The sequence below is a fragment of the Coregonus lavaretus genome (genome assembly GCF_964263955.1).
Source record: "Coregonus lavaretus genome assembly, chromosome: 9".
In the NCBI taxonomy this organism is placed as follows: domain Eukaryota; kingdom Metazoa; phylum Chordata; class Actinopteri; order Salmoniformes; family Salmonidae; genus Coregonus; species Coregonus lavaretus.
In genome coordinates this window covers 18489312-18540139 of record NC_139996.1, presented here as the reverse complement: position 1 = coordinate 18540139, position 50828 = coordinate 18489312, and the positions used below count along the sequence as shown (strand labels likewise).

General features: G+C 45.9%; 1 protein-coding gene across 1 annotated transcript; it reads left to right on the top strand.

Annotated features, from left to right (window-relative positions):
• Positions 1-11690: 11690 nt before the first annotated feature.
• On the top strand, positions 11691-41111 carry LOC311135145 (protein MTSS 2-like). The gene is made up of 13 exons (XM_084169039.1): positions 11691-11850; positions 12328-12401; positions 34392-34476; positions 34577-34668; positions 34770-34844; positions 35973-36130; positions 36598-36705; positions 37058-37288; positions 37630-37704; positions 37808-37963; positions 38393-38578; positions 38925-39093; positions 39447-41111. Exons 2-13 carry the CDS (start codon positions 12383-12385, stop codon positions 40415-40417), a joined length of 2325 nt encoding a protein of 774 aa, XP_084025165.1. The 5' UTR covers positions 11691-11850; positions 12328-12382; the 3' UTR covers positions 40418-41111.
• The last annotated feature ends 9717 nt before the right edge of the window (positions 41112-50828 follow it).

The following is a 50828-nucleotide window of genomic DNA, read 5'->3' as shown; positions in this document are numbered from 1 at the left end:
ATGACATTTTGCAAATCCAATCAGTTTTCCACGTTGATTCAACGTCATAAAATATAATTTATTTGTTGAAATGACATGGAAACAATGTTGATTCAACAATTTTTGGCCCAGTGGGTATTTTACAGCATCCTGCGTTTCCACATAAATGACTACGTGTCGTGTACACTAGTACTCTTATATAAAGGGAGAGAGATTGATGTTATGTAAGTGAAAAGAGATGTATACAAGCTGAAATGATCAAGAGTGAAGTCATAAGCAGCAATGCAATGTAAAACTGAGCATTTACTGTAGTGATGCTCTGTAAATGTAGCAAATATTAAATATTAGGGTTCCTATATGCTGTGATACACAGCACTTTTCCAGAGATATATGTCCAACAGAGCCCAGGAATGCACAATTTTCCAGTTTGAAACGTCGCTTTACCATTTCCCAGACCTGCGTGTGTGAGTTTTGGGCAATTGTTTGGGAGTGAATATGCCTGTGTTTATTGTTTGGGAGTGTTTATTTTTGCATTTGCAGTAATATTGTGTGTGTGCATACTTGTGCACGCACGTGTGTACAGTGGGGAGAACAAGTATTTGATACACTGCCGATTTTGCAGGTTTTCCTACTTACAAAGCATGTAGAGGTCTATAATTTTTATCATATGTACACTTCAACTGTGAGAGACGGAATCTAAAACAAAAATCCAGAAAATCACATTGTATGATTTTTAAGTAATTAATTTGCATTTTATTGCATGACATAAGTATTTGATCACCTACCAACCAGTAAGAATTCCGGCTCTCACAGACCTGTTAGTTTTTCTTTAAGAAGCCCTCCTGTTCTCCACTCATTACCTGTATTAACTGCACCTGTTTGAACTCGTTACCTGTATAAAAGACACCTGTCTACACACTCAATCAAACAGACTCCAACCTCTCCACAATGGCCAAGACCAGAGAGCTGTGTAAGGACATCAGGGATAAAATTGTAGACCTGCACAAGGCTGGGATGGGCTACAGGACATTAGGCAAGCAGCTTGGTGAGAAGGCAACAACTGTTGGCGCAATTATTAGAAAATGGAAGAAGTTCAAGATGACGGTCAATCATCCTCGGTCTGGGGCTCCATGCAAGATCTCACCTCGTGGGGCATCAATGATCATGAGGAAGGTGAGGGATCAGCCCAGAACTACATGGCAGGACCTGGTCAATGACCTGAAGAGAGCTGGGACCACAGTCTCAAAGAAAACCATTAGTAACACACTACGCCGTCATGGATTAAAATACTGCAGCGCACGCAAAGTCCCCCTGCTCAAGCCAGCGCATGTCCAGGCCCGTCTGAAGTTTGCCAATGACCATCTGGATGATCCAGAGGAGGAATGGGAGAAGGTCATGTGGTCTGATGAGACAAATATATAGCTTTTTGGTCTAAACTCCACTCGCCGTGTTTGGAGGAAGAAGAAGGATGAGTACAACCCCAAGAACACCATCCCAACCGTGAAGCATGGAGGTGGAAACATCATTCTTTGGGGATGCTTTTCTGCAAAGGGGACAGGACGACTGCACCGTATTGAGGGGAGGATGGATGGGGCCATGTATCGCGAGATCTTGGCCAACAACCTCCTTCCCTCAGTAAGAGCATTGAAGATGGGTCGTGGCTGGGTCTTCCAGCATGACAACAACCCGAAACACACAGCCAGGGCAACTAAGGAGTGGCTCCGTAAGAAGCATCTCAAGGTCCTGGAGTGGCCTAGCCAGTCTCCAGACCTGAACCCAATAGAAAATCTTTGGAGGGAGCTGAAAGTCTGTATTGCCCAGCGACAGCCCCGAAACCTGAAGGATCTGGAGAAGGTCTGTATGGAGGAGTGGGCCAAAATCCCTGCTGCAGTGTGTGCAAACCTGGTCAAGACCTACAGGAAATGTATGATCTCTGTAATTGCAAACAAAGGTTTCTGTACCAAATATTAAGTTCTGCTTTTCTGATGTATCAAATACTTATGTCATGCAATAAAATACAAATTAATTACTTAAAAATCATACAATGTTGATTTTCTGGATTTTTGTTTTAGATTCCGTCTCTCACAGTTGAAGTGTACCTATGATAAAAATTACAGACCTCTACATGCTTTGTATGTAGGAAAACCTGCAAAATCGGCAGTGTATCAAATACTTCTCCCCACTGTATGTGCGTGCATCTGTATTTGTCAAGTAGATCTCTCTGACATTCCCCTGGTGTAATGTGGTCTCTCTCTCTCTCTCTCTCTCTCTCTCTCTCTCTCTCTCTCTCTCTCTCTCTCCTCACGTGCCTGCCCATGCTCCGTCTCTCTCCTGCTCTCTCTGAAATGTACAGCGGTAAGCACATGTGTCTGTGGCTCCTTTGAAGGAATCCCTGGTCTAGCCAGGCAGGGGGAACAGGGGAGGAAATTCCAAAAGCTCACATTTTCCCTGTGAACCAACCCACCAGTTTGGCTCTGGGAATCCTCTCCTCCAGCTTCCCTGACCTCAGGGGGGCGGGGGGTGTCAGGGCTGGATAGAGGGGGTACTATAGGGGTACATACAGGGGAAGATGGGGTAAGAAGAGGTAGGAGAGAAGTGAAAGATGGAGGAAGTAGAGATGAGAGAGAAGGGGAAGGGGAGGGAAATATGTGGGGAGATGAGGTAAAATGAGGAAGAGGCTAAATATGGGGGCAAGGGAGATGGAAAGAGAGGAAGGGAAGTGTGGAAATAGACAGAGAGGGAGGTCAAAGAGGAGGCCCGAGGCCTCAGGACAGGGCCCCAGGGAGGGCCTATGGTATCTCCACTCTATAGGGCGTTGTTTAATTTACATCAGCAGATTCATTAGCTAGCCTACCTCTGAAGGCTTCTGTCAAACACACTCAGAGAACTGTCTGCATGCCACTGTGTCTGATAGTGTTGACATGGAACTGTTACTTAGGAAGAAGCTCTATTGACATATAGAATCTGCTACATGCTGTTTATGTATGGCCTTTATGGTGTGTGTGTCCCAAATGGCACCCTATTCCCTATATAGTACACCCCAGAGAGCAGTGACTTCTATGGGGCCTACAGTTGATTGGAGTGGGATAAAGTTCCTCTTATAGCCGAAGATCTAAAGTGTTTTTCTTGATTATATTATATTTTCTCAATTCCTGTTATTGATCAGACTAAATGTGAGATGTGTATTATTGAGATCTATGTTTGTGGCACAATGATTATGGTACACGATTTGATTCAGACCTCCACGGGGCAATGCCTCCTGCCTCAGTCCATCAGTTTACGCAATAACATATCCACCAAACACAATGGAACCTCTTGCTTCATTTGTATACAGCCAAATATCAGATGGTGTGAAGTTGGATTACAGGGAAACTGTATAAACACACATTCCAATTTACACATTATGGACACCAATAGTTCAGCCTAGCTGTGCCCAATCATCTGCCATGATGAGACAGTCCCTCCTGGTGTGTTCTTTTTATTTACAGCCTGACGAAGACCTTCAGGTCGAAACCGTTGCACAATAGAACTACGGGAGTAATCACCAGTGTGCAGGTATCTATTTATTCTCATCAGTTTACTTCTTGTACCCTGCACCTGCATGTTACTGGATGTGCGTACGCTACTTAAAAGCTTATTTAGTTAACATATTTACTTAACTTGGGATCACTTATGTAACAGACGTGGCCAGTATTTGGAGGAGCAATAGTAATTCCTGATTGATTTTATGATCAAGTGGACATATGGCTCGCGGTCCCCCAGAGCAGATCCCAGCATCCCGTCTGTTATCCCTCACCATGGGTGATATACCCAAGAGACAGGGGGCCCAAGGAATCATGGGTAAGGCCTTGCTAAGGGGTCAAAGGTCACAGTCAATCACTGTAGGCATCTTTCTCTTTTTGGATTGGGTTGGGAGAGAGGGAGGGAGGGAGGGAGGGGGTGGAGGGGGGCTCTCATGTGGTCAGGTCAAGGTTGAGAGAATCGCATGTTCCCAATGGAGCAGTCTTCTAGGAGTAACTAGGACTGTTTCTGGTCAAAGACACCTTCAACCGGTTGCACGATAGTGTGTGAAAAAACTTTAAACTCGTTCCAGCCAGGTTCATGCTCTGTTACGTAATGGAATGCTAAGACACAGCACCTTGACTTCAATTTAAATGGTACCTTGATTGTATGTGGTTATCACATTTTTAAATAAACCAAATGGTTTATATCTGTTTTATCGCCTGTTTGGAAAGATAAACTGTCCTTTCTCTCCCAGCCTCTTGCTAATGAAATAAAACATATAGCATTTTTGAAGGGTAAAAAAACAAACAGGCCTTATCACAAAATGGCAGATAAAAATATGAACAGGGTTGAAGCCCTTAAACCTACGTTACGTAAGCTTTCGCCACCTTCAAAGTCTCTCCAGCTTGACACGTTTAGAGTGGATGATTGCTTTAAGTCGTACAGCTTTACAGTCTTACGAAGAGTGAGGAGAAACAGAAGAGTTTACATTTTCCCCCTACTAAAGCCGTCCCTCGCTGAATTAGGGAATAAGGGGAACTCGTGCAGACACACATGCGGCGGTAGGGTGGTGGTGGAGGAGGGAGGGCTGAGGGCAGAACAGTGAGGCTGAGCTCTGGGGGTGGAGGTGGTGAGGAATGGATGTGGTGTCAGTGTCGAGATATTTTCTGTTTATGGCTGCTTTGTCAGGGATGCCAGGGAGGTCTGTGGTTCAGACTGACAGACAGGCCTCCGACAGACTCATGGCTGCCCATGTGGTTGGGGAAACACAGTAGGCCACATAGTAGACCACATACAGTTGAAGTCGGAAGTTTACATACACCTTAGCCAAATACATATAAACTCAGTTTTTCACAATTCCTGACATTTAATACTAGTAAAAATTCCCTGTCTTAGGTCAGTTAGGATCACCACTAAGAATGTGAAATGTCAGAATAATAGTAGAGAGAATTATTTATTTCAGCTTTTATTTCTTTCATCACATTCCCAGTGGGTCAGAAGTTTACATACACTCAATTAGTATTTGGTAGCATTGCCTTTAAATTGTTAAACTTGGGTCAAACGTTTCGGGTAGCCTTCCACAAGCTTCCCACAATAAGTTGGGTGATTTTTGGCCCATTCCTCCTGACAGAGCTGGTGTAACTGAGTCAGGTTTGTAGGCCTCCTTGCTCGCACACGCTTTTTCAGTTCTGCCCACAAATGTTCTATAGGATTGAGGTCAGGGCTTTGTGATGGCCACTCCAACACCTTGACTTTGTTGTCCTTAACCCATTTTGCCACAACTTTGGAAGTATGGTTGGGGTCATTGTCCATTTGGAAGACCCATTTGCGACCAAGCTTTAACTTCCTGACTGATGTCTTGAGATGTTGCTTCAATATATCCACATAATTTTGCTTCCTCAAGATGCCATCTATTTTGTGAAGTGCACCAGTCCCTCCTGCAGCAAAGCACCCCCACAGCATGATGCTGCCACCCCCGTGCCTCACGGTTGGGATGGTGTTCTTCGGCCAAACATAACGATGGTCATTATGGCCAAACAGTTCTATTTTTGTTTCATCAGACCAGAGGACATTTCTCCAAAAAGTACAATCTTTGTCCCCATGTGCAGTTGCAAACCGTAGGCTGGCTTTTTTATGGCGGTTTTGGAGCAGTGGCTTCTTCCTTGCTGAGCGGCCTTTCAGGTTATGTCGATATAGGACTCGTTTTACTGTGGATATAGATACTTTTGTACCTGTTTCCTCCAGCATCTTCACAAGGTCCTTTGCTGTTGTTCTGGAATTGATTTGCTTCTTTTCACACCAAAGTACATTCATCTCTAGGTGACAGAACGCGTCTCCTTCCTGAGCGGTATGACGGCTGCGTGGTCCCATGGTGTTTATACTTGCGTACTATTGTTTGTACAGATGAACGTGGTACCTTCAGGCGTTTGGAAATTGCTCCCAAGGATGAACCAGACTAGTGTAGGTCTACAACTTTTTTTCTGAGGTCTTGGCTGATTTCTTTTGATTTTCCCATGATGTCAAGCAAAGAGGCACTGAGTTTGAAGGTAGGCCTTGAAATATATCCACAGGTACACCTCCAATTGACTCAAATGATGTCAATTAGCCTATCAGAAGCTTTTAAAGCCATGACATGATTTTCTGGAATTTTCCAAGCTGTTTAAAGGCACAGTCAACTTAGTATATGTAAACTTCTGACCCACTGGAATTGTGATACAGTGAAATAATCTGTCTGTAAACAATTGTTTGAAAAATGACTTGTGTCATGCACAAAGTAGATGTCCTAACCGACTTGCCAAAGCTATAGTTTGTTAACAAGAGATTTGTGGAGTGGTTGAAAAACGAGTTTTAATGACTCCAACCTAAGTGTATGTAAACTTACGACTTCAACTGTACATCCAAATATGTATTGATTTTTATGTACAGTAGTAGTAGTGACAAATTGTATGTTAGATCAGATTCCTTTTCCACAAAACAACAACCGGTCAAATTCATTATCATGCAATTATAATGCGATTCGATTCACATGCAATAATTACTATATCGGTACATGACTTTAGCGCATCATAAAGAGTAACATTTTAGGATCCTGCTGAGATTTACCTTACACTTTAACAGGAAGCTCTGTGCCAATAGGGAATTTGGTTTATCAGTTTCAACCAATAAGGGTACTTATTGAATTTATAGTGCCATGTCACTTCTGATCCTGAAATATGATTTACTTTAGTTCAAAGTTGTTAATCTCACTCTTTGGAAACCTCTTCCTCTAATGTGTACTTTTCAGCAGAATGCAGGTGTCATGAAATGTTATTTTCAAGATAGACTGAACTGAAGGGAGGTGATGTGAGGTCCTTCTGTGGGTTGGAAGAGGCAAGGAAGGTGTGTGTGTGTGTTGCTGGCAGATGTGTAGGGTTATAAATTCACAGGATGTTTTTGGGGAATGCTGTGGGGGCGACCCCGGTCCCCTGTACCCACTCAATTACTCGCCATGATGATGTGGTTAAATCTACAGGATGCTCTGGTGGCCTCTTGGTGATGTGGAGCATAATAATATATGCTCTGTGAGGGATACAGGGTGCATACATAGGCATATTATTCATTCAGTCGATGATATACCGTAGTGAAATATAAAGTTGTTGCACTGTCCTTGAGGGAGAAGAAACAGTGAAAAATGATTTAACCTGTTTGTCTTTTTTTGCTGCAAAGTTCTAATTATTTTTTTGCTTAAACTATGTTCAATTTAAGAGCATCTTTCAGTTTTTTTGTTTTTCCCCCCAGTAAAATTGGCATATTTAAGAGTCAAAAGGCCAACAAAAATGATTTCTTTTTACCCTAAAGAGGTTGAGGTTCCTTTAACTTGAAATAACATATTTTCTTGAAATAACACACTCAGCATATGTGCATGCATGGTGTGGTCTGTGTTGATTCATTATTACTATGTATTCTAGGCTACATTGTATTGCTTGTAACAATAACTCAAGACTGATACAGTCAATGATGAACAGGCCCGTGCATGCTGAAAGCACATTTGAAGCTGGGGATATCCTTTGTTTTGCTCTTCAGAGTATCCTTGAATGAGAAGACAGACTCACTTTTGTTTGGATAGGGGGTGTCCCTCCCTCCACGCTACATGTGACAAAAAAAAAACGACTGCCCCCCTTCAATTCCCATAGATCGAATCACAGAACCCCAGCTTCAAGACATCTGTTCCTCTACAACAGAGCGCGCCCCGCTTCCAGAGCTGTGACCGAATGACTCTCGTGGTCCCCTACATTTGCCCGTGATTATCAGCCGAAGATGAAGATCGACGTTGACCAAAACTCACCCTGCTCTTCTTTTCGCAGTTTGTAGACCGGAGGAAATCGGAACGAGGATTTTTCCTACTCTCCATCACTCGCGTCCGAGCAGAGAGAGCCACCGACGAGGGTCAGCCCGGTGCCATTGAGTAGCAGATTTCTTTTTGTCTGCCCTCTAGTCGGGAGTTTGGCATCCTCCGCGTCTGTCTTGGAGGGTGAAGGACAACGAAGAGCGAATGAAAATATCGTGATATCTGATGTGTGAATATTTTGCGTTTATGCACATTTAATTTCTCGCATTCAGTCATCGTTAAAAGACGACTGTGATAATGGAGTCTGTGGAAAAGGAGTGTGGAGCGTTGGGTGGATTATTCCAAGCTATCGTCAACGACATGAAGGTACCAGAGCTCGATGAAGTCGACAGTTTTTTCCGACCTATTGCATGGATAATCAGACTCCGTTTACTGCCTTTGTTTCCTCTCAAATTCCGTACCCCCTCACTGGCTATGAAATTGTGATAAATATTTTCCCTTTATGTTATTTGCCTAGAGTGTGCAAATGTGAAGGGGGGCAGCTGTTCTGATGACGACCAACATGTCTTTGAATAGAATCAGGCTGCTGATAGTTTGAGTTAATATTTGTAGGTTATAGGCCACAGAATTAGTGTTGTGCAACATTTATGTTATACAATTATTCCATTGAAAATATGCCTAGCCTGTACTTTTCAAATATGAAAAATAATTTCAATAACTCAATAATAACTGAATAATGTCTGAATAAAAAAGACAGGGTTCCACCTCTAAATCAGTAATTGTTACAACAAACCACTGTCATTGTGGATGTCTTATTGGATGTATGGCAGCTCCCAAACCTAATCATTAAAAAAAACATGACAAACAACTGCTGGGACAGGGACATAACAAGCATGTGGCTGATCACACTGATCACACTGATCACACTGATCACATAGCCCATAACATGTTTCTAGTTGTGTGTGTGTGTATGCACGTGTGTGTGTATGCCTACACATTTTCCAGTGTCTAACATCACGCCAATAATGGAGAGAGGGGTTCATTGATCAAATTTGGCGACCCCTTCTCATCCAGGAAAGCAGCTCTTTGACAAAGACATCATGTGTCAAATCATATGGCCAGTTTGGCCACTAGGCCCTGGTTCGTATTGGCCATGGTCTGGCTCGCAATATTATGGTCGCTGGGCAGGGTCCACCACCAAAGATTATGATGTCTCTCTTTATATTTAGATATAAGGGGTGTGGGGAGGGGAGCCTATTCAGGCCAAGCAGAACAAGTGCACATAGGTCGAGCAGTGGCCTGGTTTGGTCTGTTGTATAACAAATGGAACGTGTGAACAGGCATGGTTATATGGAGTACAAGGATAGGCTACTCACCATAAATAGGACTAGGAGTTTTTCCTGACCACACGATCTGACCAGGGGAAAACTCTGGGCCCTAGTTATAAACTATATACATATAGGAAATGTCACATGATCTGACCAGGAACAACTCTGGGCACTAGTTATAAACTATATAAATATAGGAAATGTCACATGATCTGACCAGGAACAACTCTGGGCCCTAGTTATAAACTATATAAATATAGAAAGTGTCACATGATCTGACCAGGAACAACTCTGGGTCCTAGTTATAAACTATATAAATATAGGAAATGTCACATGATCTGACCAGGAACAACTCTGGGCCCTAGTTATAAACTATATAAATATAGGAAATGTCACATGATCTGACCAGGAACAACTCTGGGCCCTAGTTATAAACCGTATATATATCGTGTGAGTATATATAGAATGATTATGTCCGTCCTCTTTCTAGGCTTCTTTGCCTCTATAAGAGGCTCAGGCTGGGATCCAAACCTGAAATTATAAAGTCGAATTTGAACTTAATTACTTACCAGGTTAAATAAGGTAATGTCATCAGGTACACAGTATTATGTATCTGTATTGATAAAACATACCTTTCTGAGTAGGTGTGCTGATCTAGGATCAGGGCCCCCCTGGTCCATTCATTATAATCTAAAAGGCAAAATTGATCCTATATCAGCACTCCTACTCTAATATATCCAACAGTGCAACATGACACAGACGAGCCACCAGCACCTGATGCAGTTATATAACAGCCTGCTCTGCTCCCTTCAGATGAATTCATTAACAGAGGAAGGAAGGATCTGGCTGGATTTTGGGAGCTGTGTGTGTGTGCATCTTCCTTCACTGCGCTGCATGGATATCTTAACCCTGCGTTCACCCTGCACCCTCAGCTGTCCTGGCTCAGCTTCCTTCTGCCGTTGTCAGGATGCGCAGGGCTGAAAGCTAATTAGCCACCTGCTGCAGCCCAGTGAAGACTGACAGGGAAAATGGCGAAGTATGGGGGAAACATTTTAATAGTGAATGTAGTAGTCTTAATAGTGAAACCAGATCACTTTGAGTTCATTTTCTCATAGAAAGATATCTTGAAAACAAGGAATGATCTCTTCTTGGATATGATGACGAGAGAAATAGGAGTTTAGTGAATGATCTGGGATGTTTTTTATTTGCCTATTTTCCCCTTTCTCTGTAGTCTTTTCACTTTACTGTTTACATTTGAGTCATTTAGCAGACGCTCTTATCCAGAGCGACTTACAGTTAGTGAGTGCATACATTTTCATACTGGCCCCCCGTGGGAAACGAACCCACAACCCTGGCGTTGCAAGCGCCATGCTCTACCAACTGAGCTACAGGGGACTTCTCTGCAAGAGAAGCTTGTGAATATGTATATAGACAGGCTGTGTCCTTCCTTTCTCTGGGCTCTAAGAGGCTCAGGCTGGGCTCTGATCCTAAGCATGTTTTGTGTTTGGGCTGCTGCTGGGGCCTGGAGGGAGGAAGGCTGCTGCTGGAGACCAGGCCTGGAGGGAGGCAGGCTGCTACTGGAGACCAGGCCTGGAGGGAGGCAGGCTGCTACTGGAGACCAGGCCTGGAGGGAGGCAGGCTGCTGCTGGAGTCAAGGCCTGGAGGGAGGCACACTCTTAGAAAAAAGGTTTCCAAAAGGGTTCTTCGGTTGTCCCCATAGGAGATCCCTTTTGGGTTCCAGGTAGAATTTTTTTTGGTTCTAGGTAGAAGCCTTTTGGGTTCCATGTAGAACCCATTGTGTAAAGGGTTCTAGCTCGAACCCAAAAGGGTTATACAAAGGGTTATCCTATGGGACAGCTGAATAACCCTTTTAGGTTCTAGATAGCACGTGTTTTTCTAAGAGTGCAGGCTGCTGCTGATGCCCATGCCTGGAGGGAGGCAGGCTGCTGCTGGGGCTCAGGGCTGGAGGGAGGCAGGCTGCTGCTGGGGCTCAGGGCTGGAGGGAGGCAGGCTGCTGCTGGGGCTCAGGGCTGGAGGGAGGCAGGCTGCTGCTGGGGCTCAGGGCTGGAGAGAGGCAGGCTGCTGCTGGGGCTCAGGGCTGGAGGGAGGCAGGCTGCTGCTGGGGCTCAGGGCTGGAGGGAGGCAGGCTGCTGCTGGGTCTCAGGGCTGGAGGGAGGCAGGAGGCAGGCTGCTGCTGGGGCTCAGGGCTGGAGGGAGGCAGGAGGCAGGCTGCTGCTGGGGCTCAGGGCTGGAGGGAGGCAGGAGGCAGGCTGCTGCTGGGGTTCAGGGCTGGAGGGAGGCAGGCTGTGTGTCATCCTCAGGGAAATCTGATCCAGCATGATTCCTTAAAGAGCAGGCAGCTACCTGCCCTCCCATATTCCCCCCTCCCTCCCACACACCCCAGCCTTGCCCTGCAGTGAGTCAACAGTGAGTCAACTGTATTTTCAGCATGGTTAGGTAAGAGAGAATGTGCAAGCTTGATTGGATGATGATGTATTATGTTGTTTTGAGTCATATGAATGAGTCATATGAGAAGGCTGAGCACAGAAAGTGTTCCAAAGTGCTGGTCCACTGGAACAAAACATGATGTGTGTGTGTGTGTGTGTGGTGCAAAAGGTTTTAACTAACGTTTGATTCCTCTTTCATCCAGAGTTCATATCCAGTGTGGGAAGACTTCAGTGCCAAGGCCACTAAACTACACTCCCAACTCAGGTGAGACTTTGATTCTTTACTATCTACAGTATGTCTGAGACTGACTATCATGTCCTATCCATCCCACCTTCAGGAGATGCAAGTTGGCATTTATTGGGATGACAGATGTACTGGAGGCAGCTCTGTAGGGTAGTCACTAGCTGGCACAGCCACAAAGTCATAACATCTGATTTTAAACCTAATACTAACCTTAACCCTAACCTGAACCACACTGCTAACCTTAACCCTAACCTTAAATTAAGACCACAAAGCAAATGTTTGTTTTCATACATATTCACAATATAGTTTGCAGCTGGCCTATCTAGTGGAAATCGCACAACTCTGCCTCCAGGACAAGATTAATCCCAATAAATGTGAACCTGCTCAGTAGACTGGCTACTCTAACTGTCCAGTGTTGACATTCTGGTCTATTCATTGTTTCTAGTCACTGTTGAGGTTGAATACTGACTGCTGTGTCCTCCTCCTGTGTACTTGTAGGACTACAGTTCTGGCAATAGTGACATTTCTAGATGCCTTTCAGAAGGTGGCAGACATGGCGACCAACTCAAGAGGTAAGGAGAAAATAGCAAGATGAGCAACTCAGGGACTCTTAAACAGTTGAAAAAAATAAGTGGTTTCCTATCTCAGTCTCTTTTCCTTTGACTGCACTAATCTGAAAACACAGGAGAGGTGAGACCAAAACGAACATAATTGATTCCTATGTGCTTTTGCTTTCACTTGTCTAGTTCTTTCACACTGAATGAATAAAATAAGAAGAGGGAGAAGCCACTTTAGACTATTGGGAAGCACACCGTGTCTGCTCTCTGCAGTATGTAGGCTCTTTGCTCTATGCAGTGTGCCTTCCTCCCTTGCTTGAGATAATCAATCAGTGATCTATCATGACATGATTGAAGGAAGGATACATTTCAGGAGTATTTGAACAGGCTTATATACAGAGTCCTTTCTGCAAAATGAAGAATCATGCTGGGTGAATCTGCATGGAAACAGCCTACTAAACTGATCAAGCTGAGCTTATTGTATGTATGGCTGGTGATGAGGTTGTGTTGTGATCTGCTTGGTCACTGTATGGAGCGGCAGACAGATCCACTGTAGAGCAATGATTAAAACAGATTTCGACCCGGTTGATCATCAAAAGCAGTATTTAGGTCAAAAATCTATACACACAGATGCATGTACACACATGGATGGACACGCATTCACTCACTCAATCCCTCACTCACTCACTCACTCACTCACTCACTCACTCACTCACTCACTCACTCACTCACTCACTCACTCACTCACTCACTCACTCACTCACTCACTCACACACACACACATACACACACACAGACACACACACACACACACACACACAAAGCAGCCTGTAGAATCTTGTAGTCTACTGTGTGTACCGTCCTTGGTCTAGAGAATAACTTTATACATCCTCTGAGTCCATATATTGCACAGCAAGCATCTGTTCTATGGTCACCCATTCATTACAAATGAACTGAAGAATGCTCAACAAAATATAAATTGGCTCTTAGTTACATGGCAACAGCATCATCTAATGATAGTTTGCTGAGCATCTACAAATAAAGTGTTACCATGAATAGGGATACACCAGCTAATAGCCAAACATGTGCTTGCATCACTGATGAGGCTAAATCACTAAACCTAAAGTGAGCTCAGATGCTGTAACAATGGGCCGCCAGGTGTGATGAAGCTGGCAAATGGCCCACACATAAAAATGTCCAGTATATCTGTCATCCTCACAGCAGGTGAGCGCTCAGAGGGGCTGGATCCTGGCAATATCTGGCAACCTGAACCTATTGTTACTAGTAATGTTTTGACCATGCCAGGGCAACACTTCAAAGGAGTTTGAGGATGGAGTAAGAGCAAGGAGGTAAGGGTGGAGAGAGAGAGAGAGAGAGAGAGAGAGAGAGAGAGAGAGAGAGAGAGAGAGAGAGAGAGAGAGAGAGAGAGAGAGAGAGAGAGAGAGAGAGAGAGAGAGAGAGAGAGAGAGAGAGAGAGAGAGAGAGAGAGAGAGAGAGAGAGAGAGAGAGAGAGAGAGAGACGCAGAATTACTGTAAACACTTACAGATAGGATTAAAATCTCTATCACTCATGTGTCACTCTTCCAGTGACATTAGCTGTAGGATTAGACAGACATCATCGCATCCATGGCAAGAACATCCGATTGACGCATATACAAACAGTATGGAGAGATGTTAGAAAACTAAAGATTAAAGCACAACGGCAGGCAAGCTCAATCAAGCCCATATAAAATATTAGGAATTATTTCAAATAGTATTTTTTTAAATTTTATTTCACCTTTATTTAACCAGTTAAGCCAGTTGAGAACAAGTTCTCATTTACAACTGCGACCTGGCCAAGATAAAGCAAAGCAGTGCGATAAAAACAACAACACAGAGTTACATATGGGGTAAACAAAACATAAAGTCAAAAATACAAACAGAAAATATATATACAGTGTGTGCAAATGTAGCAAGTTATGGAGGTAAGGCAATAAATAGGCCATAGTGCAAAATAGTTACAATTTCGTATTAACACTGGAATGATAGATGTGCAAAAGATGATGTGCAAATAGAGATACTGGGGTGCAAATTAGCAAATTAGCAAAATAAATAACAATATGGGGATGAGGTAGTTGGGTGGGCTAATTTCAGAATGGCTGTGTACAGGTGCAGTGATCGGTAAGCTGCTCTGACAACTGACGCTTAAATTTAGTGAGGGAGATAAGAGTCTCCAGCTTCAGAGATTTTTGCAGTTTGTTCCAGTCATTGGCAGCAGAGAACTGGAAGGAATGGCGGCCAAAGGAGGTGTTGGCTTTGGGGATGACCAGTGAGATATACCTGCTGGAGCGCAGACTACGGGTGGGTGTTGCTATGGTGACCAGTGAGCTAAGGTAAGACAGGGATTTGCCTAGCAGTGATTTATAGATGACCTGGAGCCAGTGGGTTTGGCGACGAATATGTAGTGAGGGCCAGCCAACAAGAGCGTACAGGTCACAATGGTGGGTAGTACAGTGGGGGAAAAAAGTATTTTGTCAGCCACCAATTGTGCAAGTTCTCCCACTTAAAAAGATGAGAGAGGCCTGTAATTTTCATCATAGGTACACGTCAACTATGACAGACAAAATGAGAAACAAATTCCAGAAAATCATATTGTAGGATTTTTAATGAATTTATTTGCAAATTATGGTGGAAAATAAGTATTTGGTCAATAACAAAAGTTTCTCAATACTTTGTTATATACCCTTTGTTGGCAATGACACAGGTCAAACGTTTTCTGTAAGTCTTCACAAGGTTTTCACACACTGTTGCTGGTATTTTGGCCCATTCCTCCATGCAGATCTCCTCTAGAGCAGTGATGTTTTGGGGCTGTCGCTGGGCAACACAGACTTTCAACTCCCTCCAAATATGTTCTATGGGGTTGAGATCTGGAGACTGGCTAGGCCACTCCAGGACCTTGAAATGCTTCTTACGAAGCCACTCCTTCGTTGCCCGGGCGGTGTGTTTGGGATCATTGTCATGCTGAAAGACCCAGCCACGTTTCATCTTCAATGCCCTTGCAGATGGAAGGAGGTTTTCACTCAAAATCTCACGATACATGGCCCCATTCATTCTTTCCTTTACACGGATCAGTCGTCCTGGTCCCTTTGCAGAAAAACAGCCCCAAAGCATGATGTTTCCACCCCCATGCTTCACAGTAGGTATGGTGTTCTTTGGATGCAACTCAGCATTCTTTGTCCTCCAAACACGACGAGTTGAGTTTTTACCAAAAAGTTCTATTTTGGTTTCATCTGACCATATGACATTCTCCCAATCCTCTTCTGGATCATCCAAATGCACTCTAGCAAACTTCAGACGGGCCTGGACATGTACTGGCTTAAGCAGGGGGACACGTCTGGCACTGCAGGATTTGAGTCCCTGGCGGCGTAGTGTGTTACTGATGGTAGGCTTTGTTACTTTGGTCCCAGCTCTCTGCAGGTCATTCACTAGGTCCCCCCGTGTGGTTCTGGGATTTTTGCTCACTGTTCTTGTGATCATTTTGACCCCACGGGGTGAGGTCTTGCGTGGAGCCCCAGATCGAGGGAGATTATCAGTGGTCTTGTATGTCTTCCTTTTCCTAATAATTGCTCCTACAGTTGATTTCTTCAAACCAAGCTGCTTACCTATTGCAGATTCAGTCTTCCCAGCCTGGTGCAGGTCTACAATTTTGTTTCTGGTGTCCTTTGACAGCTCTTTGGTCTTGGCCATAGTGGAGTTTGGAGTGTGACTGTTTGAGGTTGTGGACAGGTGTCTTTTATACTGATAACAAGTTCAAACAGGTGCCATTAATACAGGTAACGAGTGGAGGACAGAGGAGCCTCTTAAAGAAGAAGTTACAGGTCTGTGAGAGCCAGAAATCTTGCTTGTTTGTAGGTGACCAAATACTTATTTTCCACCATAATTTGCAAATAAATTCATTAAAAATCCTACAATGTGATTTTCTGGATTTTCTTTTCTCAATTTGTCTGTCATAGTTGACGTGTACCTATGATGAAAATTACAGGCCTCTCTCATCTTTTTAAGTGGGAGGACTTGCACAATTGGTGGCTGACTAAATACTTTTTTCCCCCACTGTATATGGGGCTTTGGTGACAAAACGGATGGCACTGTGATAAACTACATCCAATTTGCTGAGTAGAGTGTTGGAGGCTATTTTGTAAATGACATCGCTGAAGTCAAGGATCGGTAGGATAATCAGTTTTACAAGGGCATGTTTGGCAGCATGAGTGAAGGAGGCTTTGTTGCGAAATAGGAAGCCGATTCTAGATCTAACTTTTGATTGGAGATGCTTAATGTGAGTCTGGAAGGAGAGTTTACAGTCTAACCGGACACCTAGGTATTTGTAGTTATCCACATACTCTAGGTCAGACCCACCGAGAGTAGTGATTCTAGTCGGGTGGGCGGGTGCAAGCAGCGTTCGGTTGAAGAGCATGCATTTAGTTTTACTAGTGTTTAAGAGCAGTTGGACCCAGGTCTAACTGCACTTAAACAGGTCTACCGGACGACACACAGCATCGCACTGATGCCTGTGTCTATGTAAAGTAGATGGAGGTTTTGAATGTTTGGTTCTGAATCAAATCAAATCAAATGTTATTTGTCACATACACGTGTTTAGCAGATGTTATTGCGGGTGTAGCGAAATGCTTGTGCTTCTAGCTCTGACAGTGCAGTAATATCTAACAAGTAATATCTAACAATTTCACAACATATCATTAGCAATATGTCAGTGAACCAATTTCATTCCATTTATCCTCTGGGAGCCCTTTGGAGCTCAGCGTCAGTCAGCGGACTTCACAACTGCAGCCATTCATTTGGCAGGAGGAATGTTGATATTTATTTTAACCGGCTGGTGCTGGAGAACAAAGACCCTTGAACTCTCACTGCAGGCTGGGTAGTGGTAAGTGGTTTGGGTCATTTCACCTCCCCCAGTTGGAGGTACTACCGGGTTCTCAGGGTTCTCTACAAGTGTTTAAATTCATGGTTCAAGTCAGGGAGATAGTGTTATAACAGTGTTGTAGAGAGAGAGACAGAGAAAGAAAGAGAGTATGAGAGATAGAAAGTGTTAGTCTATGTGTGTGCGTTTATTAGTCTGTGTGTGTGTCTGTGTGTGTGTGTCTGTGTAGGGGTTATTGCGCCACAGGGATCTGCTCTGTGGTATGTAGTGTTGGCCATCAGGCCTGATTCCCTCTCAGCATCAGGGGACGGACCACAGCTGCTGGCACAGCTGGAGATTTCACCACGTTCTTCTCCTCTAATCTAGCCCCGACACACTCACCGAATAACCCCATTAACTCACTACCCATCTCACACACTTACAGTATTCTCTCACTCCATTTACTCATCCTGTCTTCTACCTCTCATTCTGCACTCAACCTAACACCCACTTGTCACTGTTCTCCCACCCACAAGTTGAGAGAGCGAATGAGAGGAGAGCAAAGCAGGAGGAGAGGAAGTACTGCTTGGAAATGGACGCTGGGTATTATTGGGAAACAGTCTATTTATATCACCATAACCTTTCTCTTTCTCTGTCTCTCTTTCTATGTATCTCTACCCAACTCTCTCTCCTCTCTCTCCCTCTATCTCTCTCTCTGTCTCTGTCTGTCTCTATCTCTCTCTGTCTGTCTCTGTCTGTCTCTATCTCTCTCTGTCTGTCTCTGTCTGTCTCTATCTCTCTCTGTCTGTCTCTGTTGCGCTCTCCTGCTCTTTCTCCCTCCTTCTTCCTCCATCTTGGTGTGGGTTCAAGTCTGGGCTCCCAGCCGTGTGCCATGTTTTGAAACTTTATGTGCACATTGATGACGCCACTGTCTGTGTTTATGAAGCAGATGGGGTGGTCGAACGCCAAGCACTTTGCCATGTGTCTGCCAGTGGTGTGTAAGTCTGATGTTTCTGTGTCCAAGTCCATGTCATCGGTGGGCTGAGCTAACTCAGCCTAGCATCTGTCTACAATAAGGTCCTCCATAACCGCAGAGTATATTTGCTGAATGTATTAAAGAAGGCTGTTAATGTAAATGTTAGATGTTTCCTCACTCTTTTTGCTGTTCGACTCTGTTTATGCTTGAGGTCCTACTGTGTGTGTGTCTTCAGTGAAGGGGTTTAGTTTTGGATGGTATGGTTAGGACTTCAGACAAGGATGTCGAAGTGTGTGTTGGACAATGTTTCTTCATCCAGGTTTTAGAATGATCTGACTTGTTACTGCCTGATGAGTTGATAGGATACAGTGCATTCGGAAAGTATTCAGACCCCTTCCCTTTTTCCACATTCTGTGACGTTACAGCCTTATTCTAAAATTGATTAAATAAATAAAAATCCTCGTCAAGCTACACACAGTACCCCATAATGACAAAGTGAAAACAGGTTTTTAGAAATGTTTACTAATTTATAAAAATAAATAAAACAGAAATACCTTATTTACATAAGTATTCAGACCCTTTGCTATGAGACTCGAAATTGAGCTCAGGTGCATCCTGTTTCCATTGATCATCCTTGAGATGTTTCTGCTACTTGATTGAAGTCCACCTGTGGTAAATTTAATTGATTGGACATGATTTGAAAAAGCACACACCTGTCTATATAAGGTCCCACAGTTGACAGTGCATGTCAGAGCAAAAACCAACCCATGAGGTCAAAGGAACTGTCCGTAGAGCTCCGAGATAGGATTGTGTCGAGGCACAGATCTGGGGAAGGGCACCAAAACATTTCGCAGCATTGAAGGTCCACAAGAACACAGTGGCCTCCACCATTCTTAAATGGAAGAAGTTTAGAACCACCAAGACTCTTCCTAGAGCTGGCCGCCTAGCCAGAGCCCGATCGAACATTTCTGGAGAGACCTGAAAATAGCTGTGCAGCGACGCTCCCCTTGCAACCTGACAGAGCTTGAGAGGATCTGCATAGAACAATGGGAGAATCTCCCCAAATACAGGCGTGCCAAGCTTGTAGCGTCATACCCAAGAAGACTTGAAGTTGTAATCGCTGCCAAAGGTGCTTCAACAATGTACTGAGGAAAGAGTCTGAATACTTATGTAAATGTGATATTTAAGTTATTTATTTTAATACATTTGCAAAAATTACTAAAAACCAGTTTTTGCTTTGTCATTATGGGGTATTGTGTGTAGATTGACGAGGGAAAAAAACAATTTAATCAATTTTAGAATAAGGCTGGAACGTAACAAAATGTGGAGAAAGGGGTCTGAATACTTTCTGAATGCACTGTAGACCTCTGTGTACAGGGCCTAGTATGGGTAAGTAAAGTTAGCCCGGATTTTAGAGTGGGTGATATAGTCATCCATATTTTGATCAAGGTGAGCAAGGCATTCACATTTGGGAGAAAGTGGGTGAGTTACTATAGGTCCCCAATTCCCCCATATTTGGATAAGAGAGGGTGAGTTCTCCATATATGGGTGAGTGAGGGAGTATGGGTAAGTTAGTGGCAGACAGTGAATGAGGGTGGATGGATTGGGGGATGTGTTGGAATTTCCACAGCACTCTGTAGCCAGGCAGAGATCGAGACAGAGAGAGAGAGAGAACAGTTAATCCTCTTATAGCTCCAACACACATAACAGAGTGGGTTTCCTCTCTTCAGATCAACAGAAGCAGAGCCCATAGCTTTAACATACACACTACAGTCTGCTGATCACTGTCATGGGAGGTGTGTGTGTGCAGATACACAGTAATGAAGCTAAGTATACTGTATGCTAGATCTAACACACACTCACACACTCATATATACTCTTTTCAGATTAATTCACACACACAGACACAATTGTCCAGTCAATCAATATGTGCAGATCAGCATATGCTCGCTCTCTCTCTCTCTCTCTCTCTCTCCTAGTAGATCAGTGTGTCAGTGAGGCAGTAATCCTGCTTGGCCGCTGTTCTTCTCTGGGTTGGCAGATGGCACAGATATCCCTGCCCGTCATCTGGACAACCTGGCGAGATACAGCCACACAACACAGTCCTGGAGATTACTGTCAGCTTCACCATCATAGCGGTGGAGCTATTGTCAAAAAAACAGTGGGCCCTTTTATTTGGGGAGATGTAGGAGTGTGTACTAGCCTGGTCCCAGATCTGTTTGTGCTGTCTTGTCAACTCCTATGGTCATTGTTGGCCAGACAGCACAAACAGATATGGGACCAGGCTAGGAATGTACTGTATATGGAGTGATAGTTAAATCTGTATTGTGTATAGGCTATGTTATATGATATACACTACCGTTCAAAAGTTTGGGGTCACTTAGAAATGTCCTTGCTTTCAAAATAAAATAAAAAAATGTGTCCATTAAAATAACATCAAATTGATCAGAAATACAGTGTAGACATTGTTAATATTGTAAATGGTTATTGTAGCTGGAAACTGCTGATTTTTAATGGAATATCTACATAAGCGTACAGAGGCCCATTATCAGCAACCATCAGTCCTGTGTTCCAATGGCACGTTGTGTTTGCTAATCCAAGTTTATCATTTTAAAAGGCTAATTGATCATTAGAAAACCCTTTTGCAATTATGTTAGCAAAGCTGAAAACTGCTGTGCTGATTAAAGAAGCAATAAAACTGGCCTTGAGACTAGTTGAGTATCTGGAGCATCAGCAATTGTGGGTTAGATTACAGAACTTTCTTCTGAAACTAGTCAGTCTATTCTTGTTCTGAGAAATGAAGGCTATTCCATGCGAGAAATTGCCAAGAAACTGAAGATCTCGTACAACGCTGTGTACTACTCCCTTCACAGAACAGCGCAAACTGTCTCTAACCAGAATAGAAAGAGGAGTGGGAGGCCCTGGTGCACAACTGAGCAAGAGGACAAATACATTAGAGTTTCTAGTTTGAGAAACAGACACCTCACAGGTCCTCAACTGGCATCTTCATTAAATAGTACCCGCAAAACACCAGTCTCAACATCAACAGTGAAGAGGCGACTCCGGGATGCTGACATTCTAGGCAGAGTTGCAAAGAAAAAGCCATATCTCAGACTGGCCAATAAAAATAAAAGATTAAGATGGGCAAAAGAACACAGACACTGGACAGAGGAAGATTGAAAAAAGTGTTATGGACAGATGAATCGAAGTTTGAGGTGTTTGGATCACAAAGAAGAACATTTGTGAGACGCAGACCAAATGAAAAGATGCTGGAGGAGTGCTTGATGCCATCTGTCAAGCATGGTGGAGGCAATGTGATGGTCTGGGGGTGCTTTGGTGGTGGTAAAGTGGGAGATTTGTACAGGGTAAAAGGGATCTTGAAGATGGAAGGCTATCACTCCATTTTGCAACGCCATACCATACCCTGTGGACGGCGCTTGATTGGAGCCAATTTCCTCCTACAACAGGACAATGACCCAAAGCACAGCTCCAAACTATGCAATAACTATTTAGGGAAGAATCAGTCAGCTGGCATTCTGTCTATAATGGAGTGGCCAGCACTGTCACCGGATCTCAACCCTATGGAGCTGTTGTGGGAGAAGCTTGACCGTATGGTACGTAAGAAGTGCCCATCAAGCCAATCCAACTTGTAGAAGGTGCTTCAGGAAGCATGGGGTGAAATCTCTTCAGCTTACCTCAACAAATTGACAACTAGAATGCCAAAGGTCTGCAAGGCTGTAATTGCTGCAAATGGAGGATTCTTTGACAAAAGCAAAGTTTAAAGGACACAATCATTATTTCAATTAAAAATCATTATTTCTAACCTTGTCAATGACTACATTTCCTATGCATTTTGCTATATTTCCTATTCAAACTCATTTCATGTATGTTTTCATGGAAAAGAAGGACATTTCTAAGTGACCCCAAACTTTTGAACGGTAGTGTATGTGTAGATTCTAATTTGTATGGGACTGGATTATTTAGATGTGGACATGATTGTGTGCAGGGTATTTGTTGTTGAATACATGGTTGTTGCATGATGCTCTTTTCACCATGGCATGCTATTCCCACTGATGGTATTGTATTGCCTTGTATTGTATTGCTCTTGAGTCTTGAATGACCACCATTGTTACAGTGGTCTGTCCGTCTGTCTGTGTGTCTGTCTGCCTGCCTACCGGTCTGTCATGGCTGTGGTTGCTCTGAGTTCCCATGTGCTTTCAGAAGTCTTAACCTCAAGGCCTGTGGTAACCTGCGGTCGCCCCCTAAACCCCCAAATGAACGTTTCCAATTATTATTGTTATTATTACTACAGAAAACGGGAGGAGCAGAGGGAAGGGGTGAATAATACGATAGAAGGAGAAGAAAAAGTATCTTGGCTCTGTGTAAGGAACACTTTGCAGGCGAATACCGAGCTAAAGACAAACATGAGAGTTGAGGAGAACACTGTGTTCAGCTTTATCCTGTAAGGACCGGGTGGAGGGGAGCAAGGGATAGCAGGAGAGGAAAAACAAAGTGAGAGAGAGAGAGAGAGGGACTGAGAAAAGAATGCAAACTAAGGCAATGAGGGAAGGAAGTGAGTGAAGGAAGAAAGATACGGCTTGGATCATGGATTTATGGAGTTAAGTGTGTTTCCCAACCGGTTTAGCAGGACGCTTTGGAGATCCCATTGGGATCCCTTAAAGGGATACTTTGGGATTTTGACAAGAACGATTGATCTACTTCCCCAGAGTCAGATGGACTTGTGGATACCATTTTTATGTCTCTGTTCCAGTATGAAGGAAGTTAGAGGTAGTTTCGCAAACTAGCGTCAGCGCAATGACTTGAAGTCTATGGTAACAGCTGGTTACCATAGACTTCATAGACTTCCAGTCATTGCGCAAACGCTAGTTAGTAATTGCGCTAACGCTAGTTAGCATCTTCCTTCAAACTGCATGCAAAAAAGGCATGTATCCACAAGTTCATCTGACTCTGGGGAAGTAGATAAAGGGCTTCATTGCCAAAATCCTGAAGAATACTTTTAAGCGGGGGAGGCAGAAATATCTTCATGGGTGAAATCTACAGACCTCAATCTGGTCACAGTGAAATGGACCTTGAAAACAAGACAGTAGAGGAAGGGCACATGGATGGAGCACAGAGAGTGAGACTGGTAGGCCACTTGTTGTTCAAGACTAGAGTGAGAAACGTTTTAATGGTCAACTAGAACGATACATAAGACAGACATCAGTTTCTCAGAAACATGATGGAAAACAATGAGAATCTACAGAACTATACACACTGTGGTGGATCACATCTGATTGTGATCCAGTGACTGTAGACTGTGGTGGGTCCCTCCAGCTTCACTCCCTTAAGTCAGGGTGTCCCTGACGGTCAGCTCTATGGCAATGCTCAGAGTCTCAGACAGAGAAAAATCATTTTGGCTTAGGTGGTAGCCTGCTCAGTGCTCTGAAATAAAAGTCTGGGGAATAGGCCTATACATCTCCTCTGTCTCTCTCTCTCTCTCTCTCTCTCTGTCTCTCTCTCTCTCTCTCTCTCTCTCTCTCTCTCTCTCTCTCTCTGTCTCTCTCTCTGTCTCTCTCTGTCTCTCTCTCTCGCCCCTCTCTCTCTCTCTCTCTCTTTCTATATTCCTCTGTCTCGTAAAACGTGGTGTGTTTCTCCTGTGTAGCTCCCTGATGAAAAGCACATCTGGAGAAGAGAGGATCAGAGAGACAGGATTATTTTTAGCAACACTTCTGTCCCAAGGCAGGAAGCTCCTTCAGCAGTAAATATCTCTACCTCCTCCTCCTCTTCCTCCTCCTGTCCATCATCCTAATACACTCCAGAGGGTGTTATTGACTGCATAGTCCACACCACACTGGAGGTTGTGAAATCTGGTGGTTGTGAAACTGACTGTATAGTCTGTTAACTTATGATTTCTCAAAACATATTAAACTGAACCTGGGTCATAAGGTGGCCTGAGTCTCACACAGACAGGCAGACAGACATGCAGACAGACAGGCTGGCAGGCAGACAGACGGATAGATAGACGCACTCACACACTCGCACACGCGTGTACACACACACACACACATACATTGAAAAGCCTGGCATCCAAGGCTGCACCTGCAGTGGACCAGTTCCGTTGTCCCCTTATCCCATCACTCGTCAGCCCCTCCTCAGTCTCGTCAGCCCCTCCTCAGTCTCGTCAGCCCCTCCTCAGTCTTGTCAGCCCCTCCTCAGTCTCGTCAGCCCCTCCTCGGTCTCGTCAGCCCCTCCTCAGTCTCGTCAGCCCCTCCTCAGTCTCGTCAACCGCTCCTCAGTCTCGTCAGCCCCTCCTCAGTCTCGTCAAATCAAATCAAATCAAATTTTATTGGCCACATGCGCCGAATACAACAATGCAGACATTACAGTGAAATGCTTACTTACAGCCCTTAACCAACAGTGCGTTTATTTTTAATAAAAAAGTAAAATAAAACAACAACAAAAAAGTGTTGAGGAAAAAAGAGCAGGAGTAAAATTAAATAACAGTAGGGAGGCTATATATACAGGGGGGTACCGGTGCAGAGTCAATGTGCGGGGGCACCGGCTAGTTGAGGTAGTTGAAGTAATATGTACATGTGGGTAGAGTTAAAGTGACTATGCGTAAATAATTAACAGAGTAGCAGTAGCGTAAAAAGATGGGGTGGGGGGGCAGTGCAAATAGTCCGGGTAGCCATGATTAGCTGTTCAGGAGTCTTATGGCTTGGGGGTAGAAGCTGTTGAGAAGTCTTTTGGACCTAGACTTGGCACTCCGGTACCGCTTGCCGTGCGGTAGCAGAGAGAACAGTCTATGACTAGGGTGGCTGGAGTCTTTGACAATTTTGAGGGCCTTCCTCTGACACCGCTTGGTATAGAGGTCCTGGATGGCAGGAAGCTTGGCCCCAGTGATGTACTGGGCCGTACGCACTACCCTCTGTAGTGCCTTGCGGTCGGAGGCCAAGCAGTTGCCATACCAGGCGGTGATGCAACCAGTCAAGATGCTCTCGATGGTGCAGCTGTAGAATTTTTTGAGGATCTGAGGACCCATGCCGAATCTTTTCAGTCTCCTGAGGGGGAATAGGCTTTGTCGTGCCCTCTTCACGACTGTCTTGGTGTGTTTGGACCATGATAGTTTGTTGGTGATGTGGACACCAAGGAACTTGAAGCTCTCAACCTGTTCCACTACAGCCCCATCGATGAGAATGGGGGCGTGCTCAGTCCTCTTTTTTTTTCCTGTAGTCCACAATCATCTCCTTTGTCTTGGTCACATTGAGAGAGAGGTTGTTATCCTGGCACCACACGGCCAGGTCTCTGACCTCCTCCCTATAGGCTGTCTCATCGTTGTCGGTGATCAGGCCTACCACTGTTGTGTCGTCGGCAAACTTAATGATGGTGTTGGAGTCGTGCACAGCGGTGAACAGCGAGTACAGGAGGGGACTGAGCACGCACCCCTGAGGGGCCCCCGTGTTGAGGATCAGTGTGGCAGATGTGTTGTTACCTACCCTTACCACCTGGGTGCGGCCCGTCAGGAAGTCCAGGATCCAGTTGCAGAGGGAGGTGTTTAGTCCCAGGATCCTTAGCTTAGTGATGAGCTTTGAGGGCACTATGGTGTTAAATGCTGAGCTGTAGTCAATTAATAGCATTCTCACATAGGTGTTCCTCTTGTCCAGGTGGGAAAGGGCAGTGTGGAGTGCAATAGAGATTGCATCATCTGTGGATCTGTTGGGGCGGTATGCAAATTGGAGTGGGTCTAGGGTTTCTGGGATAATGGTGTTGATGTGACCAGCCTTTCAAAGCACTTCATGGCTACAGACGTCAGTGCTACGGGTCGGTAGTCATTTAGGCAGGTTATCTTAGTGTCCTTGGGCACGGGGACTATGGTGGTCTGCTTGAAACATGTTGGTATTACAGACTCAGTCAGGGACATGTTGAAAATGTCTGTGAAGACACTTGCCAGTTGGTCAGCACATGCTCGGAGTACACGTCCTGGTAATCCGTCTGGCCCTGCAGCCTTGTGAATGTTGACCTGCTTAAAAGTCTTACTCACATCGGCTACGGAGAGCGTGATCACATAGTCATCCGGACCAACTGGTGCTCTCATGCATGCTTCAGTGTTGCTTGCCTCAAAGCGAGCATAGAAGTGGTTTAGCTCGTCTGGTAGGCTTGTGTCACTGGGAAGCTCGCGGCTGTGCTTCCTTTTGTAGTCTGTAATAGTTTTCAAGCCCTGCCACATCCGACGAGCGTCAGAGCCGGTGTAGTACGATTCAATCTTAGTCCTGTATTGACTCTTTGCCTGTTTGATGGTTTGTCGGAGGGCATAGCGGGATTTCTTATAAGCGTCCGGGTTAGAGTCCCGCTCCTTGAAAGCGGCAGCTCTACCCTTTAGCTCAGTGCGGATGTTTCCTGTAATCCATGGCTTCTGGTTGGGGTATGTACGTACGGTCACTGTGGGGACGACATAATCAATGCACTTATTGATGAAGCCAGTGACTGATGTGGTGTACTCCTCAATGCTATCTGAAGAATCCCGGAACATGTTCCAGTCTGTGCTAGCAAAACAGTCCTGTAGCTTAGCATCTGCGTCATCTGACCACGTTTTTATTAACCGAGTCACTGGTGCTACCTGCTTTAGTTTTTGCTTATAAGCAGGAATCAGGAGGTATGGAGTTATGGTCAGATTTGCCAAATGGAGGGCGAGGGAGAGCTTTGTATGCGTCTCTGTGTGTGGAGTAAAGGTGGTCTAGAGTTTTTTTTCCTCTGGTTGCACATTTAACATGCTGGTAGAAATTAGGTAGAACGGATTTAAGTTTCCCTGCATTAAAGTCCCCGGCCACTAGGAGCGCTGCCTCTGGATGAGCGTTTTCCTGTTGACTTATTGTCACGATCGTCGTATCGAGTAGACCAAGGCGCAGCGTTGCAGGCAAACATACTCTTATTTAGAGACACGATCAAAACAACAAAACGATAACGTGACAGTTCACGGTCTAACACAAACAGACTAGAAACAAGATCCCACAACATTTGTGGGCAAATAGCCTCTATAAATATGGCTCCCAATCAGAGACAACCAGCCACAGCTGACACTCGTTGCCTCTGATTGGGAACCACTCTGGCCAACACAGAAATACAACCTATAGAATATCCACACCCTGGCTCAACATAATGAGTCCCAGAGCCAGGGTGTGACAGTACCCCCCCCTAAAGGCGCGGACTGCGACCGCGCCTAAACGTACACACACCAGGGGAGGGCTGGGTGGGCATTCCTCCTCGGAGGCGGTTCCGGCTCCGGGCTTGACCACCACCCTTCCACCATCCCCCTGTGGCGCCCCTGGTCCGGTCTGGCCCCGCTGGCAGGAGCTGGACCGGACATCGTAGAAGCGGACCGCTTTGGCTCCGGTGTGGAGCAGCTGACCGGTACCTTACCAGGCACCGGTGACCCAGGCACGGGTTGTGCTGGACTGACGACGCGCACCCCTGGCTTGGTGCGTGGAGCCGGAATGGGCCGGACCGGGCTGACGACTCGCACCCCTGGCTTGGTGCGTGGAGTAGGAACGGGCCGGACCGGGCTGACGATGCGCACCCCTGGCTTGGTGCGTGGAGTAGGAACGGGCCGGACCGGGCTGACGATGCGCACCCCTGGCTTGGTGCGTGGAGTAGGAACGGGCCGGACCGGGCTGACGATGCGCACCCCTGGCTTGGTGCGTGGAGTAGGAACGGGCCGGACCGGGCTGACGATGCGCACCCCTGGCTTGGTGCGTGGAGTAGGAACGGGCCGGACCGGGCTGACGATGCGCACCCCTGGCTTGGTGCGAGGAGCAGGGACAGGCCGGACCGGGCTGGCGACGCACACCGTAGGCTTGGTGCGTGGAGCAGGGACAGGCCGGACCGGGCTGGCGACGCACACCGTAGGCTTGGTGCGTGGAGCAGGGACAGGCCGGACCGGGCTGGCGACGCACACCGTAGGCTTGGTGCGTGGAGCAGGGACAGGCCGGACCGGGCTGGCGACGCACACCGTAGGCTTGGTGCGTGGAGCAGGGACAGGCCGGACCGGGCTGGCGACGCACACCGTAGGCTTGGTGCGTGGAGCAGGGACAGGCCGGACCGGGCTGTGGAGACGGATAGGAGACCTGGAGTGAAGAGCTGCCACAACCCGTCCTGGCTGAATGCCTACCTTCACACACTCTGTGTGAGGCATCAGCACAGGACGTACAGGGCTGTGTACCCGTACTGGTATAACAGCACGTGACACTGGCGCAGGATATCCGGGACCGAGGAGAGGCACTGGAGGCCACGAGCGCTGAGCCGGCACACTCCGTCCTGGCTGCATGCCCACCTTCGCACAACACGTGCGGGGTGCTCGCACAGGACGTACCGGACTATGCCGGACCACTCGTGGCACAGTGCGCAGCTCCGCATACCGCGGAACCTGCCCAGTCTCATGCTGCCATGCCTGAGTACGGGGAGTTGGCTCTGCTCTCCATCCAGGCTCCGCCAACCTGCCTTCTGGCCCCCAAAACCCGGTGGCCTCCTCTCCTAATCTCCCAATTCGCCCTGTGGCAGCCTCCTGCTGCCCAGTCGCCCATGCCGTGTGCCCCCCCCTAAAAAATTATTGGGGGTGCCTCTCGCCTGTCCGACCACGGCCCGGTCGACGCCGCTTCTCCACTCCTGCCTGGGTCTCCCCCTTCATCGCCTTCCGGTACCGGACGTCCTCCTCCTTCGTAATCTGCCCCCAGCCGAGGAGGACATCCACCAGCGTTACCTCCTGCTTGTGTTCCTGGACACGCTGCTTGGTCCTGGTTTGGTGGGATCTTCTGTCACGATCGTCGTATCGAGTAGACCAAGGCGCAGCGTTGCAGGCAAACATACTCTTATTTAGAGACACGATCAAAACAACAAAACGATAACGTGACAGTTCACGGTCTAACACAAACAGACTAGAAACAAGATCCCACAACATTTGTGGGCAAATAGCCTCTATAAATATGGCTCCCAATCAGAGACAACCAGTCACAGCTGACACTCGTTGCCTCTGATTGGGAACCACTCTGGCCAACACAGAAATACAACCTATAGAATATCCACACCCTGGCTCAACATAATGAGTCCCAGAGCCAGGGTGTGACACTTATGGCCTTATACAGCTCATTCAGTGCAATCTTAATGCCAGCATTGGTTTGTGGTGGTAAATAGACAGCTATGAAAAATATAGATGAAAACTCTCTTGGTAAATAGTGTGGTCTACAGCTTATCATAAGATACTCTACCTCAGGCGAGCAAAACCTCGAGACTTCCTTAGTATTTGATTTTGTGCACCAGCTGTTGTTTACAAATATACACAGACCGCCACCCCTTGTCTTACCGGAGTCAGCCGTTCTATCCTGCCGATGTAGCGTATAGCCCGCTAGCTGTATGTTATCCATGTCGTCGTTCAGCCACGACTCGGTGAAACATAAGATATTACAGTTTTTAATGTCCCGTTGGTAAGATAACCGTAATCTTTGGTCATCCAATTTATTTTCCAATGATTGAAGATTGGCTAATAGGATTGATGGGAGCGACAGTTTACTCGCTCGCCGTCGGATCCTTACAAGGCACCCCGACCTACGTCCACGATATCTCTGTCTCTTCCTCATGCGAATGACGGGGATTTGGGCCTTGTCGGGTGTCTGTAGGATATCCTTCGCGGCCGCCTCGTTGAAGAAAAATTATTCGTCCAATACGAGGTGAGTAATCGCTGTCCTGATATCCAGAAGCTCTTTTTGGTTATAAGAGACAATGGCAGAAACATTATGTACAAAATAAATTACAAATAACGCGGAAAAACACACATAATAGTACAATTGGTTAGAGGGCTGTCAGCCCCTCCTCAGTCTCGTCAACCCCTCCTCAGTCTCGTCAGCCCCTCCTCAGTCTCGTCAGCCCCTCCTCAGTCTCGTAAGCCCCTCCTCAGTCTCGTCAACCCCTCCTCAGTCTCGTCAGCCCCTCCTCAGTCTCGTCAGCCCCTCCTCAGTCTCGTCAGCCCCTCCTCAGTCTCGTCAGCCCCTCCTCAGTCTCGTCAGCCCCTCCTCAGTCTCGTCAACCCCTCCTCAGTCTTGTCAGCCCCTCCTCAGTCTCGTCAGCCCCTCCTCAGTCTATCGTCTCTTTTATCTTCTCCTCCTCTTCATCCCCCTCTTCTTTAATCTATTCAATGGACTCCGCTGTGTCTCTGCCAGCTTGCTCTCTGAACCTCCTAAAAAGGGGTGAGAGTGGGTAAAGGGAAGAGCTTGCATTCAGATCAGACTGATCAGCGTCAGCGGTCACTGCATGGCAAAGATGCCAACGTGAGGTGTAACAACGTAATCCTTTGGAGTTTGTGCTGGGAGAAACCTATCTTTAGCACTAAGATATTTCCATAGCCAACTAGCTGGATAAGATTCACCATTGAGACCATCCTGTCGGGCTGTATCACCGCCTGGTACGGCAACTGCACCATCCGCAACCGCAGGGCTCTCCAGAGGGCGGTGCGGTCTGCCCAACGCATCACCGGGGGCACACTGCCTGCCCTCAAGGACATCTACAGCACCCGGTGTCACAGGAAGGCCAAGAAGATCATCAAGGACCTCAGCCACCCGAGCCACGGCCTGTTTGCCATCTAGAAGGTGGAGACAGTACAGGTGCATCAAAGCTGAGACCCGAGAGACTGAAAAACAGCTTCTATCTCCAGGCCATCAGACTGTTAAATAGTCACCACTAGCCAGCCTCCACCCAGTTCCCTGCCCTGGACTTTAGTCAATGTTACCAGCCAGCTACCACCCCGGTACTCAACCCGGCACCTTAGAGACTGCTGCCCTAAGTTCATAGTCACTGAACACTGGTCACTTTAATAATGTTTACATACTGTTTTATCCACTTCATATGTATATACTGTATTCTAGTCAAGGCTCATCCTATATAATTACTGCTGGACACACCTTTTCTATTCATATACTGTCAATAATGTCTATACATACCATCATATAGATATATATTTATATTCCGGACTCCGACATTGCTCGTTCTAATATTTCTATATTTTTAGGATTTGCGTGTATTGCTTTGTATTGATAGATATTACTGCACTGTTGGAGCTAGGAACATAAGCATTTCATTACACCCGCAATAACATCTACAAAATATGTGTACACAACCAATAACATTTTATTTTATTTGACACACACACACCATGTTGAAGACATCAGTGAGGGAGGCCCCTGGCTCTAGTCCTATAAAGCCAGCCTGTTAAAGTAGTGCTCCTCCTCCCCTTAGGATCACTGGGGATAATCAGGACCAGAGGTCTGGGTCTGGAGCCACTCACCAGTCTATGAGCCTGGTCTGCTGAACAATATACAGTATACAGCTATGTAGCTACCTGTGTCAGTATGTGCCTATACATTAATCCACCTCTGAGATGTGACTGCTATTTAAGATGGCAGCTGTTATTTCTTACATTTTATTATACACAGCTGGGTTGCGTAATGGTTATTTCTCACTTTATCTGTGTTGAGGACATGCAGAAGGGCAATACCCTTCGATGTGCGGTGTACTGGGTGGCTCCTCTTTAGACAGGCTGTAGTGAGTGGAGTGTTTGAGGCTATCCCAGTGTCTGCTCCAGCCAGGCCTGTGGTGTGGGCTAGCTTGGTGGCTGTGGGACTCCAGGGTGTGGAGCGTAGAGCATGTCCGCTCAGGGCCAGAGGCCAGGTCTCCAGTATGCAGGAAGCCTGCTGGACAGGACCCCTCCAGGATGTAACTGTCAGCTGATCCCTTCTGGGAGGGAAGGGGAAGCTGGCAGGTGTGGATGGGAATGGGGGGTAGAGAGGGGATGGGGGTAGTGTGTGTGTGTGTGGCTGACAGTGACATTGGGAAGGTTTGTTATATTATATATTACTCCCCTCCTTCCTCCCTCCCTCCATCCTCCTCCTCCTCCTCCTCCTCCTCCTCCTCTTCTTTCCTCCTCCTGCCAACTCACCCTCTGCAGCTGTGGAGGCCTCCTGTAGTGGAAAGACTTTGTGGAAAGAGGAACACAGAGGAACACTGAGAAAGAGTGTGTGTGTGTGTCCCTGTGTGTGTGTCCCGTGTGTGTATCCCTGTGTGTGTATCCTGTGTGTGTCCCTTTGTGTGTGTGCATTTCCATATGCAATACTATAAATGTATGCAAGTTTATGCTTAAACTTGTGCATTTTCTCAATGTCAGGGGTTCTTAAACCTTTTCAGCTGAAGTCCCAAATGAGAAGTTGACTATCCTCCCGTGACCCAAATCATTCTCCAATGAGCCAAACTAAGAATAAATAGTGTGTGATTATAGATGATTGTATATATGTTTGTGTGATACAGGCATAATCACATTGATTTGAAGTGTTGTAAAGAGACAAGACAGAATGGGGAGGTGAGTGTCCAATCCATAGTTTCACTAAAATTGGCGATATTGGTGAATGCAAATACACAGGCAAAGGGCAGTTATGTTACAAATCAGAACCTCTTTCAGGAGAGAGAAAGACAGATGGGCGTTTGTAAGGGCCTCACATGGCCCCTGTTCCCTATATCACTTCCTCTGTTGTCCCAGTGTGTGAGATTCAGCTGGCTAACCTCTGACCTCTCACCTGTACCCCCTTCAGTCACCTGGAAAGGAAATAGCTATATGACAACACAAATAAACTCCCACCACACATCATCCTATCCACACATGGTTGTCAGTGGATCTATCCATCGATCCCCCAAAGCCATCCAGCATCTGGCTGGAAACCCCTGACGCCTCTGGGAGATAGAGTTCTGTGAGGTGGAAGGCTTTTCATGTATTCCTAGGAGCACTGAAGCCAATAGTGAAGGAAATGTGTTGTGAATCGTGCTTTGTCTTATGATGAGTTTGTTTCAGCAAGGAATTAGTATAGTCTCTGGGTATACAAATGGAATAGATTACTCTTCATTGTATTCATCCATCTTCATTATTCCTCAGTCAGAGAATGTTTGATTTGACCCAGTTATTTTAGCAGTTGTACCCTTTCTTTTACCTCGAATACCCTTTTCACACTACTGAACTGAGCCGAACTGTAATGCTCTGGTCTGGCTACACATCCACCATTGTTGCTGGAGCCAGCACAGTTCAGGTTGGCACAGTAGTTTTAAAAGGGTTTAACTGTGTGCAGGCCCAGGGCTGGTAGGTTGATCCTTTCTCATGGACAGACAGGTTCAAGCCAGTCTCTCCTCGCTCCCCTGTAAGAATGGTGTTTCGGAAACACAGAGAGAACAGGAAAGGCAGAGCAGGCTGGGGAAGAATAGAGGGATATCCCCTTACAGGGTTCCCTCCTTTTTCCTTCAGGATAGAGGGCTGAGAAGTTGGGAAGAGGGGGGGTATGTAAATCACTTCACCTGTCTACACACACAGACTCACACACATGCCCGCACATACACACATCACAAACTTCATCGGAGGTCGTCCTCGTCTGGCTGATGTTGTTTCGGTGTGTGATTGTGTATTTGTGTGTGTGTATGCGTGTGTGCGTTCATGCATATGTGTATTGTGTGCCTGCCTGCCTACCTGCGTGTGTGTGTGGTGATGTGAGACCTGACCATCAGCCCTCTGTGGCCCAGTGGATTAAAGCAGGATCAATACTGTCAGATGTTACTGCAGTACCCTGAGAATGAACCCAGGATGCAGCCTGCAGGCGGTGGAGCCTGCAGCCGGTGGAGCCTGCAGCCGGTGGATCCTGCAGCCGGTGGAGCCTGCAGCCGGTGGAGCCTGCAGCTTGGGGCCAGCCTGGGCTTTAGAGCTTAACACCCCATTTTAATTACACTTGACAAGAGAGGAAAAGTAGTATAGCAACTCAGACGAGCTGTTATTTACTGGGTTGTGGGATGGCGTGGCTTAATCACTGAATGCAATTTAATTGCATTGGTGTAGTTGGTGTCCGACCAGGGTAGTAGATGCAAGATTATGTTGAGGATGAATGCACTGCAGCCTATAGATGTTGTGTTGGATTGATTACTTTTGACATTTTCCTTGAAGATTTTGGTTGGAGAAAATAACTGCAATAGCTGAGCTGACTGGGGTCCCTTGTTGTAATATGCAATTCCGCCCCCCAGTGGTTCTGTAAACCCACACTAATAGAACCAATCTCTCTCCTCTCTCCAGGTGCCACCAGGGACATAGGTTCAGCTCTGACCAGGATGTGCATGAGACACCGCAGCATAGAGACTAAACTACGCTACTTCACCAAGTAAGTGGTCCACGTTCAACCTTGCCTGATTCCTCTCCCTACATCTCTGTGCATTGCTAATGGTGCTACAAGTCTCCCTCTTCTTTCCTGTCCTCCCCAGTGCTCTTATGGAAGGCCTAGTCACTCCCCTCCAGGACAGGATAGAGGAATGGAAGAAGACAGCATACCTGCTGGACAAAGACCACGCCAAAGGTGAGTGACAGAACAACCCCGCCATTATGGGGTCAAAGCTTAAGCACTTTGTGACAAATGTGTCATAACTCCAGAGTGAATTTTCCCTCTTTCCTCCTCAGAATACAAGCGGTCTCGTCAGGAGATAAAGAGGAAGTCCTCAGACACCATGAAGCTCCAGAAGAAAGCCAGGAAAGGTAACATCTAACCGCACCCTGTAACATGATCTGATTGGCCTCTTCTTCCAGGCTTTAGATAGAGGATGTTGGTAGTAATGCTAGTTACCATCACCTAACTGGGAGATTGCACCACCTAGTGCCCTGAATGTGAAATGCATTGTCATGTGTTTCCAATGAGGGGTAATTCAGAAATGTGTAATTCAAAAGGTTTGGAGAGTTTTTGAGGGGTCAAAAAATATAAGGTTTATGTGTACAACAGCAAGTCCCGCTTTTATCTATCTCCATACTTATAACGCTGACAGTGATAACTCTAATATTGGGCTTTCTGTCTGCTTTCTTTCCCCCCCCCTCCTTCCCCTCTTCCCTCTTTCCACCCATGCTACCTATCTGTCTACTCCTCTGCCCCCTCACTGGCCTATTCCCCTGCTGTAGAGCTTCTAGGTATGTGTGCTGTGCTGTCACATTCTTATATGCATTGCATGAGGCATTTCATGATAATGCTATAGTTATTGTCCAGTGTGTGTGTGAATGTGTGTGTGTCCTGCATCATCACGTCATTGTGTGTGACCATCTTACCAATAGTGTTGTGTCTGTCTGATACTGGTGTCTCCTAATATTCCTCCATCACTGTTATCATCCCAACTCCTCTTCATACCCCTCTTAGTCATCATGTCACCATGTTTCATACATGACAGCTGAATATTTCATCACAGTGTTGTGTTTTCCTGTGCTTGTTAACCATTTTCATTTCAGGACCTCCATCCATATCAAGTGGTTGTTCCTCATCTCATTTAGGACTCACATGGTCTCATATGTGCTGTAGTTTCATCCTATTCTCACTGACACATTGTTTCATTTCACTGTAGTGTTGTTCTTCAATGGCGGTCTGGCCTATGGCACACCGGCAGGCCCAAACTTAGCAGAGTGTTCTAATCACCAGTCTTTCTTTTCCCCCTCCCTTCTCATTTCATCCTCATCCTCTATCCATCTTACCCAATGCCCCTCATCGGCACCCTGTTCCCCCTTCTCTCACTATTGACCCCTCCCTCCGCTATCCCCTGACCCGTTCTCTCTTCTACCTCTTCTCATCTTCCTTCCTCTATCTCCTCTTCTCTCTTTACCCCCCTACCCCCTTCCCTTCCCCAGGCCGGGGGAACCTGCGTCCCCAGCTGGACAGTGCCATGCAGGACGTCAGTGACCTCTACCTGCTGATGGGGGAGACAGAGAAGCAGGCGGTGCGCCGGGCCCTCCTGGAGGAGAGGGGGCGCTACTGTTCCTTCATCAACCTGCTCCAGCCTGTGGTGGTGAGCACAGATCTAGGATCAGATTACCCTCCCCATATCTGAACCTTAACCAGTATGTGGAAAAATCTTGCCTGACTGTAGATCAGGGTATGGTGATGAGAGAGGAGGGCTGCTGAGATACCAGAGTGGGGTGGGCTCTGGGGAGAAGTTGCCTTGTTTTTAGGCACAGATTTAGAATCTGCTTACCTTCCCCACATCCTAACCTTAACCATTATATGGAAAACTTGACGTACTATAGATCAGTGTCAGGTGTAACTGCATCCTACAGTCCACGGTAGGGTTGTTTAGTGGGCGTCATCTGGATAGAACATAAAGGGATGTGTTTCAGCTTTCATGTTAAAGTTATTTAAGTTCGTCACAGTTATTTCAGCTAATCTATTTCAGTTATTTCAGTTAGTCGTAATGCACATGCTGTTGTGTCTTTGAATTTGTGTTGCTGAGTAGAAGGTGTTGTTGTTGATCCTTAGAATGGAGAGATAGGCATGCTGGGAGAGATCACTCACCTGCAGGCCATTGTTGATGACCTTACAGTGCTGACTGAAGACCCGCACAAACTGCCCCCGGCTAGTGAGCAGGTATGTACAGTACTCTCCAATATACCTGAACACAAAACACACTCCTGTCCATACACATGTACTCATCATGCAAGCACACATGCTCAACGAGTAGCAAAGACAGGTAACCAGCGGCAATTAACACACATACACACAGAAACCCTAGAGTAATTCAATCAACTTGTGGTCAAATAGGTAATGCGGTATTCAGACTTCAGATCCAGATTTAACTCTGATTTACATTGACACCAATGACTGATTTACACGAAAGTCTGAGTTTAGTGAATAGATCTCAGGTCTGAATACTGCACTGAGTTTATGTATTGCTTTTGCTAACTGTGTGTTGTGCTATGCTTCTCCCTCCTCTCCTCAGGTGATCGGGGACCTGAAGGGTTCAGACTACAGTTGGTCCTACCAGACCCCTCCCTCCTCACCCAGCAGTGCTACTTCCAGGAAGAGCAGTATGTGCAGTATCCTCCAGATGCCCGGTTCCGGTGCCCACCGCCTAAGCAGTGTTTCCTCCCACGACTCAGGGTTTATCTCTCAGGATGCCAACACCCATTCCAAGCCCCCCTCACCCATGCCCTCTGACATCACCAGCCAGGTAGGCACACCTCTGAGTCAGACCCTAGACTCCACTCCAGGTTCTCCGCCACGTTCGTGATTAACAAGACTTGGGAATATGGTAACACTTAAGACTAGTCAGAATCATGATGAAGACAATCCTCTTTTTGGATGGTATTTGTTATTGCTTATACAATCAAGCCTGTAAGATGATGCTAGAGTTTTTTCCCCATTATACTTGGCCAACGGTTGTTAGAATTACTCTGTAAATAGAATGCACATCAGGGAGAGAAACTGATGCAGTGTTCCATAGCAAAAGAGAAATCTACTGTGTTAGTTTGTCATAGAAGTGTCCTCTTATCTCACTCCTTCCATCTCCAGAAGACCACCAGCTCAGCCTCTTCTGAGGCATCAGAAACCTGCCAGTCTCTCAGCGGGTGCAACTCTCCCACCGCGGTTAGTACACACTCACATACACACACACGTATTGTGGCCCCCAGGGATCTTCCTAAGGTATGCGATAAACACGCTGACTCAGACATGTTTGTCCATTCCGCAGTTTGGCTCATGCTCATCCTTCGGTACCTTCCGCTCCACTCTCTCTTGCACTGGCTCCATCAGGCCTCTCTCTGGCATACTTCCTGGGTCCCCCACATTTAACCGCTCTCCCGGAGCCAAAACCCCCTCACCCACATCAAAGGTTCCTAGCTGGAAGGTTTGTTTTCATTTGCCGTTTTTCCTTTTGAGTTGTCTCTTTTTAATATTTTATTTGCCTAATTGCTTTTCCCTTGGTTTTAACAACTAATTTGCATAATTCATGATGCATAGTAACTTTATGATCTCTCTATCCATTCTGTTGTCAAACTCAGCTTTCAAATCTCTCATGCCAAAGATTTGCTAAAACTCATTGTAATAACATTTTCATGCTTAAGCCTCAGCATTTTAGCCTGGTCTCAGATCTATTTGTGTTGTCTTGCCAAATCCTATGGTCATTGACATGAGTTGGCAAGACTTCATGGACCCCCATACTGCTTCCATTGTACCACAAGGAAAAAGACTCCTGAACGGCTGATTGATAGACATGTCCTATCCAAGGGTACATTGTTTAGTTCATTTCCTCATTGCCTCAATAATATCGCCACAGGATTGGTCCAAAACGAGTACCTACGAGCCCTTATTGGCTACCACGCTGCAGCGAAGGAGAGAGTCATTGGAAAGGATGAGAGAGCAGGCGGTTCCTTCCAGTCCTAAAGGGTTCTCTGGGATGCATCCACACACCCCAGACACTCATAGGTCCATTCTGGCCCAAGCTGCTATAGCCACAGCCAAGGTAATGATGAGCACACAGTGGATACAGCACTCAACCAACAGCATTCATTGTTGAAATATGGATTTTAATGTTTGTCACTACTGTATGGTAATATGAGTCTCTTCTCTCTTTCTCTCACTCTCTTCTACCTCTCTGCCTGCGCATGCGTGTGTGCATGTGTGTGTGTGTGTGTGAGCGTGTGCGTCTCTGTGTGCCTGCGTCTCTCTCTGTGTGTGTGTGGATGTGTGTGTGTGTGTGTGTATGCCTGCGTCTCTGTGTGTGTGTGTGTGTGTGTGTGTGTGTGTGTGTGTGTGTGTGTGTGTGTGTGTGTATGCCTGCGTCTCTGTGTGTGTGTGTGTGTGTGCAGCACGGCGGTGAGACCATGTCCCCAGCAGCCAGTACACTAGCCATGGTGCTGATCCGGGGTCTCAGTGTGGAGCATCAGAAGAATAGCAGGGAATCTCTGCAGTACTCCAGTGGCTACAGCACCCAGACCAACACACCATCCTGCTCAGAGGACACCATCCCCTCACAGGGTAACACTCTACACGTATACCTTTAACAGTACCCTACAGCACAGTATATATATTTTTTACTTTTATTTATGCAGGTTATTCTCATTGAGATAAAATATCTTACATACAGTACCTAGATAATATACCTTCTCAAAGCAACATACACTCTCAAAGTAATGTACACTCTAGTATACACATTTTTCCTCAAGGTAAATACTGTATCATAGTAAATAAGATGTATTTATCCTTATCCAAATGATCACACATTATTAGATCAGAAACAAATATAATCCATCCCCTTAGAAAAACCCGCTCTCATTTGGTATAGGACGCCATCCCTTGACCAGACTACATTGTCTTTCTCCATTGTTCAGGGTCTGACTATGATTGCTACTCTCTGAACGGGGATGCTGGCACCAGCAGGGAGGCCGACTTTGACAAGTCCTCCACCATCCCCCGCCACAGCAACATCGCACAGAACTACCGCCGCATGATCCAAACCAAAAGGCCTGCCAGCACCGCCGGGCTGCCAGCCGGAGTGAGCCCTCCTGGGGGTACGCATGGAGCGACTGCAGGGGGTGATGGAGGTCGTGACGGGGGGCACGGAGCCATCACCTCTGGAACAGCCACCATCCGCCGAACCCCCTCCTCCAAAATGGGGGTGAGACGCACCCTTTCCACCTCGGGCCCCATCCCCATCCGCCCCCCCATCGTTCCAGTCAAGACCCCCACTGTGCCAGACTCTCCAGGCTACTCCCCTGGCTACTCCCCTGGCTACTCCACTAGCCCCACCCAACAGTGCATGGGCAGCGAAGAGTACCTGAATGGGGATGAGACTCCACCCAGTGCCCTGGAGTACATGAAGTCCTCCCCCAAGCGGCTGAGCCTGCCTGACACCAGCGCCTGGGGCTCCGAAGGGGGGCTGGACCGGAGCGTCTATGCCCAGCAGCCCCCTAGTATGGCTGGCCTCAGCCCAGAGGAAGACTCCCAGCTGGCCGCCAACCGCCACAGCCTGGTGGAGAAGATAGGAGAGCTGGCGGCCAGCGCCCACGCCCTGGGCGAGGGTCAGTTCCCCTTCCCCCCTCTGGACCTTCTGCCAGCGGACCCAGTCGGGACCAACTCTGTACCTCAACACCCACAACACCTACCCCCCGAGCCCCAGGAGGGAGTGGATATGCTGGTGTCCATAAGGAGGGGTGTGAGGCTCCGCAAGGCGGTCTCCAACGACAGATCAGCCCCCAGGATACTGCAGGATACTGCCGCAGCCTCCAGGATACTGCATGATACTGCCGCAGCCTCCAGGATACTGCAGGATACTGCCGCAGCCTCCAGGATACTGCGGTAGTATCTCCTGGGACTGACCCCAGAACTGTGGTACCCTTACTTATAATAAGCTCAACCTCTAGTAGTGAAATGAATGAACACTCAGCCTATACAGGAAAACACTGTATGAAATGAAAGGGAAAATGAGTGTCAATGTGTAAAGATTTTATGAATGGCCATGGGTGGCCAATGGAGAAATATCATATATTTGTATGTCGTATTCCTATTTCCTATGTTGTCTGTGGGCTTAGTGGCTTTGGTTGTCTATTTCCTCTGTCTCCTGATGCGTCAGCCCAGACACCTTCCCTTATTCACAAAGTGTCTCAGAGTAGGTGTGCTGATCTAGGATCAGTTTAGCCTTTCAGAAATTCCCGACTTGCTAATTGGTTGTAGTTATACACGTGGCACGTTCAACCAATAATAAGTCGTACATTTAAGAGTTTCCTAGTTCCGACTAGCTCGTGAACGCGGCATATCACAGCCATCTGTCATCTGAAAGTGATGGGGTCAAGTTGCTCCGTGAGCCTGTCTGTATGTTATGTCTTACTATGCTGATGTTTATATTACTGTTTGTAAAATAAGCTGAAAACCAATTGTGTATGTCACATATCGGATAAATGTAAAAGTCATGTAAAATAGGACACGATATGGCAGTGTTTTTATTGGTGTACTGTACTATCAATATATTCTGCAATTAAACCAACCTTTTCTACAGAACAATGTTGACCTTTATTTTGTATGATGCACATAAAATTGAGGTTTTACAGATTTTATGCCTTAGCCTATAGGCTAATTGAAAATCTAAGTAAGCCTAGTTCTCTTATGGAATTGTTATAAGGCTATGTAGTAGTTTTAGATAAAGGAGCAAAGGGTGCGAGAAGAGCACATGGTTATCATGATGGTGGTGTAAGAGCCATTTTGGAGGAGCAATAATGGTCTGGGGCGGTTTTTCATGGTTCGGGGTAGCCTTCCAGAACCTGTCTACTGTTGAGGCATGCAATGGAATCGCAATATCCTTATCCTTAGTTCCAGTGAAGGGAAATCGTAACGCTACAGCATACAATGACATTCTAGACGATTCTGTGCTTATAACTTTGTGGCAACAGTTTGGGGAAGGCCTTTTCCTGCGAGCCAGGCCTAATTGCCCAACATCAGTCCCTGACCTCACTAATGCTCTTGTGGCTGAATGGAAGCAAGTCCCCACAGCAATGTTCTTCCCAGAAGAGTGAAGGCTGTTATAACAGCAAAGGGGGGACCAACTCAATATTAATGCCTATGATTTTGGAATGAGATGTTCGCCGAGCAGGTGTCCACATACTCTTGGTCATGTAGTGTAGTCTTCCTGGGGTCCACACAAAACGTGAAACATGACAGAACTGCATACATTTAAAAATGGCACACAGCCTACATACAGTATCAATACATATCGTGCCATGACTTTAAAAGCATTTCATGGCTACAGATATGAGTGCTACGTGGCAATAGTAATTTAGACAGGTTACCTTGGCGTTCTTGGGCACAGGGACTATGGTGGTCTGCTTGAAACATGTAGGTATTACAGACTGGGTCAGGGAGAGGTTGAAAACATCAGTGAAGACACATAGTCACTGTTCTATTACCAATGGCAGGTAGGATAGGTAATATCTCACACACAAACAGGTACTACAGTGCATTCGGAAAGTATTCAGACTCCTTGACTTTTTCCACATTTTGTTACGTTACAGCCTTATTCTAAAATTGATTAAATTGTTTTTTCCCCCCATCAATCTACACCCAATACCCCATAATGACAAAGCAAAAACAGATTTTTAGACATTTAAAAAATAAATAAACTGAAATACCACATTTACATAAGACCCTTTACTCAGTACTTTGTTGAAGCACCTTTGGCAGCGATTACAGCCTTGAGTCCTCTTGGGTATGATGCTACAAGCTTGGCACACCTTTATTTGGGGACTTTCTCCCATTCTTCTCTGCAGATCCTCTCAAGCTCTGTCAGGTTGGATGGGGAGCGTTGCTGCAAAGCTATTTTCAGGTCTCTCCAGAGATGTTAGATCGGGTTCAAGTCCGGGCTCTGACTGGGCCACTCAAGGACATTCCTGTGTTGTCTTGGCTGTGTGCTTAGGGTTGTTGTCCTGTTGGAAGGTGAACCTTCACCCCAGTCTGAGGTCCTGAGTGCTCTGGAACAGGTTTTCATCAAGGATCTCTCTGTACTTTGCTCCGTTCATATTTGCCTCGATTCTGACTAGTCTCCCAGTCCCTGCCGCTGAATAACATCCCCACAGCATGATGCTGCCACCACCATGCTTCACCGTAGGGATGGTGCCAGGTTTCCTCCAGACGTGACGCTTGGCATTCAGGCCAAAGAGTTCAATCTTGGTTTCATCAGAGGAGAGAATCTTGTTTCTCATGGTCTGAGTCTTTAGGTGCCTTTTAGCAAACTCCAAGCGGGCTGTCATGTGCCTTTTACTGAGGAGTGGCTTCCGTCTGGCCACTCTACCATAAAGGCCTGATTAGTAGTGCTGCAGAGATTGTTGTCCTTCTGGAAGGTTCTCCCATCTCCACAGAGGAACTCTAGAGCTCTGTCAGAGTGACCATCGGGTTCTTGGTCACCTACCTGACCAAGGCCCTTCTCCCCTGATTGCTCAGTTTGGCCAGGTGGCCAGCTCTCTCACAGTTTGGCCGGGTGGCCACTGTGTTCTTGGGGACCTTCAATGCTGCAGACATTTTTTGGTACCTTTCCCCAGATCTGTGCCTCGACACAATCCTGTCTCGGAGCTCTACGGACAATTCCTTCGACCTCATGGCTTGGTTTTTGCTCTGACACGCACTGTCAACTGTGTGACCTTATAAAGACAGGTGTGTGCCTTTCCAAATCATGTCCAATCAATTGAATTTACCACAGGTGGACTCCAATCAAGTTGTAGAAACATCTCAAGGATGATCAATGGAAACAGGATGCACCTGAGCTCAATTTCGAGTCTCATAGCAAAGTGTCTGAATACTTATGTAAATAAGGTATTTATTTATTTATTTTTCATTTGCACAAATTTCTAAAAACCTGTTTCGCTTTGTCATTATGGGGTATTGTGTGTAGATTGATGAGGGGAAAAAATGATTTAATCCATTTCAGAATAAGGCTGTAACGTAACAAAATGTGGAAAAAGTCAAGGGGTCTGAATACTTTCCGAAGGCACTGTATGTTGAAGTTTGAACAAGTCAGATAAAACCTACCCAATTATGCTCTCCCCGTCAAACGACAAGGCTGGCGTCTGGCAAAATAATCTACAGTCATCTCCATCTGTAGAAATACAGTTGAAGTCGGAAGTTTACATACACCTTAGCCAAGTACATTTAAACTCAGTATTTCACAATTCCTGACATTTAATCCTAGTAAAAAGTCCCTGTCTTAGGTCAGTTAGGATCACCACTTTATTTTAAGAATGTGAAATGTCAGAATAATAGTAGAGAGAATGATTTATTTCAGCTTTTATTTCTTTCATCACATTCCCAGTGGGTCAGAAGTTTACATACACTCAATTAGTATTTGGTAGCATTGCCTTTCAAGTGTTTAACTTGGGTCAAACGTTTCGGGTAGCCTTCCACAAGCTTCCCACAATAAGTTGAGTGAAATTTGGCCCATTCCTCCTGACAGAGCTGGTGTAACTGAGTCAGGTTTGTAGGCCTCCTTGCTCGCACACGCTTTTTCAGTTCTGCCCACACATTTTCTATAGGATTGAGGACAGGGCTTTGTGATGGCCACTCCAATACCTTGAATTTGTTGTCCTTAAGCCATTTTGCCACAACTTTGGAAGTAGGCTTGGGGTCATTGTCCATTTGGAAGACCCATTTGCAACCAAGCTTTAACTTCCTGACGTCTTGAGATGTTGCTTCAATATATCCACATAATTTTACTTCCTCATGATGCCATCTATTTTGTGAAGTGCACCAGTCCCTCCTGCAGCAAAGCACCCCCACAGCATGATTCTGCCACCCCCGTGCTTAACGGTTGGGATGATGTTCTTCGGCTTGCAAGGAACCCCCTTTTTCCTCCAAACATAACGATGGTCATTATGGCCAAACAGTTCTATTTTTGTTTCATCAGACCAGAGGACATTTCTCCAAAAAGTACGATCTTTGTCCCCATGTGCAGTTGCAAACCGTAGTCTGGCTTTTGGATGGCAGTTTTGGAGTAGTGGCTTCTTCCTTGCTGAGCGGCCTTTCAGGTTATGTTGATATAGGACTCGTTTTACTATGGATATAGATACTTTTATACCTGTTTGCTCCAGCATCTTCACAAGGTCCTTTGCTGTTGTTCTGGGATTGATTTGCACTTTTCGCACCAAGGTACGTTCATCTCTAGGAGACAGAACGCGTCTCCTTCCTGAGCGGTATGACGGCTGCGTGGTCCCATGGTGTTTATACTTGCGTACTATTGTTTGTACAGATGAACGTGGTACCTTCAGGCATTTGGAAATTGCTCCCAAGGATGAACCAGACTTGTGGAGGTCTACAATTTTTTTTTCTTGATTTTCCCATGATGTCAAGCAAAGAGGCACTGAGTTTGAATGTAGGCCTTGAAATACATCCACAGGTACACTTCCAATTGACTCAAATGATGTCAATTAGCCTATCAGAAGCTTCTAAAGCCATGACATCATTTTCTGGAATTTTCCAAGCTGTTTAAAGGCACAGTCAACTTAGTGTATGTAAACTTCTGACCCCAATGGAATTGTGATACAGTGAATTATAAGTGAAATAATCTGTCTGTAAACAATTGTTGGAAAAATTACTTGTGTCATGCACAAAGTAGATGTCCTAACCGACTTTCCACAAATTTCTTGTTAACAAACTATAGTTTTGGCGTGGTTAAAAAATGAGACTTCAACTATAGGCAGAGTTCTTTCATTTTTTATTTACTTTTATTTAGTCAGAGGAGCCCAATTGAGACCAGGGTCTCATTTTCAATGGTGCCCTGAGAACATAAAATAAAATATAAAACTACAAGATACAAGATATAATAACAAGATACAATAACAAGTACATTATACTAGAACATCACAATCATCACAGGCATCATAAACAAATTATTAAAGTCCATTAATCAAAACAATTGCACACCTCATCATAGTTTTAAACTGACCTAGTGGAACCAGGGAATCCAAATGTAATGCATTTTGTAAGTGATTCCAAAAATGTGGAGCGTTAAAACTAAAAGTGGATTTACCTAGTTCGGTGGAGACCTGAGGAGACCCTGTGAGCGGGTTTGGTAACTCGTGTTTTTATATTTAAACAACAAAGTTAGGTAAGTCGGAAGCTTGCATAGTAGAGCTTTGTAAACAAAAGGGGAGTAATTAAGTGATATACGGGAATTTAATGAGGACCAGCCAACCTTTTGATACAGGATGCAGTGATGAGTATTAAAACTATCACCTGTGATAAAGCGAAGGGCGTTATGGTAGACGGCATCCAAAGGTTTAAGAGTAGTGGCTGCTGCATTCCGATAAATGGTGTCACCGTTGTCAAGAAAGTATAGAAAGGTTGACTGGATAATCGCCGTCCTGCTGTTCAGGGAGAGGCATAAATAAATCAAATAAATTTGTCAGTGACACATGGAATGAAAAGGGTGTTGCAAATACTGAACATGTCTGCTGTACTGTATTATTAGTAATCACCTAAAACCCTCACAAACTTTTACAGATGCACAATTGAGAGCATCCTGTCGGGCTGTATCACCGCCTGGTACGGCAACTGCACCGCGCTCAACTGCAGGGCTGTCCAGAGGGTGGTGCGGTCTGCCGAATACATTACCGGGGGCAAACTACCCGCCCTCCAGGACACCTACAGCACCCGATGTCACAGGAAGAACAAAAAGATCATCAAGGACATCAACCACCTGAGCCACTGCCTGTTTACCCCGCAATCATCCAGAAGGCGAGGTCAGTACAGGTGCATCAAATCAAATCAAATTTTATTGGTCACATGCGCCGAATACAACAGGTGCAGACATTACAGTGAAATGCTTACTTACAGCCCTTAACCAACAGTGCATTTATTTTTAACAAAAAAAGTAAAAATAAAACAAAAAAAAGTGTTGAGAAAAAAAAAGAGCAGAAGTAAAATAAAGTGACAGTAGGGAGGCTATATATACAGGGGGGTACCATTGCAGAGTCAATGTGCGGGGGGACCGGCTAGTTGAGGTAGTTGAGGTAATATGTACATGTGGGTAGAGTTAAAGTGACTATGCATAAATAATTAACAGAGTAGCAGCAGCGTAAAAAGGATGGGGTGGGGGGGCAGTGCAAATAGTCCGGGTAGCCATGATTAGCTGTTCAGCAGTCTTATGGCTTGGGGATAGAAGCTGTTGAGAAGTCTTTTGGACCTAGACTTGGTACTCCGGTACCGCTTGCCGTGCGGTAGCAGAGAGAACAGTCTATGACTAGGGTGGCTGGAGTCTTTGACAATTTTGAGGGCCTTCCTCTGACACCGCCTGGTATAGAGGTCCTGGATGGCAGGAAGCTTGGCCCCAGTGATGTACTGGGCCGTACGCACTACCCTCTGTAGTGCCTTGCGGTCGGAGGCCAAGCAGTTGCCATACCAGGCGGTGATGCAACCAGTCAGGATGCTCTCGATGGTGCAGCTGTAGAATTTTTTGAGGATCTGAGGACCCATGCCAAATCTTTTCAGTCTCCTGAGGGGGAATAGGCTTTGTCGTGCCCTCTTCACGACTGTCTTGGTGTGTTTGGACCATGATAGTTCGTTGGTGATGTGGACACCAAGGAACTTGAAGCTCTCAACCTGTTCCACTACAGCCCCGTCGATGAGAATGGGGGCGTGCTCAGTCCTCTTTTTTTTCCTGTAGTCCACAATCATCTCCTTTGTCTTGGTCACGTTGAGGGAGAGGTTGTTGTCCTGGCACCACACGGCCAGGTCTCTGACCTCCTCCCTATAGGCTGTCTCATCGTTGTCGGTGATCAGGCCTACCACTGTTGTGTCGTCGGCAAACTTAATGATGGTGTTGGAGTCGTGCCTGGCCATGCAGTCATGGGTGAACAGAGAGTACAGGAGGGGACTGAGCACGCACCCCTGAGGGGCCCCCGTGTTGAGGATCAGTGTGGCAGATGTGTTGTTACCTACCCTTACCACCTGGGGGCGGCCCGTCAAGAAGTCCAGGATCCAGTTGCAGAGGGAGGTGTTTAGTCCCAGGATCCTTAGCTTAGTGATGAGCTTAGAGGGCACTATGGTGTTGAATGCTGAGCTGTAGTCAATGAATAGCATTCTCACGTAGGTGTTCCTCTTGTCCAGGTGGGAAAGGGCAGTGTGGAGTGCAATAGAGATTGCATCATCTGTGGATCTGTTGGGGCGGTATGCAAATTGGAGTGGGTCTAGGGTTTCTGGGATAATGGTGTTGATGTGAGCCATGACCAGCCTTTCAAAGCACTTCATGGCTACAGACATCAGTGCTACGGGTCGGTAGTCATTTAGGCAGGTTATCTTAGAGTCCTTGGGCATGGGGACTATGGTGGTCTGCTTGAAACATGTTGGTATTACAGACTCAGTCAGGGACATGTTGAAAATGTCAGTGAAGACACTTGCCAGTTGGTCAGCACATGCTCGGAGTACACGTCCTGGTAATCCGTCTGGCCCTGCGGCCTTGTGAATGTTGACCTGCTTAAAAGTCTTACTCACATCGGCTACGGAGAGCGTGATCACATAGTCATCCGGAACAGCTGGTGCTCTCATGCATGCTTCAGTGTTGCTTGCCTCGAAGCGAGCATAGAAGTGGTTTAGCTCGTCTGGTAGGCTTGTGTCACTGGGCAGCTCGCGGCTGTGCGAGAGACTGAAAAACAGCTTCTATCTCAAGGCCATCAGACTGTTAAATAGTCATCACTAGCACATTAGAGGCTGTATGTGACCAATACAATTTGACTTGATTTGACCTTATATCCCACATGGTGGATGTGTTGAGTGCCAGGTCTCTCTCCATTCAGAGACGTCAGTATCAAGCCTGTCTGTTGGACAGGACTCCATCACATCATCTTGCAAGTCTCCAAGTGCTGGCTCCATAGATGTATCTGTGAACAAATACAGTCACTGTTCTATTAACCATGGCAGTTAGGATAGGTGATATCTGACAAACAAACATATACTATGTAAAACAGGTCAGTCTAAACCTACCTAATTCTGGTCTCCCCATCGACGACCGTTGGTGAGCAGGCAAGAGGTAAGGTTGTAAGGTCTTTGCCAGTGCCCCATTGATGGGCATTCACCTTTCAATTTCACTTCAAATATCATGTGAAGTGAAGTAGAATGGTCAACGCAGCAATCAGGCTGGTTCCACCAGACTAGGTTAAGAAGGTGAATTGGGACAAAACTCAAAACTGTTTTGACCTTTGATCAGGTCAAAACCACCAACCTGATTCAAGTGTCCTCCCTGTTCCATTTATAGGAATGCTCACAGCGAGGGCATGTCTGTGTGATGCTGAGGGTCCCCTTGCTGGTCTTCTCTATGTTGCATGTTTGCTGCAAACTAGACATCTCTCGAACAACTGCAGCAGGTAATCCTCATAAAAAATGTACTTCCTCATTTTATGAGGTGGTGTTGACTGTGACAGGGTGATACAATAGACAGCGAAGTGGTAAATTGCATTTTGGACAAAGCTTTTTGACAATTCGCTTCACATCTAAAATGACTACTACTTGTAGATTCTTGGCTGGGTAATTAACCTACTAGTATATCAAACCCAGTATTTTTTTATACAACTTTTCACATAACACACATTCCCATTGTTAATGAAGCTGTCTGTGTCATCAGGGCAGTAACTCGGGTCATGCTAATTCTAGGTCGTCTCTAGTTACCTCAACCACAAAGTCATAAAGCCTGCCTATTTCTACAATCTATCTTCTTAAAATATGATTCTAAACCTAACCCTAACCTTAACCACACTGCTAACCTTATGCCTAACCCTAACCTTAAATAAAGTAAAAAAATAAAAAAATAAGTATCATACATTTTTTACGATATTGACAATTTTGACTTTGTGCCTGTAACTATTGGAAACCCTAATTCTATGCTTTACAGATGTAGACTGACTGTAGCTCCAGATTAGATTAGATTCAGGCCGGGGTGATGCCGTTTGCTCCTAGTTCACTGTGTTAGTTAGATTTTGACATGAGTTAGCTACCTCCATAGCTGCATCCATTATTTAGTTTTGCCCTAGACAATACAGAATACTCTTGTACGGGCTACGAACTTGCAAATCTGACTTGTAGGCTAACGTTAGCTAGCTAGTTAGATTTTTTTTCCTCATTTTGTCTGTCATAATTGACGTGTACCTATGATGAAAATTACAGGCCTCTCATCTTTTTAAGTGGGAGAACTTGCACAATTGGTGGCTGACTAAATACTTTTTTCCCCCACTGTAAGTAAGCTATATAATGATTTCCAACATAAGATTGTCAGAACTTCACTAAAGACCAAGAACATTTCTGTATTGTAATTCTATTTGCAGAATACCTTATTGTGTCACGGTCGTTGAGAGACGGATTTGACCAAGGCGCAGCGTGAAATGCATACATGTTTATTAAACTGAATAAACATACAAACCGAACCGTGACGTGACGTGACGTGACGTGACGTCAGAAGGCTATACACTAACAGGCCAAACTCACCGAGCACAAACAAGATCCCACAACACAGGCAGGAAAACTGGCTGCCTAAGTATGATCCCCAATCAGAGACAACAAGCGACAGCTGCCTCTGATTGGGAATCACACCCGGCCGAACATAGAAATACAAACATAGAATGTCCCCATAGAAAACACACACATGATATTCACACCCTGACCAAACTAACTAGAGTTCTATAGGTCAGGGCGTGACATATTGGTATGAGGAACAATGAAATAGTGCACACTTTGGGGGGAAAGGTGAAGAATCAGGACACAAGCCGATCATCTACCCCTAAGCCGAAATATGCATTCATACAATCCGCCTCATGTGCTTAAAAAGAATGAACTGGTGGAGTAAGGAATATGGCGGAACTACCCCCAACCATGGTTGTAGCAATCCATTGCCTTAAATCCATGAATTGGAGTTAACAAGTGCAGACCATTGAAAGAAGGGGGTTTAGGGCACCAAGGCATTTTTCTGCCATTTTGGTGCCACTCCAGCATTTGCTTCCCATGGGAGAGCATCCTCACCTGGCTTATGGAGGGCAGGCAGCTTGGTCAGCAGCATCTGGAAGGCAGGAGGGGCCCGTTTGCTGGAGGAGCTGCTAGGATTGCCTGCACACAGCAATGACGTTAATCAGCTGAACCACTCCCTTCTCATAGTTTCCTAAGGGTTGGAACACAAAATGGATTAGTTGAAAGGCACAATGTCAGGTCTGGACTAGAGCAAATAAGCTAATATAGAAAAGGCTTTTCTTCCC

Excerpts from the sequence above, each read along its gene's own strand:
- LOC311135145 (XM_084169039.1), top strand. Across the intron at positions 34,477-34,576 it reads AAACTACGCTACTTCACCAA|TGCTCTTATGGAAGGCCTAG; the intron begins GTAAGTGGTCCA and ends TGTCCTCCCCAG. Across the intron at positions 34,845-35,972 it reads CCAGAAGAAAGCCAGGAAAG|GCCGGGGGAACCTGCGTCCC; the intron begins GTAACATCTAAC and ends TCCCTTCCCCAG.